Source organism: Sinohyriopsis cumingii, chromosome 7, assembly GCF_028554795.1.
Source record: "Sinohyriopsis cumingii isolate HCF-2022 chromosome 7, ASM2855479v2, whole genome shotgun sequence".
Classification (NCBI taxonomy): Eukaryota; Metazoa; Mollusca; class Bivalvia; order Unionida; family Unionidae; genus Sinohyriopsis; species Sinohyriopsis cumingii.
The window spans coordinates 105,789,022-105,845,544 of record NC_142967.1 but is presented as its reverse complement, the minus strand read 5'-3'; the positions used below and the strand labels follow the sequence as shown (position 1 = coordinate 105,845,544).

Here is a 56,523-nt window from a genome sequence, read left to right as displayed (position 1 = left end):
TTCTGACAGCCCTTAACACTGCAGCTTCTGCAACCGGTGGAGCCACTGCTACTAAAAATGTTAGAATGGCTACAGGGAACTGAAATATTCACAGGTTTTTGCATTTGTGCCACCTCTGACTTCCAACACCTTTGAAAACAATAACTTATCAACAGTATCACAGTATAGCATAACCATAACCACCTCCATTGTTACTGACATGTGCATGAAAATACATGCCAATGACGGACTGCCTGAACAACTCCAGATCTTTCAGTGAAAAGTAATTAATTATATACAGTGTACGATGTATGAAAGTCTTGTTGAGAAATCTGTAAACCAGTGTCGGCATTTTGATGCTGGTCCATGTATGACTGTAGACTATGATTTGCCTGTGCAATATGCAGAGTTCCATCAGCAATATCAGCTGAATTTCTTCCAAAGGTTCCTGATGACAAGTGTAACTGCAAAGAGATCTCAGTCACTTCTAAGTTGTCATATATCATTTTATTCTGGGACTGGTCCTTATCTCATTCTGAAAGTTGAAAGCTATAAACATGTGTTTTGGTGCAGTAAGACCATGCTGAGTTCTTATCTGCCAGGTAAACTGTGCCAAGTCAATAGATTTCTCACCCATTACCAATCTCTACTAAGCAAAAGGTAATCACATTCCTTATGTTAAAGAAAATGCAAACAAAGATACAGCATAAAAAACTCTGCCAACCTGATACAAGAAAATTAAATAATATGAACTACAATTAAAACCTGATTATTAAGTTTAAATTTCTCCCTTATTTGAAGTCAGGCAAGAGATTATTATTAGGAAGATACTTTCAAAATTTGATAAAGTGGGTGGGGGAAGAAGAATTCACTTTCTGTAAATGTATGCCTGGTAATTATTTTTTCCCCAATATAAAAGCATGGATTGGCAATGTTCAAATTATCATAAAATTGTATATATATTTTCCTGCATCTAACTTGGCTCACAGATGAGTATTGGGTGATTGCTGCTGGTAAGAAGTCACCTTCTTCCACAGTTGTAAGTTACTCAAAGCCAGCCAGTGCAATCACAATGCATAATGCCAATCACTCAAGACTTGTCCCTAAAAGCACAGGATTCATTAATGTTTCATTATATTTCAACATAACAGCATATACTAGCTGCTTCTTTCATCATCATCTTGGCACAGTAAATGTATATGACCAGTATTATACTTTTTCATTTTTGAATGAAAGTGTATTTTGCTGTTTCTGATGACCAACTTCATTTAAAGGTACATGCCAGGCAGATTAACAAAAGCATCAAACACAATGGTTTAATTGGGTAAATAAAAAATATGGACAAGTTCTGGATAGGGATTACCAAATTACCAATTTTGTTTGAAATATGACAGATAAGAAGACACAATTAAATCAAAAGAATACTGTTCAATTATCTCTTGTTTTCAGATCTCAGTAGATTATACAGGTATGAAGTCCTCCTTCTCACCTTCCATCAGCAGGGCTGGTGATGAGTTACATGCATTGTGGGCAATTAGAACTAACTTCTCTTATCCCTGTCAATTATGCTTGCAGTGAAACCTCAAACTGTTTACTGACTTGTAACACAATGTCTAATGCAAAAGATTTTCTTTTGAACCTTTAATTACAATGGAGAAAAACATGTCAACCATGTTGAAAGGTGTATCACTTTTCCTATTCCAATGACATTTCAACCAAAAATCACAACAGAGCCAAAATTAAATCTTCCTTATATCTGTAACAAGATTCAACTTTGGGTTTTCTCTTCTTGAGCCACACACACACACACACATCTGCAGCATTAAACAATATTAATGATCACATACATCTTGCTGGCAACTGTAGCAGTGTACTATTTAGAAGTAGTGATAATGAAATTTGGTGAAGGTCTGATTTGCACAATTTTTACTTTTGTGTATGCATCTTAAGTTTTTTCATGAAAATCTCATGCAGATATGATCAGACTTAGCAGCAAAAGTAATAATAATATTTTCAAGATGGCCATATTGGATGTCATGTCTGTATTATTTTCATTTGGACAAACTAGACATTATATGAAGTCTTTCCGAGAAAACCGTATGCCCATATGACCATCTCTTTAGGAAGACTACAGGTAAGATTTCAAGACTGGCTGTCCAAGGATATGTTTGATGGGCAACATTCTCACTTAAAACCAACAAGGCAATATATGAAGTCTTTGTTTTTAGTTAAAACTCCATGTGAATATGATCATTCTTTAAGAGCAGTAACAATATTTTCAAAATGGTTGCCTTAGTAGTCATATTGAATGTCCAAGGGGCACCATTTTTAACAAAGGTCAATTAGACCTTGGGATGTGTTGTAAAGTCTGATGGACATTCTCCTGTAGTTTAGGAGAAAAGTGCCAGACATCAGATGTTGGATGAAAACTCTTCTGATCTATGACCAGTAAAAACACTTCAATAAATGTGAAAAAACTCATGTGGTGTTTGCTGAGTTGTGTGAATAGAGTTTTTGTCCAAGAAAGCTTCAATTAAAAAAGTTAAAAATTTGTAAATGGATGGAAAAATTGATTTCATGACTTTAAAATCTAATCTTGGTAAACACATATAGATACAAATATGTCTACTAAATTTCATTTGTTTACCTAAAGTGGATTTTCATTGATTATGCTAACAAGGTTTTTGTCAAAAATTTTAAGAAAAGGTGCAGAAAACTGAAAAATTCTAAAATGAAAACTAAATTTTATTTGTCTAACAGATAACTTTCTTTATTGATGCTTATAAGAATTTTCTCAGATAAGTATACACCCATAAAGTTCACAGAAAAAATTCAGTAATAAGGTTCAAAAATCTAACCAGGTCATTCATATAATTTATTGAGACATAAATAATCCTAATAAAGGAGTGTGTTCACTTAACCCGCTGCATGGTCCTAAAATCAGGTAAAAAATAAATTTTCATAGACTGACATATCTCTATCATAAAATGTTATAATATTGTAGAGTTCTAATTGATACCCTTTTGATGTCAGAGGCAAGCACTAATATCATGACATCATGTGACAAAATGGTAGTGGAATTTTAGCCAGAAATATAGCCATTATTTCGATGAAATTAACACAGCACATGCATCATCCACCACAATAGTTTGTCAAAAGGAAAGTAAAAGCTAATAAATGTGAAAGAACTAATTTTAACACATCAGCCATATTTCTGTAGTTTTTTATTTTTATTCCACCAGTCCATATTTTAAGCATCATTTTCACAAGACTTATGGCAAAATCGTAAGGTTAAGGCAGGTTTGTGATCAGATATGCTTTGTCTTCGGAAACATATTTATCTGCTTGTGCTAAAATGTGAGATATGCATGTAAGTACTCCTTGCAAACTATTTTGTTAATTTATCAAACATAAATAAATTTGTTGGATTGTCAAAATTCTGAAAACAGAACTTAAAGTCAGTGAGGTGCATATGCTTGCAGCAGGTTAAAATCAAGAAGTCAGGATAAAGGTCACATGTGATTCAGGATAGAGCTATCATGTGCTGGTGGTTCATACTGGGAAACGTGATTATACACATATAGGACTGTAATTAAAAAAATCAAAGACTGGATGGCCAACAATTTCATTTAGGACGATCTTGGCATAATATAAAAGTATTTATTTTTGTGTGAAAACCCCATATAAATATGACAATCCTATATAATCAGTAGCAATAACAAAATTTTCAAACTGACTGCTGTTGTGGCCATTGGCTACATGAGGGGGGCCCATTTTCATCAAGCACCAACTAGACCTTGGGATGAATCTCTCTGTACAGTTTGGTAGAAATCCTCCCAGTACTTTATGAGGGGAATGATAATAAATTTGTGCCAACAGATGTAAAAAGAAAGGCAATTGCATAAGCTCTTCTGATCACGACCGCTACAACTATAATTTCAACAAATGTTGAAAACTTTTATAATGGCTTGAAAAGCCAAGTTACCTACACAAGTATACAAAAACTGTAAAAGAAATGTCACATGCTTACCTCATTTAGGTTCTGCTAACTGTGCTAACAAGATTTTTATCTAAAAAATCTTCCAATTTTTTTCCAAAATGTGTAAAAAGATAGAAAAATGACTGTCATGACTTACAAAGCTAATCAGATTAAATACACTGTACAATTATAAACAGTAATGTGCCAACAAAATTGTATTGGTCTAGCTTAATTTTCCTTATTGATGCTTACAAGGATTTTGTTGAAAAAGTATACATCCAAAAAGTTCAAAGATGTTTTAAAACTGCAAAACTGCACTGGTGACCTAGTGGTTAGAGCATCCGCCTCAGATGCGGGAGGTCTTGGGTTCAATCAAAAGCTGAGTCATACCAAAGACTTACAAAAATGGTACTAACAGCTGCCTTGCTTGGCGCTCAGCATTAAGAGGTTAGTGTTAGGACTGGTCAGCCCAATGTCAGGATAATGTGACTGGGTGGGACATCATGCTACATGTCTGCGGCATGATGCCCCAGTGCAAGACATCACTATAAACTGCCATATTGCAGACATTGTAGCGATATGACTGAAAAATTGTTAAAGCTACGTTAAAAATCCAAATAACACACACACACACAAAACTGAAAAATGTTTTAATTAATAAGGCTGGAAAATCTAGTCATATCATTTATATAATTTACTGTCACACAACTATGCCTACTACTTATATCAATTTCAAGCAATATTGTTTAATCAAGCTACAAGGGTTTTGTCAATAATGTCTACAACTAAGAAGTTCAAAATGTGTTAAAAATAAATTCAAAACTTTCCTTATAATAGGAATGAAAATCTAATCCATTAATTGGTATAATTTAAAAATAGGCCTATTAATTTTCATGTGCCAGTTTTAAAAGATTTCTGCTTAAACTTCCTTAAACAAGTTTCTGTTAAAAGTCATATTTGATAAAGACACATGCTAAAAATAAGGTCTTGGGACTTACTCGTGGCATCTAAATAGACAATTTTGTTTGATTTGGCTTTATACATTTTATAAAAAAAATTCTTATAAGGAGAGTGTAGCAAATTCCACATTTACAGACATCACTAAATTATGGCTCTCTCCTTCCCCTTGAGTTGGTGTGGAAGAGACAAAACTAATCCTACCTATGTGTTTGGTATTTCCATCACCACTGAGATGTCTTTTGAATGCCATCTGCATGTCCTTAACAGTGTTTGGTAGTATATCAATGAAATGGATTTCCTGCAGACCCTGGCTAGTTCTTGTTTTGCTGTAACGAATCACTGCCTTGACATACTGCTCTGTGCACACATCTCTTGGTACTGCAAATATTCCTGTTGAAGAATAGTTGAAAAGAAGCAATACAAAAGAATTTTCATCATTTGGGAAGGCTCAATGGGTCTTTACTTATGCAAATTCTTAATTGGAAAGGTTCAGACAAAGATACTCTTGAATCTTGCCAAAGTACTTCAAGTATCTTTAGGAAAGAAGAATGATGATTCATAAGTTACTGTTCTCTAAAAAAATATTCTGCAAAAGTAAGCTTGGATCAGGGCTGCAAAAAGAAAGCATGATACAATGATTTCCTACCAAATCATGGATAATAAAACTATCTAAAATCCATTTACAATGTTTTAATGTACCTGGGATTATTTGAGTTTTCATTATTCCCCAAAATTCAAATTATCCATAACATAGTTTCTTTCTAATAATAACTGTGTAGAACAGGTCCAAGAATAAATCAGAAAACAATCCATTACAAAAACGCTCATTTACTTTGTAATCAAGACACTGTACAATTATGCACTCTCAGCCTAATTTTCCAGGATCTTTTCATGAATTTACCTTCTGTATTCAAGGAAAACCCTATGTTGATGCAGCCATCCATTCAGGAGTAGCAATAATAAAATTTTCAAGATGGCTGCTGTAGTCCTCTGAGAAGTCTTATGGTGAAAGCACCATTACAATATGATTTTCTGTTCAAGTAGAATTATGATAAGATTTTTTAAATGGCTCCCATGGCAGCCATACTGGATGTCAGACTGGCATCATTTTTATTCAGGACCAACTAGACAAGCTAAGAAGGTTTAACATGAAAATCTAATGCTGATATTAACATATATTCAAAAGGAGTAGCAGTAACAGATTGTCAAGATGACTGCTATCGAGGCCATATTTGATGTTGGATCAGCACCATTTTCATTTAGGACCATCTAGAACTATAAGCAGTCTTGTAGTGAAAACCCATTTTGGGTGTAGAACTCGTGTTGCTGATGTATATCAAGTACTTTTCCAGGAGGAAAATACCTGACTGACAAATGAAAATTCTCTCTTCCAGAATTCAATCAGCCCTTCATGGTGCACCCTGCACAAACAAAAGGAATACTCACCATCACAGAAACACAGGAGACAAAAATGCAGGATGGAGTCCACATAGCCCACATTTTAAGCAATGATGATTTGGCCTAGTGAGAAGATGCCTCTGCTCTGATGGCTAACAAAAGTAATAGAAGATGAATGAGTTACGTAGCTCAATAAGGCAGCAATGGCACAAACCTCATGGGTATTTATTTTCATCCAAGACAGGTCCCCATCAGCAAAGGACTGGTAAGCTCTCTTAATAGTTAATGCAATGCACCTAAAGGCTGCCAAGTAAAAATGCAGAACTGGACATAAAGGTCTATCTTGGTATTGCCCAGATACAACTGAGATTGGGGATCTCAGTTAAAAGTAAAGCAACTGAAGGAAGCTGGGTTTCTCCTAATAAAACTTGGCCAGCAAAGGAGAGAAACTGACTCAAAATTCTCACTGAACCTGAAACAGTCCAGCTCAAGTGACAGGGCATGGAGCTCACTCCTTCATCTCACAGATAAAAAGGCAAGCAAAAAAGAAAAGTCTTGGTCCTCAAAGAAAGCTTACCCCAAATGTTCATGTGATGTGATTTGTGATGTGATTTTGATTTTTAACGTAGCTTTAACAATTTCTCAGTCATACTGCTACGATGTCTGCAATGTGGCAGTTTATAGTGATGTCTAGCACTGGGGCATCATGCTGCAGACATGTAGCATGATGTCCCACCCAGTCACATTATCCTGACACTGGGCCAACCAGTCCTAACACTAACCTCTTAATGCTGAGCGCCAAGCAAGGCAGCTGTTAGTACCATTTTTGTAAGTCTTTGGTATGACTCGGCCAGGGATCGAACCCACGACCTCCTGCATCTGAGGTGGATGCTCTAACCACTAGGCCACTGGAGCGGTCCCAAATGTTCATAATGGAGTGTCTGAGAGACGGTGCATGTGTGGCTCTTTGTTTCTTGGGGTATGCACCACCCACATCTTGTCACTGTTGCTTGGATGGGGAATTGCCCACTGTTTTAGAAGGTGCTGGAAATCCCAACTGAGAGAACTCTGATAATGCAAGGAGTCTCTGTGCAGTTTCCATGCTGCTAGAAGTAGAAACCAGAGCAGAAAAAGTGAAGCTTGACTAAGGAACCAGGCCAGGTCTGTTGCTGCCATCAAGATCCCAGCAGAGATTGAAAAAGATAAGGTGACAACTCTGTCTTTCTCTCAACACTTCAACTGGGACAAGATCTAGTCTGTTCTGTCCAGTTGGAAATGGATTTTCCCTCTGTCCATTAGAAAATTCATCCCAGTGTTGACAACATTTTGAGATGGCCTGAGCTCTGATTTCTCTAAGTTTGGTAGAAGACCAAGCCTGGTCATTGTGGACCAATAGCAAGATGGGTCTAGTCCGAAGGACCCTATACTGCCTTTGTGGATCAACTAATCATCAAAATACTGGGAGATTGGGACACATAATCACCTAAAATGATCTGCAACCACTCTTATTATCCTAGTAAAAGCTCTGTGTGTGCAGGTTTGGTTGAATGGCAAAGTTTAGAGTTGGAAGACCTCTCCATCCAAACAAAATCTGAGCTCCTTCCTGTGTGGAAGAAAGATAGGGATGTGAAGATATACATTCTGAAGATCAGTGGAGACCACCCAAGTGCCAGGTCCTATGGCACTTCTGACCAAGTCTGTGGTATCCATCTGGTATGACTCCTACAGCATAAATCTGAGATGAAAGGTAGAAAATTAGATGAGACTTTCCCCCTTTCTTAGAAAACCAGGACAATCCAGGAATAGATGGCTGGACATTGGTCATTTAACACCCTCTCTACTGCTTCTTTCCCAAAAAGGAATGGACCTCCTCCTTTAATTGGCAGATGTGGGGCACCTTACTAAAAGAGGTAGATCCCAGAACTGAAGCTGCTAACCATCTTTAAGACAGAAATTACCAAATCACTGGCAGTTATGCCTTCAAAAAGAGGTTTATTCTGAAGATTCTGCTTCTGGGCTGGTGTCAAAGAACCTGACAAGGATGCAAGAGACAGGTGCTGATGGTCTCTCAAATCCTGAGTGGCCACAGAGGGGATGAACACTCCAAATAGTATCTAGCTTATGGGAAGGGGTAGCACCCAGAAGGGTCTTCTGCTCTCTAATAAGACCTTGGAAGCATCCAAGACCACATCCCTGTGGAAGTAGAGAAGCTTTGCTGACGAAGTCATGGACAAGGGCAATGCATGCTTACAAGTTTCTGACACCACTTCCAACAAACAATGGACAGTCAGTGGTGACAGAGATTTCTCTTGGTTGGAGGAGAAACTTCATCTGGCAATTCCTGCTCCAGTGTTCATTGACTGCTTAAAGCAGTGGTCTCCACTGATGGCTTTGGACAATTTTCTGTCTGCCAAGAGCATTTTGAGAAAGAACGTCTATCTCCTTCCTTCCTTTCAGACCCAACCTTGTACAGTGAAGTAGGTCTACAGCCCACATGCAGGGTCTTACTAATATGCAACCAAGGTTTAGAAGTCAATGGGTGAATCTAGGGAAATGGCCAATTACTTCCTTGTGGAGTAAAGCCCCACATCCTATAGGGATTTAAAGAAATAATAGAAAAGAGGGATGTTGATCCAAGTCCTTGTGTTAAAATGGTAGTTTGGAGGGAGGGTGGACTTGGCCAGATCCCTATCTCAGTACCGCACTGGCTTCAATGACCTGGTGCCTGGCACCTGGTATTCTGTGCCCAGTCACCAGGCAAGGACTCTACTGGTGACTCAGATCTATATAACAATTCATTCCTGGATCTGATAAACTCAGATCTGACCACTCTCCTCTCTGAGGACAAGATCCTATCACCAGCAACTTGTCCCTTGGACTGAAAGGGTGCTGCTCCCCCTTACACAGGGGCTCACTCACTATTAGCCCTTACAGAGAAGTGTATGGTTCTCATGCTTTTTTAAAGATAAATTTCCAGGTATTTACGAAACAAAATTATTTTTTTCAAATTAAAATTAAAATTAATTTTTTCAAGGTTCACATATGACCATTACTGAATGGAATTAAAGAACATTTTAGCCTATAACATGCATTTTTTATATCAAAAGATGTTTCTCTTTCAAGACTCTCCCAAAACATCTGAGTAAAATATGTGATCATGCACTAAACCACAAAATGTATCACTAGAAACAAAGTTTGACTATTGTTTATTCATATAAATTGGAATGTAAAGTCAATTCAATTTACAGAATAAAAAAAATTTAATTTTACTTTGCTGAACTGCATAATCTGTTGGTACATGGAAACAATAACATAATGAACATAAATTAAGTTTGTTTCCTCTTAAACCTTTAATTCTAAAGAAATCAGAATAATCAGCTGTAAATCATGATAACAATATCTATATGCATGTTATACAAAGTAAACATTTCCTATCAAAGTATAATAAGGCAAAAAACAGAGTATTATAATCTCAACTAATAAAGAGAAGGTTTAAACCTTGAATTAATCTATGCTAATAAAACATCAACCAGGATTTTTCAAGCAACCTAAACTCATTGTGATGATTTGGTAAAAAAAATGCCTCATTTCAAAAGTCCTAATTACACAAGGTTTATTTCAATTTTGACAACAAGACCTAAAAAATTACATAATACTGTATAAACAAGGACTACATTTTCTGTAAAAGCAACACATGTCTGCTTGTACTGTGATAAATCAGTCCCCAAACCTATATTGATATTCATTTGAGCTAATGTATCATTTCTTAATATATAATAAATGGGGTGACCTATTTAAGACCTGTACTCAATACTTCAGGCTATTTGTCACAATATGATAGTTTAGCACCAAAGTTCAGCTCAGAGATTCAATATTTTGCGCTAAAAATCTGACTATAATGAATGGCATTCCATTTTCTAATCTGGATTTCCTCCAAATATTCTGACAACAATTTTTGCATTTGGACATTTATGTTACGGTGTGGGGTCTGAACCAATTTGCCTATATAAAAATTGGAATTTGACACCACCATGCAGTAGCATCATACAGTAGTGACTTAACAGTGTACCTAGCAAACTTAATTCATGTTACATTCAGTAATACTTGCATGAAATCAATAGCAAAATGATATATTTTCTCAGAAATTTAAGTACATGTATTATAATTGTTGTATCTATAATCCACTGAGAGACAAGATGAAATTACAGCATAGGTGAAACCTGACCTGGTACTTCCTATTTGCAGTGCTAGTCACATGACTACATAAATCTCAACCTGCAAGATTGGAAGCCCAATAGTCATACGATATCAATAACAAACTGCTTTCTAATGTTGTTGTAACAAATATATTAAATAAAAGTCACTCATAGTTCTGCAAATCACAAAAGGACATATAATTCTCAACATACTTATTTGAAGAACAATGACAAAAAACCGGTTGCTGTTGCAGCAACCTGGATGGAACCAGATTCATCAAGTAAATGGCACATGTCAACAAGGTAGTCACATGATACAACTTTGGTAGTTGTTCTCTGAATAAATATATAGACAATTTTGTTGTTCTTTTGATTTTTCTTTTATTCCAAACTCTATATGACTTTCATTTAATATTTTTTATATTTTCTTTATGACTGGTGAGTACCAGCTCAAATTTTATCCACACTTTAGTTTCATCTTGTCTGTCAGCAGATTAGAGAAAATGATTGCAATACTTACAATTTCTGAGAAAATAAATAGTTTTACTATTGATTTCATGTATGAATGAGTCCATGCAACAGCGTTTAAGTTTTCTATGCCATCTGGTATGATGCTACACTTTGCTGCAAACATGTTGGCTTTCTTGAGATGCTAGAATGTTTTTATACCTTGCATATAATATTGGGCTGTCTGTGAAATAACATGTCTATTAAATGAATCTAATCCACCAAGCATTTGGATTAACTATATATATATATATATATATATATATATATATATATATATATATATATATATATATATATATATATATATATTGTAATAAAGTTGGAGTATGCGCATTTGGTTATAGTGCCCCGTTTTAAGGAATTCTTAGATGTGTGTGATTACTTGTGTGTTTATTGGAATTCGGTGCAATGGAAATATCCATAGCCTGAAATATTTAGACAGTTACTAGGAGCAAACATCACGGAGTGAAATGTTAGTGAGTTTCCATGATACTATGGTTCACCAGTAATGAATTCAGGCCAAAACCAAATGAATATCCCTGGAGTAAAATAGTCCATACTAAAATCTCGTGGTGTACATTGGTGGTGTGACTGCAGTGGCAGTATTTATGGCAGGAAACTGGTAAATTACACAAAGGAATAAATAGGAAAGGGACTCGGCAGATATAATTTATGTCACCATGGTGACAAATCTGGTGCAGTTATATTAACGAAATGTGCCTGGAAAGCTTACATTGACTGGCTTAAGGTGGCAGAGTTAAAATAGTTCCCAGTGTTAGGGGATACTCGTATGGTTTCTATAGCGTGAACGGCTGGCAGTATGGTAACATGATGAAGAGAAGCCATGCAGATGTGCGGTTGATAGATATTTGGCAGGTTGTGAGATCTGTAGTCTTGCCTTGATTGGAGTCAAATTTAGGTATAGAATGGACAAGTCTGGCTTTCTAATTTACAACTGAAGTTTTATGGAAGTCTTTGGAAAGTTGGGGTAAACTTATGTTTTTTTGTGAGAATCGTGACAGGGTTTTGACAACTGCTCAGTCAAGTAAAGACCCCTGGCTTGTAACAATATATATATATATATATATATATATATATATATATATATATATATATATATATATATATATGTGGCAATATAATTATTTAGCAAAAAGACACCTTACATGTGTGTTTCATTAAGATTAAATGTTAAAAAAGATGCAACGCTAAGCTGTAGATAATAAACAGCAATAATTAAGCCAACCAGGCTTGAAAACAGTAGGGAGCTATCAAGTGTTTACAAACTGAGCAAAATACCAGCAGGTTACAATTGCTAATAATAAGGGAAAATTAAGGAACTTAAGACTATTCAAAATTAAAATCATTAAAGAGTTCAATAACCAAGCATGATAAATTAGTGTGCTACCTGCTTACCAGATATAAAAAATGTCACAATTCACAATATAATTAAGGTGAATAAAATGATTGGCCAGCATGTGTGCAAGAAGCAAGGACATGAAAATTAAAATAAATTATCTAGTATTATAGCTGCTTAGAAATTGTATTTGAATGCAAATAAAAACACCAAACTGAGAAACTAACACCTATAGAATGGGAAAATAAACTGTCAAGATGTACACATGTCTGGAAGAATTGTCTAATAAACTCTGAGAGAGCTTAATTAAAGAGTGATACAAACTTATCAGGGTAAAAATGTTCATGAGGAATATAGCACACCAGACCTATAATATGCTCAATGACCCATGAGATGGAGGCTAATCTTTACATAAACAATATTCAACATTATGGCCTGGGGAGAGAAAAATATAATAAAGAGGGCCTTTCACCATATCTAAGATGTGTTGGGTCTCATGCAGTGTTCTGGAACATTCTGGTTCACCCTAATGGAAAGATTAGAGTGCATGAAATTTTATTCTTTCAGTCAGGTAATTTCCTCCCAGAAAAGTACTAGCTATGAAATATCAACATGTCTGGTATTTACTGATATTGAAATGGCAGTTAAATTAATTAAAAAAGTTTATAAAAATAGCTGGAAACAAATTAGTAATAGCTTAAGCAAAAGTTGCACTTGAAATAAATGAAGGCTAAAAGTATTTTATCATCATATAATTTTGAATCAGTCTCTTATGACTTAACATTTAAACTGCAAGCTCATCTCCATGTATTGAATATTACTTAAAATGAAACTTATTCAGCAGAATTGCAAAACCTGAGAGAGACCTACCTGAATAGATGGCAAGAGGAAAAATATCTAATATGTCATTCTCTGTGGCCTTAAAGTTAACAAAATAATGATATCAGAAAATATTATCTATGATAACCTGAACAGACCTCTATCAGCTAAGTATAAGTGAACCGTAAGTTTACACACACTGTCATTTTCTGACTAACAGTTAACTATAAATTAATGTTTCAAGCTCAAGGTTTACTGCAAATTACAAAGTTCAACAAATGAGCTACTCCAATTGTTGTTCCCACAAGATTTATCAATTCCAATGAGTCATACTAACAAGAAGAATATCATAAAGGTTTATTGAAAATAATTTGAGATTTAAAAAAACCAACTCCCCAATCACTGAATAAAACTCCAATCTTTGACTGATCATACATATCACAGATTGAATAAAGCAACGTGTGTGCTTGTGTGTAGCAAGGTGTGTGCTTGTGTGTAGCAGCGTGTGTGCTTGTGTGTGCCCCCAAGTCTGTTATTATAATTAGTACCAAGTTTACCACTGTTCTTCTACCTGAGCATGCACAGCATTTGCATATCAGAAAATGGTTTTCCATACTGGGCTTGGGTGTTGACTGTTGACTGTTAATGAGAGCTCTCATTTTATTTTATTTTATTTTGCATTACATTCTCATTTAATTTCAAAATGGCCTTTTCTACTGTAGTGATAGCAACTGCAACATCAGTGAATTTCTGCATACGCTGGATAGTGTCATGCATAACTGTCAGGACACATGTATTGATTCAACCCTGAACTTGTTGGTTACATGATATACATACTGGTTGAATATCCAACACATGCAGTATGATATTGATTGCTGCAAAACACATTTCCTTATGTCAGTGAATTCAAGAAATGGATACTTATCAAACCAGTATGACTGAAATTTCTGGGTCTCTTAGTTGTGTCATATTTTATACTGTCTGCTACCGCACAGCCTGACTTGTGTCTGTTTAGAGAACTAGTTAACTCAGACTGAATGGCCGACTTACATTTTAATCCTCTACTTTTAAAAGAATTTTTCTTATCTGAATTTTCCCTATGACCATCTTTGCCAAAATAACTGAGAAAACTTACTTTATCCAAAATAGAAAAGATATATCTCATTTGACAACTACTTCCAATAAGATGATCAAAATATACATTGTGTTGACCACTGCTTAATAAACATAAATGTTAAAATGCAATATTGCACATTTAAAGCTGATCCTCTACATAATCAGTTAAAAATTAAAAGACTCATTACTGTCATTTATTCAGTTCATAAAGATAATGGACACTTACATCAGTAATGTGCATTTCAATAAGTTCATTGCACTGACTCAATGGATTTATATCAAAGGGTGATCCACCTGTGCATATCTGGGTTGAGTAAACACAAGGTTGTTTAAAACACTTCTAATTAATCGCACCAGATCTGTTTTATTAAAAGTGTTTTGATTGGCCCATAATTTGATCACTTAGCCCAATATGCAGTCATACAGTAATAGAACTTGCGCTCAAGAGACAGTTACCTGGAAAGACCACTTATTGTTCTACGTAAATGAATCAATGAAGAGCAGTTAAAACTCATGCATTCAGAATGTTCAAGGGCATGAATGGCAAGATAAAGGTATATAAAATCATTAAAGCATGAAGATTAGCACCTGTCCAACATGTTTTGAAATAGGATTTAAAAAAGCACTTGTCCTGGACTAGTACTTTTAGAAAATATTACTTGAAAATTAATAGTTTGGTATATTGGGCTATGGGATTCAATCAGCCCTGAGTACCAAACATTCTCTTGAGTATATTCTAATACAATGTATTGCTGGATAATGAAAATTATTTGACACCAAAATGATGGTTTAATGGCAAAAATCCAGAGCCCAAAAGATTTCTGGGGCATCACTATTATGATTAGACTTGGCCATACTTCTGTTATCCATCTCGGGAATTTAAACTACACTGCTGTGATGACAAATCAAAACTTGTTTAATATTTGGTTCAAGTAGCTTACTTGATGAAGATGGATTCTGCTAAATATATTTTTGAATGACAAATAGCATTTATTACATGGGGAATAAATCATGTTTATGGTTGTCACCTTTTTGTTTATTTCAGTTAAAAATTTATTATGGAGCATGAAATCTGGTGATTCAAAGTAGAATGCTAATGTGTTTAGAATTGTGTCATAAATTATCATTTCAATAGAAATGTGAGAGATTTGTATAAGGACAGAACTTATAAGTTACATATTACATGTATACATTCTATCAAACTGATTACTTGTATTTATATAAAGGAACAAATTCCTGTGGAGGGAGCAGCTTTTTTAAAACCACATATTCATTGAATTTTGTGGGAATTCACTCTTAATTCTCACATATTTGTGTAGCATGGTAATGACTTACATTTCACTTATAAATATGAACAAGTTTTTTGGATGGAATACTGCATGACCATGGGAGTGCAGTATATCCACCTGACAAAATGAGTTCATATTTTCCCATACAAAGGCAGTAACCTTTTTATTATATGCTCATTTTCTTATTCTACCTAATGCTTAATTATATTAATAAAATATACTGCAAGAAACAAAGTAACTGAATGTATGCCATATTCCAAACTAAATACACAAGCGCAGATACATCATTACACAACAACAACATTATTGCTGTGCACATAACTCAGCCCAGATAAATTTGATCTTAGTCGTGCGCTGACATAACTTTCGAAAGAAAATGGTGTGTCTAGTTAAAATTGAAATTTGGAGTCATATTATGAATGAATAAGGATTGCAACAACTTTTCCATTTGATCAGGATTCAATAGATTTTGGTATTTTTTTCAATTCTATGAAATTTTGCGATAATGGTCTGGATTTATATGTGACAATTCCACATGAAATACATGGGACTGAAGAAGTGAGGGAGAAGCATGTTGACATCTGCAAATGTGTTTCTGTTTCTGTCACTGAATGTTTGAAATCATAATGTGTCAAAGATATGAAGTCTTTCAATTGCAATTATCAAAATGACGCTATGGAATTTAATGCATATTTCATTTTGAGTGCAGTAAGGAGGATGTAAAGCAATTGTATTCAAAGTTACAGTACAATTTCAAAATGTGAAATCAAGATTGAGAACCTATGCATGGCTCATGTAATTCAGATTTGCAGAACTAAGAAAGTACATTTTGAGGAAATTCAGGATGTAAAACTATATGTATATTTTTTTGCCATTCTTTACAATTACCAGCTAAAGAAGAAAGTGTATGTCTTGTCACTTGCATGTTATTTGTAAGGACCCTTTCTTGTGTCTACTGTATAGGTAGCCTAAATCTGAAACATTGTATCAGAAAAGTTAATACAGCATGTGCCAAAGCAGCTGGTATATGGCAGTCCATGAAACATCTGCTTTACTTCATTCAGAAAAAAAAATTAATCAACACAACAAGCATAAAGCTCCTACTATGCGAGTGTACATGATTTGTTACAAATCAAAAGTGCTAGCATCTGTGTCCATTGTTTGTTTACAATAAAAAGTAGTTCCTTTATGAGTGCAATATGAAGTTGCATGCGAGTTCAGTATCATAAAATATTGAACAATTCTGACAATTAAAAGTTAATGGAGAAAAAAATGAGCATATAATAAATTAAATTTGTATAGATTGTTTGTTAGTTTTTATTAATTTATTTTTTATTTCATTATATGCTATTGATAATATGACATTGTATATTATACCTGATGTGTCCAAAATCAAGTTCATTTTCTTGTTGACCTGAACTGATTTTGGTTTTGTAGTAAATATGTTTATCTCAATCTAGAACTATGGAAATCCCGCATGAATTGCTGGCTCTACCTGTTGTTTAATGCACATTTTCTGTTATAATTTTATTAACAAATTTCTAATTACAACTAAGATGTAATCTTGTAAACATTATAAACCTTCTTATATTTCATTAGTTAAGTTTTTTTATATAGAAACTATGCTAATTGTGACCTGAGGTCAATTAGAAGACTATATAATCTTGTCACTGGAAAGATTATTCATTCATGCTTTAGGTTGAATCAATTTGTATTATTGTATTGACCAGAAGATCATTGGGCCTGAAATTTATTTCTTTAAATTATTTAATTCAATTGATTTTTCTTTGGAAATACAGAGTGCCCATAAAAATATTATTCTTGGACAGAGACAATGACTGGGATTTATAGTGAATTCAAACCTGGATTTATATTACTATGATTCAACAAAAAACTGCTTGTACAAAACCGTGATATAGGCCATGTACCACAGGCACATCAACACTTCAGCTTTGGATGTATCTTGGACTTTTACTAAGTTTTATTCAGGACTTTAATTATCAAAACTTGTGTCTGCAATTCTAGCATTATTTGGGATTAAATTTGCAATACAGTAAGTTCCTTTTTATTACATGTTCACTTAAATTCAAGGCAAATAAATAGTTTGTTGAATTTGACAAAGTTTCTGTTCTCACTCTTTTCTATTACTTATATTAAGTCCATAGAGACATAATAAGTGAAATGCCTAATTCACCTATATGTATGTTACTAGCCCCAGTCAGAATATCATCAACAATTCTTGAATTATCCATGACTTATTTCAAAACACGTTTACAAATCATTTATAAAATGCATCAGAACATTTCATGAGCAGTTCATGAACATTCAATGGCTGACTGTTCAAGAACAAAATTTTAAGAATTGTTCTAGAATATTTTGTACTTGAACAGTTCATGAGCAGGTTCATGATCTGTTTAAAAACCAATGTTCTAGAACAGTCTGGTCCTTCATCTTCAACACCATGGATAAAAAATGTAAGTTTGTGGGCTATACATATATTATAGTAATTATGCTACCATTACGGAAATGTCCTTTTGTATCAAGAGTGATTCACAATAAATGACCCATGGGACACATTTGCCCAGGGGTCCTGTAGTTGGACCACATTGTTCTAGAACAAGTCTTGAACTCATGTCCTTGAACTGTACTTTGCAGAGACTGAGATGCATGCTCCTAGTAAGCTTGTTTCTTGCTTGTATACTTCTGTATCTTCTATTTGATAGTGTTTATCTCATAGCATAAATATAAATTCTCTTAGGAGTCAAACCTATAGTACTGAGATTATGATGATCATAGATAATACTAAAGTCATGATTAAATGTCAAATAGCATAGCTTACCTGAACTGATAGCTGGAAGAGCAATCGACTTCAGGTGACGGTTTTCAGCCTCAATGAAACAACCTATTATGGAATTGAACAAGTCTGTCTCACATCTTGCTGTGTTCCTTGCATCATGTGGATAATAATCACTCCATCTGGGTCCAACTGTATGTATAATACAATGATATGGCAGATTTCCCGCAGTAGTAACACACTGCTCTCCAACTTTTATCTGACCCCTAATTTTCAAGATTTCACTCCCCTCTCTGTCAATCTTTGGGCCAGCCCCGTTAGCAATCACCAGAGCAACACCACCACCATGCTGAAGGTTGCCATTGGTCTCATTCACAATAGAATCAACATCAAGTCTAAGGATGTTTGCTTCATACACTTTTACAACTATTCCTTCTAATGTGCTGAATACCTCGACATTTGTTGCTTCTTGTGACCAAGAAAAAGATCGTGTTATCTTTTTCTCTACAGGAGTCTCCTCTTCAGAAAGTAAAGACATTGTGTCCTTTTGGTTAGCAAACCAGTGTCCTCTTCTGCTAGTGAGCTTCTTTTTGCCCATTTTAAATTCCACCTTGTGTTTGAATTTCTGCATTTCATCATAACTATCACTGTATACTAACACCTGCTTATCATTATCATCCCACACTAATAACAGTTTATCAGACTTTGCTTCTTCAACTGCTGACCTGAATTGCTCTTCTTCTTGTGGATCATATGTTATTTCAACTTTCTGTTTTCCTCTAAGGGCTGCAATCTCATCATTAATATTTTTCTTCATTTCTTCATTGAGATATGAAAGATCTCCAAAAACATACAGGGTTCCTTTTTCATGAGTAAACTTGATCTTGAATTTCTCGGTCCATTTAGTATATATTTCCAAAGACTGAAGAGCAAGAAAATCAGTGTTTGACACATTCTCAATTTTTTCAGTGATTTCATATTCTCCAGAGATGCTGTTTTCAGCAGATCTTTCTTGTACTTTGATTTCTAATGTTTCTTCTGCAAATTTAATCAAACATTCTTGTGCTATCTCAAGCCGGTGTGAAGTTACTGCTTTGAACTGAATGTTGCTATCAGTATAAGAAACGGCTACCCCACTTTGTTGTTCCACCTCATCCATCAGATCCTGTTCTTTCTTTGTTTCTCTGCCTTTACTCCAGACCTGAGGTTGAACAGCTGCTGTGAGGCCTTGAATTTTCTGGGGAAAATAGAAACTGTACATTTTTATACCAAAGCATTTTTTGATGTGAACAAAAAATCTGATGAAAAAGATGCATCCAATGAGGCATTATATTATGGCAACTTGACAGATTCTCTAACCAAAATTCAAGTCTGAGTCTTTTATTACTTAAACAAATTAAAGGCAAACAGAAAACCATCTAAAATCAAACTATTAAGAAAATTGGCTTAATTCTCACAGAAATGCCAGTTGGTAATGAATAAAATGCAAATGATGCCAAGATGTTGCTGCTGTAATTATTATTATTATTATCACACCATTATTATTATATTCAAAGTTATTCAAATTTACTAACCAATACTGCTTGCTACAGTAAAGTTTAGGTCATAATGAAACTATCTTATCTAAAATTACAATGTTCCCACTTTATAATCCTTTCAAAACAAGCTATAAAACTCATGCTAAACTTAAGTATGTTCCAACAAGCCCATGTCATAATAAAGCATAAAACGAAAATTAAAGAAGATATTAAATGATGTAAAATTCACATTATAACTGACTCTCAACAGCTAGAACAATGTATTTGTGTATCTACCAACAGAAGTGGATGATTATTGCCAGAACTGAACAAAGCTTTTGTGCTGAGGACTGATGCATCCGATATAGGCCTTGGGGCTGTTTTGCTACAGGAGCAAGAGGGAATGGAATTGCCCATTGCTTATGCAAGTAGGAAATTGCTCTCAAAGGGAGTGAAACTACTCCATGATTGAGAAGGAGTGCCTAGCCATAGTATTATTAGTTGCCTTGTTATTCCGTAAAATTATAATCATCTGAGACAGTATTTACAGTCACAGGCACTCATGTCATTAGTAAAAATGAAAAAGATTATTTGATAATACCCACTTGCTGTCTACAAGTTAACACAAAGTGACATGGTTCATAATCTGGACCCCCCATTCCATGATAATTATAACTATCTTAACCCAGAAGTATGTTCAGCATATACTATACATTCCAAACATGTTCCACCTGTTTAATGAAGAATTTTACTTGTTATTTAATAACCATTTTAACACAAAGTTTCTACTTTGAATTGTATCTTGACTCCTTTGGTTTATTTGAAAGCTTTACTACCAGTGTGTTGCACACTGAAATATGCTACAATGAATTCTCAATTGTGGTTTTTGCTTGTTTTGTGCCTGGTTAAATAATAACCACCAATGAGAAATCAATGTAGCTTATTCTTTGCATGACAAACAGGAAGTATTGGCAGAGCAACAGAGAGACTTTGTGGGAAAGTCAGTAGATATGTCAAGTACTTAAGCAGAGATGCTGTCAGGGTGTGCTGTTATGCGAATTGTGCAAAATTTGTACAAATTTATGTGCTTGGACAATAGTGAAATGCAAGAACTCCTGCAAATTTGTTGAAAGTCCCACAATAGTCCAGTCTTGAAAGTACTAATGAACACACAAGTGTTTTAGTGGCATCAACTGAAAGATATTTGCGAATTGAGCTGATGCATCTCAGCTCAAGATATGCAGCCTTGCACATGTTCATGACATATTGGTGCAATGTGAGAGTACTGTCCAGAGTAACACCTAGGTTTCATACTGATTGTGTGAATTTAATCTTGGCATTGCTGATATTTATTGTTTGAGGTAAAGGATGTGAATTAGAAAGTCTTTGTGGTGTGATCAAAATGGCCTCAGTTTTATCATCATTCACCTGCAGCTTGTTACATGTCATCCATGATTTCACATCAGAAGTGCACCTCTGTACACCTTGGATGGTAGCATCAACTTTAGTTGGGTGGCTAGATTTGTATATTTGGGTGTCATCAGCATACAATTGGTGAGACACTGGATGATGACACTTGAGAGCGGCTGAGTGTACAGAATGAAGAGAACAGGTCCAAGAACAGACCCCTGTGGCATTAGCTTGTTAGTAATCTCGAAGAGCTCTTTGCAGCTGCAACTTTCCATGATCTTAGTAGTGTATTGGGCTGATTTCGCTGCATGGACTATATTTGTGACATTCTTCTTAGCGACTTCATAGATTTGCTGATGAATAGTGAGTGTGGTGCATGGAAAGCCAGACCCTCTCAGCTTTACGGTGGTCTCTTTTAGCAGTACAAAGCTGGACCCTAACACTGCTATACCATGGAGAACACTCTTGAATTGATACTCTGCACTTGGTAGCTGGGGCATGTTTGTCAAATAATGAACGCAGACAGTTATCGAGTTGTTCTGCGGTAGGACGTAAGCAAGTTGTTAGGTTAGCTTGGATGTTGTGCATTAGTTTGGTTCTATTTATCATACGGAGGTTTCTCAAAGTAGCAGATAAAGGTAGAGGGTTAGGGACTGATACGTCAAGATGGCACATAATGCAGACGTGATCTGATGCAAGGTCATGGGATACCAGGGAGGACCGTAGAATGTTATCATCAGGTCTATGAAGAATCCAGTCTAAAATGTGACCATGTTTATGGGTGGGTTGGTTAAATGACTGTTTGAGGTTGAAAACATTAATGGAATCTAGGAGTTTTGATGTATTTGAGTTTCCGGGGGAGTCAAAGTGAAAGTTGAAATCTCCAAGAATAATCAGGTTGCCACGTATCGAATTTCCATAGTCCAGGAGATTCGGAAACTGCTCCAAAATGAAAGAGTCAACCAGCTTGTTTTTTTCTGCTAGGAGGAGGGCGGTATAGGCAGAAAAAATGGACTGACCTTTGTTCCAGTGTGAGTGTGGTTTGGACTAGTTCAAATGATGTGTGGTCGAAATTGAATGTTGTGGTGTAGTTAAGACGTTTTATCATGGAGTTCTTGTGATGACAGCAATTTCACCTCAGCAAGAATTATGGGGGAAGGACTTGATGGAGTAACCAGTGGGTGTTAGATCTGCACACTTGGGTTCATCACCTGATGTTTTTAGCCATGTTCCTGTCAGGAAAAATATGTCAACATTTTGGTCGTTGATAAAATTAACTATTTCTTTGCACTTTTCCGGTGGTCCTACTGACTGGGCATTGAATAATGCAATGCGTATAGGTATTTCTTGGATAGCTGACACAAAGGTTGACAAATTAATAGGGATTTGAATTAGGTTATCTAAATTAACGGTCAAATTATTTTTTAAATTGTTGAGCCAAAATAAGGGAGGTAACTGGGATTCTTCTTCCTGTTCTATGCCGGCCAGCTTTGAAACTATACATGACATGGGCATAATAATGTAATGGCAGTATACATGATAAGTTACACTGATTACATTACTGGTACAATAATTACACAGCAACAGGTTCAGAAGTAAACCTAACCCTGCTCGATAAGAATCCTAGTGTACTAAACATTTCTTAAAAACGTAGCCTTATATTACTAATGTAAATCCCTTGCTAAGATGCAAACAAGAATAGAAATATGTGCATTATACTTCGTAACCCAAAGCTACATAGCAAACAGACAAAAATAAACATGGTAGCACAATAGTTGTATCTTACATACAAGAAATTAATAAACTTACATACCTCTACAGCTGAAGATATGCAAGTCCTTATAACTTGCCAACTAACAAGACTATCCATAATGTAAAGAGTTTTACCTATGGTGAGGGATTTATGCACAGTTATTGTCTGTGCACTGAAGGCATTCGGTTATTCCCATCGAAAGCACTTCGCACGTGCGGCATAGGATGAACCGAACTCACTATTTTGAAATACAACACAATATATATAAATCACCCGCGGATGTCATTGTACACGAAAAACAATAAAAGAGTACATGTATTAAATAAATAAAAAAGTTTAAACATATTTGTGACATTGGTGTGAAGTTAGTGATTTGAACTGAACATTACTCTCAGTATGAGAAATGGTTACCCCACTTTGTTGTTCCACTGTATCTACTGGATCCTGCTTTTTCTTCACTTTTCTAACTTTTGTCCTGATCAAAGGATCTACAGTTGCAGTGAGACCTTGAATTTTCTGGGTGAAATATAAATTGTATATTTGTAATAAAAAGTATTTCTGATGTGAAAATGAGAAAGTTGCTGCATGCATAAGAAAGATGATAAATCCAATGAGGCATTCTATATACTAAAATCAAGTTTGCTTCTTTCATTATTTAACCAAAAGCTATTAAGCAAGCAGAAAAATCTAAAAGTTGTAGATTGGCTTCATTCTCACACAAACACCAGTTGGAAATGCATAAAAAAAAATGTTGCCTAGATGCTGTTGTGTAATTATTATTATTAATAATATTTTATCATCAAAACTCTGAGTTATTCTAATCAACAAACCAATGCTGCTTGCTACAATAAAGTTCAGGTCATAATATAACAACTTATCTATAAATACAACTAGTACAAATTTTTCCACATGGATTGGATATGGAATCCATACGTACTTTTACAGAAATATCCATATGGACATTTTTATTCTATAGTTGAAGCACTCTTATGGATTTCAGTGTATCCACATGGAAATGTTATAGATTCCATAAGTACTCCGTATGGAAAATCTCACGGAATATGCTAATTAGTCCATGAGATCTGTAGGTCATCCATATGGAATAAAATTAAAATTGCATTTAGAATTTGTGAATACTCCATATGGAATTTGTGAATAGTCCATATGGAATTGGCAAATATACCATATGGAATTTGTAAATGGTCCATATGGAATTTGTAAATAGTTCATATGGAATTTGTGAATAGTCCATATGGAATTGGTAAATATACCATATGGAATTTGTAAATGGTCCATATGGAATTTGTAATAGTTCATATGGAATTTGGTAATAGTTCATCCCATAAGAAATTTTCCAGGCATACTTAAGGCAGATTTCAGACGGGTTTCTTCAGCGCTTTCTGTCTAAACCATAAAAAAAATCTGCTTCAGAATTCTATTAAACTGCCTAATGATTCTTAGACATTATTGAAAATCAATGATAAATATTCACCATAATTTTTAAAATGGATCATAAATTTTATTTTGATAGACATTATCAAATAAGATTTAGGTTTTTCTTGTCCTCATTTTCTTTTTCGCATACAAAGCCTAATCCATGATGGCATCACTTAAGTCTTTTTCATTTCACTGAAAAGTCAGGTGAGATTTCACAAATATTTGACTAAAACTTTTATGAGATTTCACTAAAATTTTGATCATTATATAGTATTTTACTGAAGTTTCTGAAATTTATTACACATTTCAGAAGGTTTCAGATTAATAATGAATATGAATTAAACAGGACTTTATTAACCAAGGTGATATTAAGTTTGCATGAATTTTTTTTACAGATGTTGTAATTATATGACATCCAAGACAAGAAATATGGGAGTTAATAATACTAATACTAATAATAATAATGACTTTATTTAGAGAAGGTAACATAATTACAGAACTAATCGACCTTGAGGCCTTCTATCTGTTATGTACAATATTAACAGTATATACAACATGACGTGAAGAATCTGGCTTGACACTAAATAGTTAAGTGATTTTAAAAATCAAAGTATCAAGCCTGGAATATATGCACAGGTATCTGTGAACACATAAACATATATAAAATATAAAATATTTAACTGCATTGAAAAATTCAACTGTGATAATAATGCCAAATTACAGAAAAGCATCTATTTGACACATGAAAAGAAGAAATGCTAGAAGCCTGTCATGTTACTTGTACTGCAACTTAATTTTCAATTAATGTACAAACTATGATGCTGTTGTGGTTTCTTGAATTAGTCCTTGTTCCATAAGCAGCCATGACAAACGTTTATCATGGTATAAGTACTCTTATTTTACACTGAATTCTAACACACCTAGAATATTTTGATAAAATATACAATAATGCCTCACAATATTGAACGATGATTCTACGTGTGGGCCAAGAAAATTCCGCAAAGATATGACGAACTTTGATAGACATGGGTATTTTGCAACAATTCCCACCAGTGATTTATACGTTTTCCTCCTTAAATTCATCCTGGAAGTTAATCAGTTTTGAATTATATAACTTCGAATTCATCCTGGTTGAATTCCTTGTCCTATTTAGCATGTTAGCCATTACTGTAGAGCTCATCATGGCATGAAAAGCAAAATGCTAGTCCTGGCATTCAGTTTTCATACAGACTGACCAATTACATTCCCATCGACTTTGCATTCAAGCTATTCTCACTGCCGCACATTTTTCAAATGGTTATTCAAACTCGTATCCCACTTGAATCGCCATGTTTAGCATTCCATCAGTTTCCATAACACAACGATTCATTGGGCAAGTACAAAATTTTGACCAATCAGAAAGCTCTTTACAATGATCATCTTTTAAATAATAAACAGAACAAATACTTATTAGAAAGCTCATTGCGGAATGGGACCAGATAGAGAATTATTTAAAAAATGTTTTGGAGATGATATTAAATAAGTGTCTGTATCGGGGGAAATCAGATTCAGGTCTGGAGAAAAGCGAAATTCTGATTTAAAACAGAAAACAAGTAAACTTGTTTGAGGGCAGTTAAATCCAGTTTAAGTTATAAAAAATACAACAACAATAACAAAATTTGATAAAAAAAATATAAATACAGAAAGATGTGGAAAGAAGTTATTGTGCCCAAAATAAACAATACAATTACAGCTATCAGAAACAGTGAATATTAATGCTGCTGAAAATCATTCAAATTGTACAAGAAACAAAAAATAAATTTATTATATCTTATTGATATTTTTTACTAAAATGTCAGTGATATTACAATCACAAAATATCACTATATTTTTAGAATTTTTGACAAACTCTCAGTGAAATTTCAATCACAAGTTCCCACTGATATTTTCAGAAATGTTGGTAGAGTCAGTGAAATTTCAATAACAAAATTTCCCTGATATTTTCAGAACTTTTGGTAAAATCTCCTAAAATACCATAATTTTAGTGAAAAAGGACATTTGAGTGAATGTCAAGAAATGTTCATTGATTTTGCTGAAATTTAAGTCACATTTTCACTAGGATATGATTTTTATAGAGCATATTTTAATAGGAAGCCAACAAAATTACTTTTCAGAATAAACATCAGATCAAGCCCAAAATCCACCTTGCACCAAATTGTTTAAGTCCAAAGATTCATCTATGCTTGTACTACCATATATTAATTTTCTGATCATGTTTACATTTTCTCTACTTTTTTGGTCATGTCTTTGTTTTTAAACATCTTTGGAAATAAATGAAAGAAAACTGACATACATGTGTTTCTTCAAATTTATATGAGTATACAGTCATCCTTCCACATCAGCTACACTGACATATACATGTACTCTAACTCCCACCAATATTTCTATTTTAATCAGATAGTTTAGGTTATTAATTTTTCAGAGAGTTTTTCCATGATGCTATAATTCATGAGCCTACTTTCCATATTGAAAAAGGTGCTTATGGATTAAAGTTGCAACTTTATTCCATATGGAATTTTCACTTGTTGTGAAGTACTTATGGAACTGATATGGAATAAATTGTCTGATTCCATAAGTTTTTCAGTCCATATCTCTTCCATATGGATTCCATAAGTATTCCATAGGGAATCCATGAGAAATTTCTGTATGGGAAAAGTATATAACAATTGAATCCATCTATATAATTGCTAATGCATGACAAGCTATAAAACTCATGTTATGCTGAAGTCTGTTCCAACAAATAGCCTGTATCATATAAAACCATAAAACACAAATTACAGAAGATATTTGTTGATATAAAATTCATATTATATTTGATTTTCAACAGTTTAGAACAAGAGTAAACCAGGCAGCAATATTATAACTTAAAACCACATTCCATCATTTCATAGGATCTATGACATAGAGAAGGACTATAATGCTAATAAAAGCGTCCTGTAGCGATGTATTATGTTATGTATCAGTGTATGTACTAGTAGTAGTCAATGCTGGTCTAAAGAGCTATTGGTAACAAACTGTTATGCTCTGGGTCCTGACACATGGATTTACCAAAGTTTATAATGTCTGAATGAACACAAAAATACAGTATATAAATTGAATACAAGAAATTGACAGTTATGACCAAGTGAATTTGTTTACAACATGAAGCCTTAATTATAACATTGATGTTGATGTTGGCATCCGTTAGTCTCAAGAGATGATGGAAGTACGCCCGTGAGAGATGTCCCGGTTGGTGGTCATGCAGCGTCTGCTGTGGCTATGTAGTCTAACATGGGAGTGGCAATCCTTGCTGCACTCGAAGGTTGTGTCTGGTGTTGGTTGGAGCTGCTTTTCCTTCCTCTGCAATCATTTTCCATTAGCTAGCAAGCATAGCTTGTTCTCGCCGGCTTTCAGGCCAGTGATCAGATCATGTCGCCAGCTTGATCTGTCTAGAGCGAGCTCTTCCCAGGTGTTGACATCAATATCAAGGGCTTTCATGTCATGCTTTCAGACATCCTTGAAGCGAAGATGTGGCCGTCCGATCTACCTTTTGCCAGAAGCGAGTTTCGAATAAAGAATGTCTTTGGGGATCCGTCCGTCATCCATCCAACAAACATGGCCCAGCCATCTGATGCGACATTGGTGGAGGAGTGTGACCATGCTGGGAATCTTGGCATGTTCAAGCACGTTGTTGTTTGTTATTCGATCTCTCCGGGTGATCCAAGTATGCATCGGAGGCATCGCATGTGAAAGGCGCTCTGTCTTTTCTCTTGTGGGGCATACAGAGTCCAGGTTTCACTGGCGTACAGGAGAGTGTTTAGCATGCAGGCACATTATACAGTGATCTTAGTGTTCATGGTCAGCATGCTGTTGTTCCACACTCTCTGCGACAACCTGGAGAGAGTTGTTGATGCCTTTCCAATCCGTTTGTTGAGCTCAGCATCAAGTGAGAGGTTGTTGGTGATGGTAGAGCCAAGGTATATGAACTGACTGACCACCTCAAGTTCATAGTTGTTGATGATGATGCTTGGGGGGTCCGTGTCCTGAACCATCACATTTAATTTCTTTAGGCTTATGGTCAACTCAAACTCATCACATGCTTTAGCAAAGCGGTCCATCAGGTGCTGTAGTTCAGTTTCTGTGTGGATGGATAGAGCATGTTTTTGATGGTGACTTTGCTCTTTGCCATCAGTCATGCCAGGTTGAACAGTCTGCCGTCTGATCATGTGTGCAGGTAGATCCCTTATGTAGACGTCCCAAAGGCGTGCTTGAGCAGGACTGGGAAGAAGATGCAGAAGAGCGTGGGGGGCAAGGACTCAGCCCTGTTTCACTCCACTGCGGATGTCAAAGGGGTCAGATGTTGAGCCATCATACTGCACTTTGTCTTTTATGTCATCGTGGAAGGACTGGATCATGCTTAGCAGCTTTGGAGGGCATCCAATTTTTGCCAGAATTGTGAAGAGTCCATCTCTGCTGACCAGAGCAGTGGATCTTCTTCAGCTGAAGCTTCAATTTGCAGCACACCAGCGAGTGGTCAGTGTCGCAGTCAGCACTGTAGAAGATGCGGGTAAGAAATACACATTTTATGGCTGACTGTCTTGTAATGATCAAGTCCATCTGATGCCAGTGTTTAGACCTGGGATGCATCCAAGACACTTTATGCTGTGGCTTAGTCTGAAAGAATGAATTGGTGATGCTGAGGTTGTGGTACGAGCACATCTCTAGAAGGCCAAACTTGCCAAGACAGGAGGCCCAAGAGACATGTTCGGCATCCACCCTAGCATTGAAGTCGCCCAGCAAAAGCAAGTTCTCTTCCTTGGGAATTTTGTAGATGAGCGAGTTTAACTCATCATAAAACTCATCCTTGGTATCTGTGGAGGCATTTAGTGTGGGAGCGTAAACACTGATCAGGTTGACAGGCCCGTTTGTGGTGTGGAGGCTGAGGGATAGCAGTCTTCCATTTCCTTGTTGGCAGGGTTCTATCATCCCCAGCAGAGTGTTCCTGACAGCGAATTCAATACCAAACTCTCTGGCTTTGTTGGCACTCTTTCCCTGCCAGAAGAATGTGTAGTTCTTTTCTCTGAGGGACCCGGAATCACATAGTCGTGTTTCCTGTAGTGAGACAATCTCAACCTGGAGTCTTGCAAGTTGTCGTTGATGACTGAAGTCTTTCGAACATTGTTGATTGCCTGAAGATCATCTGAAAGCCCAGTCAGCAAGGTCTGGACATTCCAGGTACCTAGCTTGAGGAATGAAGGTTTCCTTTTGTTATTTCTTGGTGCAGTAGTTGCAGTCCGCTTATAAGGTACCCACATACCTTAAGCCTTACACACCCATCAAGGCAGGTGAACTGTGGCAGGATGGCACCTTATTGGCTGGGGGCTGCCCAGTTTGAGGTGGGCAGTAGCTGTCCAGTGAAACTTGTTGGTCTCTCCCACCATCAGAAGCAACCCCTGGCATCTGGCTCTTCGCCAATCGAGCAATGACTTATGACCGGTAAACTGCTGCTTCCTGTGTTGTGTCGATGCTGTGGAGCAAAGCTGGAGTGTCCTCTCCAGGGTGCAAGCCTGGGAAGGGTAATGTGGAGTATTAACTGTTGCCCATGCAGCTGATCTCCCCTCTAAACACAGCTGATGGATCCAAGGAAAAGGACAAGCCGATACATCATGGCACCAGCTGCATTGCAGGATTTGATGACATGACACTGAAAGCAATGCCAAGTCGCCTTAGGGGTTTACTCCCTCAGCCTTTCCCAAGAGAGGGTATAGTCGCAAGGCAGCAAAGATTTGAAATCAGAGTTTACCTTCTCCTAGGTGGGTGACCACCCAAGGTTAACGAGCCCTATCTGCCCAAAGCAACTGGTTTTGAGGCAGCAGAAACTCACCAGTGTCATTCCTTCTCCGGTCAGTTTAAACAGGTTCTGCCACTTGTGAAGGCCTGGAGCTGGATTTGGTTGTCAGAGGCTCTATCAGACACAGGCCATTGGTAGATTTCCAAGGGAAGTGGGTGCTTATCTCCCACATTAGCCCCCAGCAATGACAACCCTTCGAACCCATTATTACATTATTAAATGAATTATGAATGCAGATAAGTCATATTAATTTTGGCGCTCACTGTAAGTTAATTAGAAATGTGTTTTACTATATTTAAAAATAACCACAACAATAAGTTTATTTGAAATTAGCTACACCTCTAACGTTGAAAACAGTTGTCCTTTGCTTAGGTAGAAGATATGACTGAAGAAGTCCTGCTGTGTGCCTCACAAAATGCTTGTATATTGAGAATCAGTAAATTTTACTTTATTCAATTTTGCATTGAAGTTCGAGTAAAAAGTACTTTTTAATGCCAGAGTTTCAGAATAAACATGCATAGACCTATCAGATACCATGAGAATTTCATATCTTTCAATATATAGCATGAACACTGATATCAATTTAGGAGAAGCAGCAAACATGGCTTTCAATATGGTTCCCATGCAGAACATGTTGAAGGTTAGATCACCACCATTTTCATTTAGTATCTTATTGGCACGATTATATGACTATTCATTCAGGAAGAATAAAAATAAAAAGACCATCAAGATGGCCATTATAGTGGTCTTTCTGTACATTAGATTGCCACCATTTTCACTTAGAAGTGACTAGCTGGACATGAGTCCCTTGAATGGACATTGCTTTGCTGGCTGAATTTTTTCCAGGAATCCAAGATAACACTTTTTTATTTTAAAAATACTGGTTGATGAAACTCTCTCGGATATTCTCAAGTTATATGATTTTATGACAGATGTCATGGTGGCTATATAAAATGTAATGTAGTGAAAACCTCACAAGATCATTCCATGCAGAAGGAGTAGCCATAACTAGATTTTCATGACTGTTCAATGGGTCAGTCATTTTTGATGTCAGATCAGTTTTAGTTAGGATCCACATTATTACTGAAGAAGGTCCTTGGTGAAAACCTCATGTCTATGTTAAGATCCATTCAGGAGTACCATACAATGATTTTCCAGATGGCCATGATGTTGGCCATATTGGCTGTCAATTGGCACTAATGTATCATTTTGAACCAACCAGACATGGAAAGAAGAACATTCCCATATCAATAACATTCAGAAGAAATCACAGCAACAAGATTTTCAAAATGGCTGTTGCAGGAGCTATACTGATTATCAGATTTGCATAATTTTTAATTTCAGACCAGCTAAACATCAAAACAGAAATGTCACAGTGAAAACAAAGGGCAATCCTCCATTCCATAAGCTGGCCTAAGGAGAACAGAGCTAACAAAATTCAGTGAATTCTCCAGATCAAGATTAACATCCTTTGAAAAGAAATAATATCAAGATTTTTAAGATAATCACTATGACAGCCATATCAACATCTGATCAGCGCTGTTTCATTTGAACCATCAAAACAACATAGATGTTCTAGCAAAAACCATATGTTGATAAGACAATCCATTCTGGAGAAGTAGGAATAAAATGATCATCAAGATGGCTGCCATTGTAACAATTTTAGTTGTCTGTGTTCTTTGATGCCAACTAGACATCATATCAAGTGTTTAGTTGAAAAACTCATGCTGGTGTGACCATTCACTGTGGTGGAGTAGCGATAAGATTTTCATTTCATGTCAACTATGCATCACAGAGTCTTTAGTAAAAATCTAATGTCAATATGATCACTTAACTAGGAGCATTAGTAATAAACAATTTTCATCATGATCTGCACAGTGGGCATTATTTAATTCTGAGGGACACCATTTTCCTTTAGGATCAACTAACCCCCGAGTTGAGTAAAGTTTCAAGGCAATCTTTCCAGTGGTTTAAGAAGAGTAACAAATATAATCTTGTGCCAATGAACAATGCTAACTCATTGCCTCTTTTGGTCTATGATTTGTATTAGAACTGAAAAAAGTGGGGACATAGTAACACTTGCTTTTTCATAAGATGATCATAATGTGCGTTCAGTTTCAGATCATCCCAGCAAAAGGACACACAAATTAGACTGAGACCACCCACCTGGCTAACATCCTCAGTTAACCAATGCAAGTGGCTGGCAATGAAATGTTGGTTGGTAAGGTGTGATTTTTCAAAATTTCTTTAAATTCTGTTGACAGGTTATCAATTAAGTTATTTCAAGGTTTCTAATTTTCTGTTTTATCTTTTACCACAACTGTTCACAGATTATCATTTGTGTAAAATTAAAAGACCTTTGGAGCAACATACTTTCTTTCAGATTTGAAAAAATTTTGATGAGCCATTTTTGAGAACTCATTTCAAGGTTGGTCTTTCTTTTAGTAACAGTTGCATCCATAATGGACTCTAACTCTGCATAATTAGTAAACATTTCCAAGATCTAAAAACTATGATGCATCTGGTCAAAGTTGATAAAATCTGTTAAATGTTTTTTTAGGTTTTTTTTAGAAAATCTTAACTTAGTGCTAAACTACAGATGGGCATAATTTGCATAAATCTGAAAGAACTTTATGCCAATATACTTTTTAAATATAGTCATATTCCATGGCCAATTTGTTTCTATTCTTTCAGAAAATAACAAAAGCAGTATAAAATTGAATGAATTTCATCTAGGTTAGTGTCAAATTAGCACAAATTTTGTTGAGCAGTTTATGACAAGTCATTTGAAGGTTTTTCAGTAATTGCTGACATATTGGATTGCTGACTGGCATGAATTGTAAACATGATATCCAAGTAGGCCTGAGGTAACTCACATGATTTTCATCTGATGAATGTATGATTTCCAAAATACCATCAGGTGCATCTCTATCCTGACTCTTTTGTTAGCATTGGTTGCAAATCAGTGGCCTGTGTTGGAAAAGGACTATTCATTCACATGACAAACCAATAGTGACTAGCCTGTGGCTTGGTGTGTGACAATTCACCTGGAAATGGTGGATGCTGAGATGCTATCAGAACCATTAAACAAGTGTGATGAATGAAAGAAATAGACACATAATTACCACCAAACTATAAACAACATTTTTATACAGACAAGGCATGAATCTCACTTATTCTCTGTTCTTATAAGTGCTTTTCCACAAAATCCACAACACACATGAAAGACTCGATCTAGGCATTAGTGAGCAAGATACCAGACCCAGCAGCTGAAAATGCTTGATAAGATTGGAAAGATGAGAATCCAAACCAATGGCTGGACCCTTAGAGAACTTAAGGATGTTAGTCTGGGCTACTGAATTATGCCTTAATTGTAAAAACCAAACTGTAAAAAACCCTTCTTTACAGACAAGGAATGAAACTCACTCCTTCTCACATATGATAAATAGAGCAGAAAAACAGTTTTATGGGTAAGGCTCTTGAATGAAGCTTCAATAGTGAATTCATAAGGAAGTTTTGAAAAAGCCCACAACTTGCATTCAAATTCCATCTAGGCATCAGCAAGCTAGATACTAATCCTGGCAGCTCAAAATACACAAGATTGGAAAGATGAAGATCTGAACCAGTAGCTGGACCCTTAGAGAATATATGCATTTAGATGGGGCTGTCCTATAGCCCCATATGACAAAAATGGAACATTCTATCTCTCTGAACTGGAAAAGAAAAATTCTGCCACAGTGACTGTACTCTGAGTGGGACAGCCAGAATCCATGATTTTCCTATGGCACCAATCACAAAGATTCTCCACTTTGCATCAGAGACCTTTGATGTGCATGATATCTCCTAGCCTGGATACATGCAGTTGATAGCTTTGCTCAAAAATATGTCCTGGCCAATCAACTGCCTGAGATAAGCCAAGTATGAAAATGGAGAATCTGTGGGATGTGGTGGAGGAGAGACCAATGATTTGGCAGCAGGTCTCTCCTCTGAGTAGTTCGCTGAACCACAATCCTTGGGGTCACAGAAGGGCTATCAGAATCAGCTGAGTAGTTGAGTCCTAATTTAATCAGTGGAGCATTTGCAGAATCATTTTGAAACATGGGAAAGCACTAAAAACAACACCCTAGATTGAGGGTATCCACTGCCCAGGCAAAATGAGACTGTGGAGACATTAAAGAGGGAGAGGGCTGAAATTTTCCTGTCAGGCCTGTTCACACAGAATAATTTAGGTAACAGGTATTCTCTTGATAGCACACTGCTCTGTGTGGCTTTGTCATTTGTATATGAACTGGCAACACAGTAGCTGAGGCTTTGAGGTAAAGGAATAAAACAATATTATTCGGTTCTAAATGTTGAATGGTGTAATGAAGACATAGAAATAATGTATTGTCTAATGCTGAACAGTTATTAAACAATGACAAGATGTTTCATTAGCAAAAACCCACAAAAACAGAGGAGGAAAGACTTCTGGGTCTAGTACTAGACTTGGCTATGCTTCCTCACCTGTTTATAGCACATAAACTATGTCAGTCTGCATTTATGGAATTGTGATTTGCTGACTTTTTCCATATGGAAGATTTGTTGTGCCCACTCTGTGCTTTCCAGCACCATTCACAAATATTCAAGGACTCGCATGCTGACAACTGAATTTGGGACACCATTCATTTACTAAAGTAGAACTGCCACTGGATTCTGAGGAACATCAGTAGAGTACATTTATGCTGGCATGTTGAAATCTGCTTTCATATTCAGTTGTAGGAGCCTACTGGATGATGATGGATTCTGTCATAAATGTATGTTTCAAGGAAGTATTGTATTACTTACTTGAGAAATAAATTATTTTGTGGTGTTTTATTTTGACTAATATTTTAATACTGTGCAATATGTTTAAAATGCGGTACTTGAAGCAGATTGCTAATGTGTATCAAGTTGGAATCATTTCAGAAATTATTATTTAATGGCAGTGTATGAGATTGTTAAAGCATCATAACTTATAAGTAGGCTTTGACATGTATGCATGCTATCACAATGATGACCTGTATTTATATGAGGACACAATTTCCTATGAAGTGGGAGGAAGTGAAATGACTAATCAGTGACCAGTGTAGAACATGAATGACTCACATTTCAAATGTAAGTGAAGATACTTCATTTACACTTGAAATACGTAATGTTAAGTCCTGTTCCTTCACATACATGTCACTTATAATTGATCAATATAAGTTAGCAATATGTCAAGTACAAGCTAGTTCCATATGGGAAATAATGGATAGAAGTGAATCACAATGCTTAAGATGCATTTGCCCTAGGAGAATCATACAAGTATCAAACATTTACCACTGGCTCCTTGTGCTGGTCAAGAACAGATAATCTTATCTTTGGCCTTGGTCCTTGTGATGAAGGGAGTGGACATGGATCAACTGATGAGCCTGTAAGAAAATGCAACCCATTAGCCATGAACACATTTCCCTGCTTGCATGTTATCTAGTCCATGTTCCATATCCATTCTTTTAAATTCTTCAAGCAATTGTGTTCACAAGACATCATAGTTCAAAAATCTTTGACCCGATGTTGCACTTTCAGTTCCATTAAACACGATAATGATTATTAAACTCAACAAGATGTGACCACATATCACATTTCTGTGCTTCAGTTCAAAAATACATTTAAGTACTTAAGTTCAAAAGGTCTACAAAAAGTGAAAAGTTTGATCAACCTTTACTTTTATTCCTTTAAATTACAGCACTAACAAACCAGCATGGTTCAAACACCAAAGCTCTGAACTCTGTGCTACAACCCAAAAGTGACAAAAATGCTTATCATCCAATGCATCACTGATGTGTCTGTGTAAAAAGGTTACTAAAGATTAATTGTTATTTGTTCCTGTTATTCTGTTTACAAGCTATGATCATAGTAAAATTAAATTATTAACCTATGATATGTTATTACGCACAAGATCATAGAAGCTTCATTATTTAACAACTTTCAACTCGAGGCAGACAAACAAAACAACCAAGTTTAATTTAAATACAAAGTACTACTGCTCCTAGTTATTATGTTATGGAGTCAGCATTGCTTTTTAAACAAAATTAAGACAAAGTCTCCAACCTTCTAACCAAGGTTAGACAATGCTGATTATGACACTCAACACTGATGTAACTGAGATGGAACCATATTATCAAATGTGCTCAAGATCAGTCAGTTCTTTCAAAGTTACTGAGTGCATAGGACTCATGTACAGCTGTATTAGAAAGAAAATTTTATTTGTTATCTTTGACCTTGAATCCAATACCTTGGTGCTGGTATTCAAACTCATGAGAGATAGTGTCTTGTATACCCACAGTCCAGGTTATTAAAATCGGTTTGTATAGGCTTTAAGTATCTATCTTGTGTACAAGAATATGTTATGATTGGAATGACAAACAATTTCATTAACACATCATATAAGATTTATGGTGTCACTAATGCCTGACATTTGTCTACTGTCCCTTTTCAATATGACATCTATACTCTGTTATACCTCAGTTCCTCTAGAAAACCAAATTCTTTGGAATCTTTTGGCTGTGTTCTTTCTAGCGGTGCAAGCTTTATTTAAATGCAGTAAGCTCAGTGTCCCTTTGAGTCTAGTTTAGACTGTTTTATTTCAATATACATTGTACCCAGGGTAGACACTGTTTTAAAAATGAATGCCAGGGTAATCTGATTACTCAGAGAGCTAATATGAAAATGATACAAAATTTTAAACTGCAAATATTGGTGACTATTACACATTAAAAGTACCTCCCCTTGTTCCCAATATTTTCTGAAACAGACTTTAGCATTAAGACAAGATTTTTTGACAAATTTTCTGTTTCTTTCACCAGGCCTGGACATCATAAATTCCTTGGAGGCTGCATTTGTGCTTTAGGTTTCTGTGTCAGCCAGTAATAGACAATATTGCATTTGACGGTAATGTTTCATTGGCTGATAGTAAAATCTCAATATCAGATTCCAGCTCAGACCGTTATGATATCCAGACCAGGTTTATCTGAGACAGGCTGAACCTTACCTGTTTGTTTACTGATGATCTCCAGTACTGCAGCATCAACACTTTCAAATATCTCATCTGCAGTAGTGACAAGTAAGCCTGTAGGAGATGGATTAATCACTATTTTCCCTGTGTGCTTCTTCTTCAATTTTTCTAGGGATATAAATACCTCATGGGAATGTGCTGACTGGTCTTTTGTCAAAGGATATACTCTTTCTTGGACACAACCTTTGATAAATTTATCCATACCCTTAATTTTGTCAAGCTTCTTTGAAAAGAGGTGTATTTTCTTTGTCAGTAGGTTTGGTATCCAAACTATGGATAGTTCCATGATTATATTGTCAACATAGTCACACATTTCTGGATAAGTGAAAATTTCAAATTGGCAGCCTGGTGAAAAGATGTCTTCCTTGACCTCTGACTGTGCAGTTCCTACAAGCTCCACAAGATGATCTGCAGCAGCTTTAGACTGGTCCCTTGTACCTTTCAACAAAATGGCAGCTTTAGACTGGTCCTTTGCACCTTTCAACATAATGGCAGGTTTGGTTTCATCCAGTGTAATTGTTACTTTGGGGTATTTATCACCTAGTTTCTGAATATATCCAAAATGTTTCATCACCTTTTGCCACTTTTGATCTAAAGAAACAATTTCTTCATGATTTTCAAAACATCCCCTGACATTCTGTATGATTTCAGTAACTACATGAAGCACAGACTTTTTGTCTTTCTCTGTACATACAACACACATAGCATCATTGCCCTGTTGTCCCATCAATTCAATCCTGGCTCCATCCAATTCTTTTCTCTGTCTCATTAACTGAAGGACATCACCTTGCATTCTTTGATCAACCAAAAGGGTATCAAAGTACAAAAACTGTTGTGCACATTTGTAAACATTGTCCAGCACATCATGAATATAATGAACCACATCTGATTCTTGCTCAAAACTCTTTTCAGTGACCTCAAATATAAACAAATCTTCATCCTCGGTAAACACAGTCACGGAACAGTTGTATTTATTGAGAATCTCATGCAGCATCTGTTGTCCCTTTCTCGTTTTTGTGTAAAAGTTCCAATATACATGGAAGTTCCAGCTGCATGGTATTTTTTTCATATCTTTGATAAGTGTCATTTCTGGAGACCTCTTATACTTGATCCAGAGTGATAGTGTATGATTCTTCGCTGAAAAAAAGGTTTTAATATTGATAATTTATTTATTTTTGTGGATATCAAATTTCATGGTTTTCTGAATATTGCACATTTCTTAGTACATAAAAATGTGGATCAGGGAGAGGGTTCAATTGTTTCCACATCATAATACAAATATTCACTTTCCACATCATACTACAAATATTCACTTTCCACATCATGATACAAATATTCACGTTCCACATCATGATACAAATATTCACTTTCCACATCATGATGCAAATATTCACATTCCACATCATGATACAAATATTCACTTTCCACATCATGATACAAATATTCAATGAGTCTTCAAATATGTGTTTTGTAGAAAACTGGCTTACCACAAAATATTGTCCATTTAAAATATTGAAGAAAGAAACACATTTCCAAAAAATATGGACTAATTGTATCATATGTGATCAAACTAAAATCTTTGAATGAATTTACACTGCAAACCTACTGACTAGATTATGATCAGCCAATCAGGATACCATATCAATAACAGATCTTTACTGCACGGCATGGTTATCTTTTTGAATTTCTGATTTTCTGACCTGATTGAATTTCTTCAATAGTCATAAAGAAGACAACAAGTCTACACTGGAAGCATTGCTTCAAACCAGACTTTATATAAATCTGCTTTCTCCATGCCCATGACTTTATATTCATGGCAAGTTTTTTTTTAAATATATCACAAAATGAACTCTCTTTGATTAAGATTGAACTGCACATCCCATGTATATATAAAAAACACAAAAATAGCATAAGGAAAATCACAAGTATAAGGATCCATAACTGCCATAGCACTATAAGCAAATCACTAAATCAACCAAAGCTTCTTTAATTCATTGTGAAACATCGCAAGTATGAAAGAATCCACTCAGCACTTAAGGAGATACAAAAGAATATCAACAGCTCAAATTTACAAGGGACACAGAAAATTAAAGTAATATTCGAATCAATAAAGTTCAATATCATTTCACCTCTATCTTAAGTCCATGACTAAATAAACCATTGTTTTAGCAAACAATGCTTGAGACAAAGTTATTCTATTATAAATGCAAACAAAAGACTTAAACCTAACCCATAATGTAAAACTTCCACCCCTGTAACCTTTACCCCAAGGTAAAAGGAATGGGCTTCACAATGAATTTTTCTTTGTTCTCTGGTGAAACATCCCAAGTGCAAAACAAATCACTTATGCAAGTCAAAAACCCTTCCCCAAATCCATATTAAGCTTGTTGATGATGCTGGAATCCCCAATGCCACAATAACTGAAATGTCCCTCTTTTACACAAAAATAACTCAAGGAAAAACCTGTCACCACCTAATAGTTTATCAAAATGAAAATCCATCTAGATAATTAGTATAGATAATTAATAAGCACAGGTATGTCAGGGTAACTGAACAACAATAATGAGTTGAAGTTTACCATCATTTTCTTGCCATTCTTGTACTTCAACAAAGTCACTTTCTTTTTCAGGATTACTGGAAACACTGCTTGAGGTCTCATCTTTTACATGGTTATCTGTGTTTTCCTCTTCAAGAGCTGCACTATCTGTAATTTACAGTAAACCATCACTTAATTATTTTATTGCCAAAAATGAAGATTAATGCACACCAGATTTCTGTCACATTTCTTAACTGACTTACAACATGTTGACAGCTCTTTTACCATTATTTATACAGTCTAGAATCTTTGGTCTGAAGAAGATAATCTCATCCAGATAGCTTTTGTTTTTTAATTGAATCACTGAATCATACATCCTAGTTATGGTATTCAATGCATTCACAAAATGGCATGTTTTATTCTGAGATGTCAGAATTATTTTTTTTTATATGGCAATAGTATATGTCAAGGTCATTGGGCCTAGATGTATTCATAAGCCATATATTCAATAGATTCTTCCAAGTATCTTGGGACAACACAAGAATGTGGTTTTGTATTTGTTGCATAACAGCTTTTGTACTCTTTTAAATCAGTAAAGCTTTACTATATGAATGAAATTCAAACCAAATTAAGATTTTTAAATGTTTGGTTCAGGGCATCTCAAAGAATCAGTGTGCAGACATCAAGATACCTACGCAGTTCCTATCTGAGTGTATTACACCAAAATACAGACTGAACAACTATATAGAATGTCAGATTATGCATGCAAGGTTATGTGGGTATGTCATAGATTATACTTAATAGACATTTCCACATAGTATTAAAATTTCAATATTCCACATCCATACTGTAACTTATTCAACATGCACATACTAAGTTCATAAAGTCAATTCCATACTGCTGAAATTTAGCAAACAAATAAGTTTTGGGTATTTTAATTTCTTCCACAGAAATGGAGAAAGTGATAAAAGCTAGCCAGGTCCAGTTTAGAAATAATTCCAACTTTAAACTTTTTATCGAAACAAGAAAGCTGTAGTTGTCGCTTCCAATTATGTCACATGTGCCAGCTTATTTTGTAAATGCATTTATTATTATAAATCTCAGCGTGTAGTGAATTTTATCTATTGCTGGTTATGTTGTGTGACAAACAACTGATGAGGCAGTTTGCAATACCATCCTCCTTTAAATGGCAGTCTCTATAAAATGACTAAAATATTAATTTCCACTAGCATTCAGCGTAAGGAGTTTCACTGTGTTTTATATATGTATAGCTAGAGTGTATCTAGTTCAAAGTTAGGGGAATAAACAAATCTGATGCGAAGTACATCAAGACTGTCTGGCCAATTCATGGAAATATGTAGAAAACAGGCAAAGAGAACCCATGTAATTTTTTTGATTTTATGTAGTATCTATAATTAACATGACATTACATATAGAATTGAGGCAAAAGGACAATCACGCTGTGTGCAATGAGGTCTAATGAGCTGTATGTGTGCAGCTTCAAATTTACTAATTAAGGACTTTGTCATAGATAAAACTAGTACTTCATTCACATAAAATAGATTTAAGATTCAAGAGGACTTTTTATTAATACATACGTTTCAGAGCCCATCCATTAAAAGAAGAAATCAATCATGAATGATTCATTCAATATGGACATTTTTAATATTTCTCAGGTATCTATGAGAGAAAGAACTTACCTTTATTCCCTGGACTGGGCATTCTGAGGTATGAATCGGATTTATTCCTTGTAGATCTTCTTCCCAAACACTCATAATGGAGATGGACTTCAACGTCAATACCATCTACCTTGTGTGACTTCAACATCACTCTTTCAATAACTGAAAAATAGTTTGGGATGTTATGACTTGTTATATGAATATATATTTAGCAATAAATGTATGCTAATAATTTTCGCCCCTTTTTCCATATGATTTAAAACAAAATATACAGCAATACATATAGCAAATAGAAAAATTTCAGTGATACAACCTTAGATCTCAACAGCCAAGTCAAAATCAACAATATCGTCAAAGTCTTCTGATTATTACTTGAAAAGATATAGTTGTGATTCTATTAGATACATACTACATTAATGTATCAGCACTCCAATATCTTTTGTGATGGTATACAGCATCAGAACTATTCCAGAATATCCCAATATATACTGCATCAATGAAGTACTACCAGAATATCCCAATATATACTGCAATAATGAACTACTGTCAGAATATCCCTATATATACTGCATAAATGAACTACTGCCAGAACACCCAAATATATACAACATCAATGAATTACTGCCAAAATATCCCAGTATATACTGCATCAATGAACAACAATCAGCACATCCCAATACATACAACATCAAAGAACTATAAAATGCATGAATATACTGCATCAATGAAATACTGAAAGAATATCACATACAACATCAGTGAACTACTGACAGAATATCCCAATATATACTGCATCAATGAACTACTGCCAGAATATCCCATAATATAATGCATCAATGAACATGTGCCAGAATATTCATCAATGTAGTAGTACCTGATAGTGATGTATCATGATAAACATAAATTAAGGTGGAGAAAAGAAAGAAAGTTGAAAAGCATATGTCTCTTCTATAAAAGTATTAAAGATGTTATTGCCTTTCTTTCCTGCGCATTATTACCAATCTGCATGACAGTATTCATCAGACTTGTTACTCTACTCAATCTGCATGACAGTAGGTATCAGACTTGTTACTCTACACAGTCTACATGACAGTAGTTATCAGACTTGTTACTCTACTCAATCTGCATGACAGTAGGTATCAGACTTGTTACTCTACTCAATCTGCATGACAGTAGTTATCAGACTTGTTACTCTACACAGCCTACATGACAGTAGTTATCAGACTTGTTACTCTACTCAGTCTGCATGACAGTAGTTATCAGACTTGTTACTCTACACAGCCTACATGACAGTAGTTATCAGACTTGTTACTCTACTCAGTCTGCATGACAGTAGTTATCAGACTTGTTACTCTACTCAATCTGCATGACATTAGTTATCAGACTTGTTACTCTACTCAATCTGCATGACAGTAGTTATCAGACTTGTTACTGTACTCAATCTGCATGACAGTAGTTATCAGACTTGTTACTGTACTCAATCTGCATGACAGTAGTTATCAGACTTGTTACTCTACTCAATCTGCATGACATTAGTTATCAGACTTGTTACTCTACTCAATCTGCATGACAGTAGGTATCAGACTTGTTACTCTACTCAATCTGCATGACAGTAGTTATCAGACTTGTTACTCTACACAGCCTACATGACAGTAGTTATCAGACTTGTTACTCTACTCAGTCTGCATGACAGTAGTTATCAGACTTGTTACTCTACACAGTCTACATGACAGTAGTTATCAGACTTGTTACTCTACTCAATCTGCATGACAGTAGTTATCAGACTTGTTACTGTACTCAATATGCATGACAGTAGTTATCAGACTTGTTACTCTACTCAATCTGCATGACATTAGTTATCAGACTTGTTACTCTACTCAATCTGCATGACAGTAGTTATCAGACTTGTTACTGTACTCAATCTGCATGACAGTAGTTATAAGACTTGTTACTCTACTCAATCTGCATGACAGTAATTATCAGACTTGTTAATCTACTCAATCTGCATGACAGTAGTTATCAGACTTGTTACTCTACTCAACAGGAGAAACCATCAGCCACAGTGAAAAAACATCAGGATCATATTTATTCTGATGTTGTTATGTAAAATTATAAATGACTCATATTTTGAAAGTTTCTATTTTTATTACAAGTTTAGAACATTTGTCGATTTAATGTCATTACAAAAGAAAAAGTTCCAATCTTAAAATGCTACAAACAGAGTCTCAATTATTAACAATAGCTCACCATCACTAAAATAATTCACTCTTGTGCACTATGAACAGAAGGTGCAAATGTATGAATTCCATTAAAACCAACTCTTATTATGAACTAACTAATGTCCATTTATTTTTTCTGTATAAGTGAATCTTTCATTGAAGAGAAGAGACAATGGACAGAATTACCTCCCTTATAACCAGTCTCTCCTTAATGGTTTAGGTTTGTCATTATTACAATTTAACATAGAATAATCTAAAATTAATGCAACCAATCTTCTTTTTAATGATATTAACAAATTTGCTGAAATCAAAATGCCATACTGTCATATGTGTTTGTCTAACCCTTGTGTGCTTAACTTTTCAAAAACAATCTGAAGCAATAAGGCCAGTCTGTCAGCTATTATCACCAAATATCTTTGAAAGTGTGCTTTAAGCCTAAAATATTATACAGATACAAAGTGTATCACAATTCAGGGACTTATAAGTGAATCCAGCTATATAAAAGAATTATACACTTGAATGTAATTAGGCAATCTTCTATTTTAAAAAACAACTTTAGTTAGCTCCTGTACTTGAATGTTAAGGACTGAATGACTCCTACTATAATTGTAAAATAGTTTTAGTAGCTCTGATGCTTGAAGGTTGGACTGAATGATTCCCACCATAACCTGAAAATAGTTTCAGTCAGCACTGGTAAATGAAGGTAGGACTAAGTGACTCCTACCATAATTGAGAAATAGTTTGTCACATCTGGTATTTGAACAGGTCTGAATGACTCCCAAGGTTACCATAATTGGAAAATAGTTATTATCAGTTCTGAAAGCTGAAGGTAGTACTGAAGGACTCCCATAGCAATTGCATACAAGTCAAATTTACAGTTTAAATTTCCTTTTAAATAATGAAGAATATCTTGGTGGATATATTTGAACAACATAGTCACAATGTTTAGACTAACAGATCTTTCTCCTCACAACAGAAGTGGAAAAAAAACTTTAAAATTCCTGATACCAATAAAAAGATTATAAGGTCTAAGAATAACCAATACCAAATCATAGCCCACCTTCATCCTCAGAAAGTAATAACACTGCAATGTTGCAATCTACTTCATAATTATTAAATTCCTTGAAATAATACAAATTATATACCACACCTTTTTCCATCTTAACAAACGTTTGCAATTTGTAAGAAAGGTTGGTCTAAAAAATGTTAAATCTTTACTGCTATCAAAAGACAGAACAGTCTAATGTACAAGATAATATGAGTATGGTTTGCAATTTTTATGATTTTAAAGGGATTAAATAAATCTCAGCTAAATTTTAATGATGCCAGGTAAATAGTTTCCAAGATCAAAGGTGTGGGATGATTAACAATGAATCAGATTTGCTTTTATCATGAAATTTATCAGTATGACTAATCATGAATGGATATTTTAATTGATCATGTAAAAAGCAATTAAAATTACACTGAATCACATCAGAATATACTGAATAGTTCCCAAGTCATCCTGGTCATAGAGATCAGCTGTGGTGGGGATGTAATGTTGTTGGAAGAATGGCAATAATGCAAGTAAAATTAGACCTGAAAGACTAAACCTTTATATGCATGTAAAAGGCAATATACACACCAATTAGCACACACCGATTAGCAACCAATTATGTATATGAGTTACAAAGCTAAGTTGGTTACAAACAACATCTGATGTCAAAGGAGTTAATTGTCAAGGGACATAATGCAATCAACAAGAGTACTTCAAAGAAACTGACACTCACTGGCTGAAGCAAATTTCCAGGAATTGAAGAAAAAGCCACTTTGTCTTTTTTAACTGCTAAATAATCAAACCATGTTTGATATTTTTTTAGCAGTAACAAGATTTTCAAATTAGTAACTGTAGTAAAAATATTAGAAGCAATATTGGCATCATTTTCATTTAGAATCATCAAGACATAATTCAAAATCTTTGTTGAAACCCTTTGTGAATATGACCATTCATACATAAGGAGTGGCCATAATATGACATTCAAGATGAGTTCCATGGTGGCCATATCAGATGTTGGATCAGCAGCATTGTTATTTAGGACCAATTAACATGATAATAATTCCTTTGGTGATATGACCATCACTCTTAGAGGAGTAGCGATGACAACATTTTCAAAGAAGGAGTAGCCATAACAAGACATTCAAGATGATTGACATGGTGGCCATATTGGAAGTGAGATCAGCAGCATTGTTATTTAGGACCAACTTGACATCATAAGGAATCTTCTGGTAGAAACTGTGTCTATTCATTCAAGCCATATAGTTATAACAGATTTTAAATATGTCTGCTGTGGTGCCAATATTGGATGTTAGGTCAGCATTATTTGACTCAGGACCAACTAATCATAATAAGTCCTTTAGTGGCAACACCATTCTGATATGACTTTCCATTCAGAAGAAGTAATGATAACTAGATTTTCATGGCTGCCATACTGATCAGCACCATTTTTATTGAGGACCAACTATAATCATCATAATAAGTCTTTCAGTGAAAACCCCACGTTTATCTGACCATCTATTCTGGAGAAGTATTGGCCATATTGGATACCCATAAGGCATCATTTTCATATGATTTTCCATTCAGGAGGAGTAATTACAAGATTTCCAATATGGCTGCCATGGTGACCATATTGGATTTTAGACTAGCATGATTTTCGTTTCGGACAGGCCAGCCCTCATAAGAAGCCTTTTAGTGAAATCTCAATGTTGATAAAGCCATCCATTGAGGAGGAATAGTTCTACAATTTCAAAGATGGCCACAGTTGTGGCCATATTCGATGTCCCAGTGAAACCATTTCTTTTAAGACCAATTAGATATCATAAGAAGTCTTTCGGTGAAAACACTATTTTGTTAAGACTTTTCTTTCAGAAGGAGTGATAACAAGATTTTCAAGGTGGTTGCTATGGTGAACCATATTGTATGTCAGATTAGCACCTTTTTTATTTAAGACCAACTAGACATGATAAGAAGTCTTTTTAAGTGAAATATAAAACTAAATTTTGATATGACCATCCATTCAGGTGTAGTGATAACAAGATTTTCAAGATGGCTACTTTGGTGACAATAATGGATATTTTCATTTAGGACAAACTAGGCTTTGGGTTGTGTGTATAAAAGTTCAACTGTATTAAACGTATTATGTGTCCTAAGCTACAGCTATATGTACATACCACTAGGATCCTCAAAATAAACCAGACAGTATCCATCCTCTGTCTTCATATCAATCTTCTCAACATCTCCACCACCACTTCTTCTCTTGTTCTCAAAGTAGAACAAAACAGCATCATGGGATGTGGATGATTGTACATTATGCACGATGATGCAGTTGGAAATGGCAACTCTTGAAACCTTAAGGACAGCTCCTTCAATACTTCTTTCTTGGAATGTTTTTCTCAGTTGACCAAAATCTGTAAGAAAAGAAAACTTTGCCCAAAACTAATTTTTAAACTAATATGACAAACATATTGTTCTTTGTTGATCAAAACAACTTGTGACTGGCTTACAGCTAAATTAAAATCAGACTGTTAAGTCGTGTATGTTTAGGATTTTAGGAAACCCCAGAATTGCAGACTTAAAATTGAATTGAGTAGTCTGTGACATAGAGCTTTTGAAAATGAGTCATGCTTTTTGTAAAATAATAATCATGCAGCTGTGTTTAAATGATTTACTGGACATGATTATATATTTTAGGTAAAACAGTTTTTGTTCAAGCACAAATTGTCTGGGACAATGAAAGCATCTGTTTAGACTCTATTATGCATGTACAGTTGTATTTGCCATTATACTAGAAATCATTCCAGTTTATTTATATACTATTATATCTGCCAGACATTACAGGTCACTCCTACAATTAACCCTTTGTTCTTTACTCAGATACACGTTTTCACTAATTAATTTCCTTGGGAGTCAGTAGGAGAGTCATAAAATCAATATAATTCAATTTTTCTTTTGTCATTATGATTTAAAGCATTCTGATTGGTGAGGCTCTTTTTAAATTTTTCGGTTTATACCTGTGTGAACCCAATTTTTTTTACAAAGCCATGCCCACCTGCACTACTTTCCTGTACATACATGTAATACTCAATAAGGACTATATTTAGAATATCAGATCACTCAAACTCAGACTTCTTACTTAAGATTTTATTATGAACCAAATAATGGACTTTGTCCGAAAAAAATGAGACGTCTTTGCAAATGCTACAAGTAAAATACACTTTAAATGAATAAATAAACATTGTCTACATACATATCTTGATGTGAAAGACATGATGATATAAATGATGCAAAATTCATCAGTATGTGTTGGTATTAATGTATGATATAAAATCTGTATACCGTTACTATGCTTTTTTCAGTATTGGTTCTAAATTAATACACAGAAAATCTGTGACTGAAATTAAATCAAACAACGATTAAGCACAATCCTCAAAATCTCATTCAAGAAATAGTCAATAGAAGTTACACACCATCATCCTGAGTAATTTTATACCGCTGAAAGCAAAGTGTGAAAAGATGGACAAAAATGAGCCATAACTCTACCAAATATATACACCAGATAGCTTCATTCAATTTATTTCAAGCAGGATTTTGTTAATTACTCCACCAAGGATTTTATTAATTAAATATTAAGTTGCACAACAAATTTGGTAAAAGTCAAACAATTCATTATAAAGGTATGTTGAAGAGATTGAAAGTAGAAGCAAAGGCAATAAGAAATATTTTCACTCCACCAAATAACATAGAAAGGCTGACATTCAAACACATATTAGTTCTTGTTAGTTTCAACTGTATGCTAAATAAATTAAAATGTATATTCCCTATGAAAGTTAGGATACTGAAACGTAAGGTTACTGAAATTTAAGGGCAAATGGCTGGATAAACAGATAGAGAAAGAAATATGATAACCATAGGAGCCCCTATTTTTTTGTATGAACACCAAGACTAGTTCATTTACTTTTAAAAACAAACTGGCAATTTGACTACTAGTAAGTGGTATAACATTCAAATGTATTACAGGCAAATAAATGCAGTATCACTGTACAGAGTAAAAACCTTTAAAATGTTGTCTCTTCTCTGCAGACTGGTTACATAGTTTAGACCCAATAAGGTCATTCTAATAGAATTTCCTAACACCATCCATCCCTGTAAATGTTTTGGTTAAAAAAGTATCTTTTTTAGGTAAGTTTATATTAAACTCTGTTATACTACTTAACATGGGCAATCTTGAGCCATAAATCTCATACATAATGACAAAATATAAAGCTAAATATTATGTTAAGTTGAAATTTAAATATTCCTTTAAAAAGTGATCCTAAGGAAATCAGTTTAGTGAACATGAATATAGAGAAAGTTATGCTCTGGAATCAGTGTACTCAAGGTGGATAAAGAGATAGAGAGATGGAAAAACAAATGAAATCCAAATATCCCTTTACAATATGTTGCTCTGAAAACAGTGCAATGAAAATGTGATGTGTGATATGAAGTGATTTGGATTTTTAACATAGCTTTAACAATTTTTCAGTCATATCGCTATGATGTCTGCAATGTGGCAGTTTATAGTGATGTCTAGCACTGGGGCATCATGCTGCAGACATGTAGCATGATGTCCCACCCAGTAACATTATCCTGACACCAGGCCGACCAGTCCTAACAATAACCTCTTAATGCTGATCGCCAAGCGAGGCAGCTATTAGTACCATTTTTGTAAGTCTTTGGTATGACTCGGCCGGGGATCAAACCCAAGATCTCTTGCATCTGAGGTGGATGCTCTAACCAATAGGCCACCGGAGCAATGAAAATGTATAGAGAAACCAATTTGTCCTAGTAAAATATGTTTCTTTGAAGAATACTTACCTAAACATAATACCTTAGGAGAACTATCTCATATATCCAGCCCTCCCAGATACTACATTTAGCAAAAAGAGCTAAAAGTTCTCTGCCGACCTATGTGGCTGTTAGGCAGAGTAATCTCCCCTTTGGTGGCAAAGTCTAAGAGTTGTATAGGTTGCTCCTGAAGTGGAAGGCATGCTTTCTATCAAGACAATGTAACTGTGGGGAGGCAGAGAGAGGTGTATGTGTATTATGATTGGGTAAGTATCCTCAAAGAAACATTTTACTAGGAAAAATTAAATTATTTTTTATGTAAGTTACCCATCATGTAAGTTACCCAAGCATAATATCTTAGGGGAATAGGTAAGAGGTGGAAGAAGGTACATGTATATCCCATTACTGAACCGAAAATTCCATCTCCAGTCCCCTAGGATATGTGAGACAACTTCTAAGTAACCCAACTGGAGGGGACTCCATATGTCAGGGCACAGCTTCAAAATTGAAAAAGTTTCCTCCTGCAAATCCAGCAGAAGTCATGAAGCTCATCTCAAGAAGCTGTCAAATGACCTGGAATGGTGACCTGTTGAGTCATAGGTCCTACTAGATCAAATTGGGACCTTTGGGATGAAAGATCTCAGTGATAAAAGCAAGAGAATGTGGGCTCTGTTCTCCATCCCACAACCTGAATGATGTCAGTTAGCAAATATGTGTACTGGTCAAATGCTAAGCTGGTGGCAACTGCTCTCACCTTGTGTGCCAAAACGTGTGATAAATTTGTTTGAGCTGGGGTTATTTGTTTATATGCCAAATGAATAACCCACTTAATTCAGTCTGTGTTAATATATCCTTGTTGGAAATACTGAATAGTTGTTTAACTATTTGGCTGAATATGAATAGAGACTCATAACTAATTGGTTGAGACAAGTTAGGTTGCCCAATTCCAAAGATGGTGCCTCAGTTGTGTGTAGATGGTGAGAGGATGGTCCAGTGGGCAAACTTTATGAGAGGCAGAAAAGTGATTTATGATGGGCACACTGGAAGGCAACCTATGGACCATGAGATTCACAGCTTCACTAAGCAAGCCTAGTGGGGATAGGAATTCCCATGCAGATATAATTCCTCAAAATTAAAGGTACTACGATGGTTCAGTCCTATGGGAGATAAAATATGGTGCCTGTGTATTGAACTCCATACTTAGGTGAATAAATTATTGAGATGGTACCAGGTCAGATCTTTGTTTGTTGATGAGAAGTCCAGCTTGATAACGGATTATCATGTCTTGTTAGATCTAACTGACTGATGTTTCTGCAGAATTTCATCCAGGTAACTTGATGTTGCCACCATAGAAATGGTCTGGACATGGACTATTACTTGATTCATCAGATGGGTGAAGACATAGGGGCCGATGTTGAATTGGTATCTGATTCTGGAGGCCTTGTGAAAAGGGACATCAAGGTATGTGCCATTTAAGTCCACACTGATGGCAAATTATCCATTATGAATGGCATTCAAAATGTGCTGTCATGTTTCCATTGATAAACATGAAGTATAGATGAATTGATTGAGGACACTCAGGTCAATGATGAAACACAGAGTGCCATTTGCCTTTGAGACCAAGAAAAGTCTTGAATGAACTATAGGACCCTCTCAGTGTTATACCAGCTTTGGTATACTAGAGCTGTGGCTTTTACTAGGTGGAACTTTGATAGGATGGTTTTCAGAGATTCATGACAAATGAGTGGTCCCTGATTACTTTTGTTGATTTCCCATACTACCCCTGTATTGACATTGTGGTTGTGGGAGGGAGGGAAATTTGTCTGCTAGGTGGCTTACTTGCAGACTTCTTCAATATGGCGATTAAACAGAAGGTTAGAAGATAAACCTTGTGCTCTTTTCTTGGTCTTATGGTGATCCTTCAGGCAAACAGAGAGCAATGAGTCACATTCCACCGATTTCTAAATTTGTAGCTGTGGTTACAACATTGGATAAGGTAATTTGAGTGGATCTATCCAGTACTCAAGTCATTCTTGAGATCAACTCCCATGCATGACCTGAAGTATTTTGAGTGGGAGAAGATAATCTATGTTCCATCTGCTGGAAGATATCCATATAGACATAAGTCCAGCATAGATTACATGGCAATGACATTGCACACTAACTGACAAGTGAACAAGTGCCATTAAAGATCATCTGATCCAGATGTATGGAGTGTGGTTTTGTCAACCCCAAAGTGGTGATACCACTGTCAACTGCTAGGGTTTCCAAATGAAAGACTGGTGTGTGGCAAAGGTAGAACCAACGAACTGATGATGAAGGCAAGTCAAAACATCTGTAACTCTCCCAGACGGCGGAAGTAATTGAAATCAGACTCTTCCATTCTGTAAGATCAACAGATACTGGAGATTTGGTCCAGGTTGTTGATGGAATGGGAGGAGGAGGACAAAGTCAAAGGTGGAAACTGTCCTCAGTGGAAGCTGGAAGGCTGAATCCTCTGGTGCCATCAGATATATTGTAGAATAGAAAACAGCACAAGCAACATCATCTTGGTTGCATGAGGTGAGGCTAAGGTACCCTATGCTTGAGATTTATCTGGCAAAGAGTGACAAGGCCTGTTGCTCACTCAGCTCGTGGAATGCCCTGAATTAGAAACAGTAACTTCAAGACAGTTGTGAGTAGAGTTTGGTCTTGTCACAGAGTGTATAGAAATTGCAAAGTGACATCTGTTGAGGTGAGAGGCATCATTCATGGCATGATACTGAATGAGTGTCTCGACATTGTATAATGATTAGACTGGTCCCTGCACATGTCTGCAAAAGTCATGTTTAACATACTGGAAGCTAGGCTGTTAGTGACTAAGCCCATAATATTAATGTTTTGGACCTTCATGATCTCTAGTATATGGACTAGGCTGATCACAATGGTAACAGGCCATCCCTGTGAGGAATATATCATTAGGATCATCAGTTTGGATTGGTTAAGGCATGTTTGATCCATGTAACCTGTCTGTATGTCTGTTGAGTGTGAGGGAACTTGGTTGTTTGTTAGCTCTTTTCCTTGCTGTTCTGCAATAGGAACCAAGTTGAACCCTGGGGAGGCAAGGTAGAGGGAGTTGCCAAAAATTCCTGTGGTTGTCACTTGGGTGACAAAGCTGTTTCAGAGCATGTCATTGTCTGTCACCTTGTGGCTGAAGGGTAAGTTGATATATCTCCCTTGCCCATCTCAACTTTACACACAGAGGAATGGTCAGCATGCACAGTGGTGACATCTTCATCCTGAGCTGTGTATTTTTGCATTTTGCCCATAGTTTTAATCCGTAAGACAAATAGATGAAAACATGTAAAACTATAGCCCTGCACCCATCTTTAAGAATCAACGTGCACCTTAAAATGTTGACCCAGAAAATGATAACAGACAGTCTAATAAACTAATGAAGCATACAGGTAAAATATAATGACAATACCACGTTTAACTAGGAAAAGTATAAATCCATGACCTGCAGGTGATGTTTGAATATAGTATTGGTGAGAGCTATACCAAATAATGGTTACCTGGAAAAGTGATAGCTGACAAAATGATCTCATTTACAATGCTACCTGTAGTAAAGGTCAAGGATTGCATTTACAGATAAAATCACTGAAGCATGGTGTTCCTTGGCTAAAGATGCTGAGGTAAAGGAAACTGACCTATATGTACCAGAAATTATGTAATTATACATATATAAGGAGTTTCTTAAGGGCACAAAGACCTTCACTCATATGTTGGGATAGGAAGAAAAAAAGTTGGAAATATAGATGGAGTATACTTTCTTTAGAAGTGAAAAACTTCTCCAGCTAGTAATGGTATATTTTCCATGTAGATTCTGGCTTTTGCAAGATCTCTCGTGATGAGAGTGTGCTTCTTGGCACAAGCATAAGTAGTAATTGACATGCTCTAAGGGTTTGCCACCAAGTCTTATACCTAAATGGAGATCACAATTCCCAAATGCCACATGGGTCACAGACAAATTTTTGGCTCCATTTAGCTTAAAGTAGTATCTGGGAGGGCTGGATTTGTGAGGTAGTAGTAAGTTCTCCTAAGTTATTATGATTGAGTAATGTGTTTAAAGAAGAAATGAAAAGACTATTGGACAAACACAAATGATATACAACTTCTTCAGATTTGTCAAGTGGTGATCCTTAAATGATCAGAATATATGACTATTACCAATATTATCTGATAATGTTACAACAATATTTCCCTCCTCCTCCCCATACAGGAATTCTCTAACTTCAGCTTTTGTCACAGTCTTCAGGAAGTTTTTCAACAATTCCTCTGTTACAGCATTATCCAGTCCCTGGATGAGAACCCTGTTTTTATAATAGGACTTTGGTGGTGAAGGATGGAACAATGTCACAGCCAATGTCTGGCCATCCACCTGGTGGTTACTGTGGGAAACTACTCTCTGGGCCACTGAAATAGCAAAAGCATGCACCAAACTACTAAAACTCTCTAGGCCACTGATGATAGAAATAAATAACTTCAACAAAAGATAGTTTAACGTTGTGCCAAACTAATTAAGATGATACTGAAAAACAGAATTGCTCAGTTAAATTCTATATAATGAATAAAAGTTATAACTAATTCATTGATAACAAGCACAAAAAGCAGTGCAATATCTTACTTAAAACTCTTTGATTTTAAGATTTTATGCTCATCTTGAAATGTGGAAGAAAACAATGAAAGGAAGAGTGAAATGAATGATTACTTGGCAAGGACAGCCTAAGATTAGTCTTGCTGGATATTTCTTTAGGAAATAACTTGTTTTTCTTTCAGATAAAATATTTTGGCATATAAATGTGCAAATTTTCTTCCTTAAATTTATTTTTCCTAAAGTTATGAAAATAAGTACAACTGTGAATATAAGATCCAAAATGTTTAGCTTTTTTGAAGAATGGCATTTATTCCTATGATTAGAAAAACTCTGTCAAAACCAAGTAAAACTATTAAAAAGATAGATAAGTATTTATTTATATGTACCTTCAGCCTCCTTAAAAGTGATGCAAGCAACACCATCTACAATCTGGACTTCCTCCACATCACCTCCTCCAGATCGCCTTGAATTCTCAAAGTACATCTCCAAAACTTCTTGACTAGTGTTTTTTGAAAAACCTCGAACCTCCACAGTATTACTGATTCCTCCATCTGCCACATGTCTAGCCTCACGCTGAGCTATGGAAAATGAAGATGAAATTGTTGGCATTATTTCTATCACCTTTTTTAAAGTCAATTTTGGTGATGTTCCAAATAATATTGATTAAGAGCAAAGTATTGAGACATGACAAGGCTAAAACGAAAACAATTAAATGAAAGAAATTTTATGATAATGATGACATCGTGTAAGTAGGTAAAAATTGTTATAATGTCATTATGTAACAACTAGTACAGTGCTTCCCTGCTTATGAGGTTTATAAAATAGGATGGATTTTCTTGTGGGACAATATGGTAAAATAATTTTTTTATGCTAAGCATGGTGTTTTCTGCTCAGAGAAGGACACATCTACATATGGGATTGACTTGATCAGTGCAATTCAGAGACATAATAACAAACTCATTTATGTTTATGGTCAAAACAAGTGTTCAGTTACAAAGATAAGCTGCCAAGACAACAACTCTTCCTCCCCTAACAAAATCTGAGTGGGTATGTTAATTTTACTCCTGTGGAAAGTACATGTAGAACTTGTTTTGAACATGCTGTTCTTTGCATTTCTCTATATATGGATGCCGATGTCATTAATATGTTTTTTCCCCAAGTATGTGGAAGCCTAAAATACAACCAGTAAAGAGGAACTTGTTCCCTGGTAGAGATTACACTGGAATATTTAGACAAGTCCTAATATAATTTAATAACAATATTAATCATAATAATGATGACTTTATTTAAAGAAGAAATAGATTTTGTCAACTGACTGATCTTCCAAGTAGTAATATAATATGTATATTTTTTTTACAAACCTATAAAACTGATCTAATGCTACAATAAAATATGCACAAGAATTTAAGGATGAGTATTTCAAACCTGCTGCAGTGCACATTAACTACACTAGTAACACAAAACTAATACCTATGAAAAAGATGCTTTTGTAATAATTATTTATTAAATCTGAATATCTGTTTCTTATCAGGAAATCCCTTTGACTAATTCTGACCACCTCTCTCACCTTCAGCCATAGGAAGGTCTTGATCTCAAATCTCAATACTTTAGTTCCAACTGAAATCTGTAAAATGAAGATGGTATGAGATATTAAACATAGAATTATGCTTATAAAATACATGTTAGGAAAGTTTAATGCAAGCAGGTTGCAATTGTAATGAAGTTACTTACCATATTCATCTTATAACTCCATGCCTGATGATAAGCCCAAGATAAACAGTTCAATTATGATTTATCAGTGTAAATGCATACTCAATATTGTTCCCTTATGTCATATGTTATAACAATATTAAAGATATAACTATTCTGGGAGTCCCATAATTTGCTATTGTTGTGACATAATACACAAAATGACATAACACACTATGTAAAGCTTACATGGACTTTTTCTGATATATCACAAAAATAATGCAAAACATATAGCTAATTCCAGTAAATCTGATCTAAAGTGAGTTCAAGAAATAAATATAAAGTGTACTCAATTTTACTGAAATTTATGATAAACTGAATACTGAACATGAAAATTGTTGAAAGGTTATATTCTGGTTTAGAGGTACATGTCTTACAAGCCTGGATAG

The 56,523-nt window shown here is 35.3% G+C and overlaps 1 protein-coding gene across 1 annotated transcript; it reads right to left on the bottom strand.

The window, feature by feature from the left end:
* Window positions 1–5,018: 5,018 nt before the first annotated feature.
* On the bottom strand, window positions 5,019–56,011 carry LOC149795881 (uncharacterized). The gene is made up of 12 exons (XM_089963876.1): window positions 55,953–56,011; window positions 54,772–54,963; window positions 53,959–54,204; window positions 52,755–52,889; window positions 47,097–47,333; window positions 41,692–41,832; window positions 40,034–40,159; window positions 37,432–38,592; window positions 35,721–35,812; window positions 23,489–23,593; window positions 18,443–19,634; window positions 5,019–5,308 (listed from the first exon to the last, which is right to left on the bottom strand). Exons 1-12 carry the CDS (start codon window positions 55,960–55,962, stop codon window positions 5,019–5,021), a joined length of 3,927 nt encoding a protein of 1,308 aa, XP_089820002.1. The 5' UTR covers window positions 55,963–56,011.
* Between the last annotated feature and the right edge of the window lie 512 nt (window positions 56,012–56,523).

Bases quoted from the DNA above. Each gene is read 5' to 3' on its own strand.
- LOC149795881 (XM_089963876.1), bottom strand. The intron at 38,593-40,033 runs GTAAACTTCAAC...CCTTTTTTTCAG, and splicing joins AGAATGGCAAGAAAATGATG to CGAAGAATCATACACTATCA. The intron at 35,813-37,431 runs GTAAGGTTCAGC...ATTTTCTTACAG, and splicing joins GATCATCAGTAAACAAACAG to GCTCATCAGTTGATCCATGT.